At 44.7% G+C, this 72,089-nt stretch overlaps 1 protein-coding gene across 4 annotated transcripts; it reads right to left on the bottom strand.

The window, feature by feature from the left end:
• Positions 1-9,087: 9,087 nt before the first annotated feature.
• Positions 9,088-36,255, bottom strand: Entpd4 (ectonucleoside triphosphate diphosphohydrolase 4). Of its 4 annotated transcripts, none has more exons than XM_013114054.3 (13): positions 36,108-36,255; positions 26,767-26,871; positions 25,149-25,304; positions 24,224-24,429; positions 21,186-21,336; positions 20,134-20,237; positions 18,813-18,872; positions 18,433-18,587; positions 17,033-17,199; positions 13,959-14,283; positions 12,092-12,177; positions 11,213-11,374; positions 9,088-10,246 (listed from the first exon to the last, which is right to left on the bottom strand). In XM_013114054.3, exons 2-13 carry the CDS (start codon positions 26,772-26,774, stop codon positions 10,027-10,029), a joined length of 1,800 nt encoding a protein of 599 aa, XP_012969508.1. In that variant the 5' UTR covers positions 26,775-26,871; positions 36,108-36,255; the 3' UTR covers positions 9,088-10,026. The 4 variants fall into 4 exon arrangements, with proteins under 4 accessions (XP_012969508.1, XP_012969507.1, XP_005071075.1 ...); XM_013114053.3 differs by having other exon boundaries at positions 18,457-18,587; positions 25,149-25,346; XM_005071018.4 differs by having other exon boundaries at positions 25,149-25,346.
• Positions 36,256-72,089: the final 35,834 nt, after the last annotated feature.

The following is a 72,089-nucleotide window of genomic DNA, read 5'->3' on the forward strand; positions in this document are numbered from 1 at the left end:
TTGAGCTGCAATTGCCTTTGCCCAATGAGCCATCTCCCCTCTTCAGATTCAGTTCTTGAAGGACTTCCTTCACACAAGCCATCCCTGGTTAATCTGCTTTGGTCGTTCATGGGGGGGGGTGGGTCGTGTGCAGGAGACAGTCTTGTATTACTTGGGGGAAGGCAGTGTAAGGATTTTCTTTTCAAGGTTTTAGCAACAAGAGGGCTAGAAAGTGTTCTTGAGGCAAAGCGCCCCTAGACCACACTGTTAAAGTGACAGGATCAGCTAAGAGCTGGCATTGGATTCCTGCAGAACCCCTAAAGACCACAGTCACAAGGCCAAAGTCAATTCTCCTGCAAAGACCTTGGCTGTAGCAGACCACTTGGGTGCTGTGTACTGTTGGGACAGGCTGTGACACGGTGGTAGAGGGTCTGGCATTCAACACTGAAAACCAAATGGAAACCAAGGCTCCCCACCCTACAACTACGCTGGGTTATTATTTGGGGAAAGTATGTTCTTTTAAATTGAGCAAAATATAAAAGACAAATATTTTAGGGATCATCCCCAAAGTTCTGAGTTCATTCTTTCCTAGAATTTCATTTCTCTGAGATGTCAATCATGCAGAATATCAAAAATCATATTTTAGTGTTTTCGTTGGGGATTAAGTTTCCAATGCATGAACTTTGGGGACATATTTAAGCCAAAGCAGAAACAGCTGGTGTGTTCCAGAGAACTTCCTATCATAACCAGAATAAAAAGATTTCACAAAGCTGAGTAGAGCTCATTACATGTTTAAGTGTCTGAATCTTTGTTCTTAAATCTGGGAAATAAAGCTTATGGTAAGAGAAGAAAACGCCAAGTCTGGTTCATGGAGTCCAAGGCCTGTGCAAGACAGGGCGGGTAATCTTTTCAGAACTGCCTAGTGAGAAAAGGGGTAGAAAGTGAAATTCACACAGCCAATGGTAAACCTGAGGGAGCTGGAGTTCTTTTTAGAAAGAATACAATAAGGACCAGTGAAATGACTCCCCAGGGAAAGTCACCAAGATCAACCACCCCAGTTCCATCCCTGAGACCCACGTAGTGCAAACAAAGAGCCAGCTCCTTGCGGTGGCCTCTACTCTCCAAAAGTATTCTGTGCAATGTGCATACACCCACACCAATCCACGTAATAATAACTCAGTGAACATCAGCCCTCTGCTAAGAACTCCAAAGATGCATCTTTCGTCTTTCGGAAACTTTGTTACACATCAATTTGTCCCCTTCCTGTCAGTCAGGGTCACAAGAATTCCGGTCTCCCAACAAAACAACACGATGCCTAGGACATTTATCAGATGAGTGGCTGGACAGGAAGGAAGTCCTTTCCTTTGCCCTCCATTTAGCTGAGTTTACTGTTTCCACAGAGTATGACTTTGAGACCTATCGGGAAAGCGCTCTCTGAACTTTTCCCTGGGCAGGAATTCCTCAGGCCTGATTTTTTGTTGTTGTTTGTTTTCAGTCTCTTACAAGTTACAGACCCAAACTGTTGACAGAAGTGTTCAAGCGGCTGTGAAGTGTGGAGCCCAGTATGATCCCCCAGCCTGACAGGATTTGGGGGAGGGGTGTGAAGATCAAAGACCAGAGCGGCCCTGCAGCAGAGCTCAGTCATTCCTAATGGATATTTTAATAGAGAGAGGGACCCTACTGATGAATGAAAGCATGTCAGCAAATTCTTCCTTTGTGAAGAGGAGGCAGATGGTTGAGGCCATCAGACCCAGACATGGTGTGCTGGCAAAGACTCTCTGTGGTATTGTGTTTCCAAATTGGCGCACCTTCCAACTTGTGTTTGGGGATTAGCAGGCCAGCCCCTTGTCTTCTGATAACATTTCTGAAAGAAGATACGCTGACAGGCCTGGCTAGAACTTCTCCACTCCTTGGCTAGTGTGAGTCACCACTCCCCACTATGCAAACTATTAGCATTTCATGATCTAGAAAAATAAACCAAATGATGAAGCAATAAAAACAAGCAAAGTATAATCTACCATAGGACAAATGGAAAAATACTTAAAACCAAGCAAAAAAACCAAGGCTGTGCGTTGTGATGTTAAATTAACATTGTTAAGCTTTTGGATGCAGCACCTCCCATCTACCCAAGCAGATAATAGACACATCTTTACTCACATAGGTATTTTCAGGTATTATTTTTTGTTGCTGTTTGTTTTCAAGACAGGGTTTCTCCTGGTAGCCTTAGCTGTCCTGGAACTTGCACTGTAGACCAGGCTGGCCTTGAACTCACAGAGATCCTACCTGCCTCTGCCTCTCGAGTGCTTGGATTAAAGGCGTGCGCCACCACTACGAGCTGATTTCTGTTATTTACCTTTAAGCACTAAGTCCTGTATTTATTGCACTGTCTCAAAACGGGCTGTCTGTTTTCAGTCTATCCTATTCTCCCCAGCAATGGCTTGGGCCCCCTGCTTGTAGGCTATGATCTCCCGACTTCTACTCCCCTTGCTTTTCTCCCACATCCTCTCAAACACATGCCTTAGGTTTTGCTGTCTGTAGCTGCCATCAACCAGCCACCCTCTCTTTCCATCTGTCTCCATGTCTACTTTTAAGCATGGCTCAGGCCCCCCTCTGCCTTCAAGAAAATCTGTTTATATATTCTAAGGACGGCTGAAAGAGGGTTAGCTTCTAATTTGATCTTTTCTGGCAGTTGGTGGTTGGAACTGAAGTTCTCTGAAGAAGCCATATGTGTGGTGAAGATCTGTGAGACGGACAGACTGACTACAGCTTTCTGATTATGGAGAGCTGGAATGTTGCAGATGAAACAGCGACATTATCTTGTACTCTTTAGTCCCCGCACTAGCCACCATCAACCTCCGCATCTCTGTGACTACTGGGCAAATCTTTGGGAACACACTTTTAACCTTAGCGGACCTCCAGCCTTCACCAACTCTACAGTTAAGCATGTTATAGCTGTAAGAGCCAACATTAACCTGTAAACCCCACTTGCCTAAGGGCAAAGTACCTTCCGGGAATGCTTGGGGCTATAGTTCTTGGGAAGTAAGAAGCCACATGTTTTCACTCATCTAAACAAGTTTGCTTGGCCCATCTGCACTGAATATGCTTGACCACATATGGGTGGGAGGAAATATGTCAGGATGTATGCTTGCCCCCGATTGGACTGGAATGGAAATGCAATGAATTATGGGTTTTGCCCTTTTAAGCCCCTGCAAAAGGTGACTTGTGGCCATTTCCTGGAAACCCAGAGGTGGACCTGGCCAGAGCCCATCAGCCTGGTTAGTATTTAATTAAAGCTTGCTTCAAATTTGGCTCAAAATTGTGGAACTGTTTTTTCTCTCAGAAATCCCAGGATTAACAATAAATAGCATTTGAATCTTTCAGGAGAGGTTTTCGTCTCCTGCTGTGACCTGCCAACATATATGGCAAATACACTGACTTTTGTCCTCTCTGACTATAAAAGGTTACAAGACTGACTTGTGACTTTTGTCCTCTGACTATAAAAGGTTATATGACCAGTTCCACAACACAACATATCATCCAGAGTAACCTGAGTCCATGCTTCTAGGCCACGTCTGCTCATATTTAACACACAACAAACTCAGAGCAAAAGTGATTCACCCTAGTTTCACTTCTGTGACAAAAAGCAACTTTGGGGAGGGAAAGAGTTGATTTGGCATGGAATTCTAGGTCACAGGTCCTCCATTGAGGGAAAGAGAGTCAAGACGGGAACTTAAGCAGCTAGTCACATCGCACTGGCCGTGGAGAGCAGAGAGAAACTGACACACCCCATGCCTACTTGCTTTTGTTCTCAGCTAGCTTTCTCTCCTTTTATACTGGTCTATACCCAAACCTAGGGGATGGTGCTGCCCACAGTGGGCTGGATTGTACTTCGTCAGCCAACAAGACAATCTCCCACAGACAAGCCAGCCTGATGTAGGCAGTTGCACAATTGATAACTCTTTTGGCGATTCTAGGTTGTGACAAGTTGACATTTAAACCGATCCATTGGGCTGGAGAGATGGCTCCGCTTTTAAAGGCTGAGCTCACAACTGAAAACCGACCAACACAGTGGTATTCTGCATCCGTATTAGTAATAGTAATGTTAGAAATTCTCTAGAAATAAAGGCTTTAAGCTTAGCGTGCTGCTGGTTTTTCTTGCTACCTGGGAAGAGGGTGCTAATTCTATTAGAGAATTGCCTTGATTACACTGGCCTGCGGCCATGTCTTTGAGAGACTATTTTGATTGATGCTTGGTGTGGAAGGGAGGTGGTTCTGGGCTGTATAAAACGCCAACAGAGCGCGAGTCAGAGAGCAGGTCAGTAAGGAACATTCCTCCAAGGTCTCTGCTTCAGTTCTTGCCCTGACTTCCCTCAGTGATGGACTGTGACTTGTGACAGGTGGAAGATTCGTTCCTCCCCAAAGCTGCTTTTGGTCATAGTGTTTTTCACAGCAACAGAAAACAAACTAGAACACTTAGAACTACAAACTGACTTAAGGTGGAATTCCCACTGCCATTAGCAAACCAGAGGGAACAGCCAGAACCCACTGGGCATTTCTTAGACACAGTACAGTGAAAGTTGGCTCCACACAAGGAACTAAAAAGACATTTGCTGCTACTATCTGTGGATATTGACTGAGAATAAAATTAACCCAGTCAAGAATAAAAAAAATTAATTTGGTGCTAATCAGGCTTGTAACTTGAAAGACACAGATTCACAGTCTTGAAAATGGTCTGAGACATTCCAAAACAGGAGCCGTATTGATAACTTTGCTGACAGGGCAGTTGGAAATTACACTATTTGTCAGAAATTATGACCCATGCTGGGAAAAGTCAAGCTGTCTTGTAGAAACGGTTGTGGGTGTTCTCTCAGTGTCTGTGAAATTTGGTGGAAAAGGTCTGTTGTACTGGTCAGCCCAAGTTAACCATGTTTCAGGTAGCTGTTGCTCGGTTCAAGGGTTGCATTTCATGTGTCCAAGATCTGATGAACCATGGCCTCCCAACACCACGTAAGTGCCCTAACCAGTGCTCCTCCATTTTGGTTTTTTCATGACAATACATACTAGTTATTTTTTCAAAAATATTTTATGAATTTTGCCTATATGTATATATGTGTACCACATGTGTGTAGTGCCCATGGAGGTCAGAGGAGGGTATGTGATTCCCTGGAACTAGAGTTACAGACAGCTGTGGAACTGAACTCAGATGCTTCGCAAAAACAGCAAATGTTCTTCCCTACTGAGGCACCTCTCCAGTCCCCAGTCATTTCTTTCTGTCTACATGTGAACAGGCACTTGCAAATGGAAACCTTAATTTTATGTGTATATGTACATGCATTTCCATGTGTGGGAAGGCCAGCAATCCTATGCTGTCCCTCAGATGCTGTCCACCTTATTGTTTGAGGCAGAATCTCTTACTGGCCTAGAGTTCACCAAACTGGGAGCTCCAGGGATCTGCCCGTCTCTGGAGACCATGATGGTATTACAAGCACATGCCACCGTGTCTGGTTTTAACACATGGTTTCCGGAGATTGAAGTCAGGTTCTCATGCCTGCGTGGCAAAGAGCTTTACCAACTGAACTATCTCTCTAGACCATAGTGACCGGATAAGTAGCTACCTCAGGTTGGCCATCACAGGCTCACCACTGCATGTTGGTAAGCCTCGCTTCTTGTGAAGTTCCTGATCCCTGCGCTATAGGACACAGGACCTGCTGTCCTTACAACTGCTCCTTGCTGCAAGTTCAACATAAGGAAAACAAAGTGTGTGCAGACTCAGCTTATTTTGATGAATTTATTCATCTAACAAGATTCAGACATCAGAGAGAAGTCTATTTAAGTCACAAGATGACAGCATCTGTGACTCTGGCTCACTGGGTGAGCCTTTATTATCAACATCCATCCATGTCCAAGTGTTGAGGGGAGGATGCCTAACATGGAAGGTACACACACATGCTTCCCAAAATAATAATTCTTACTCTGAAGGAAAAGCTATCACTTAAAAGACAAACAAAAAACATTTAAAGGTGCTCCCTTAGTTTTGCGATCCCTAACTGTAAACTCAGTGACAAAGCATTCTCCTAGGGGTTACCTAAGAACATCTGCAGATCAGATATTTACATTATAATTTATAACAGCAGCAAAGTTACAGTTATTAATAAACTTATGGTTGGGGGTCAGCACAACATGAGAAATTGTATTAAAGGGTCACAATGTTAGGAAGGTTGAGAACCACTGACCTAGAGGGATATTCAACATAGGAGAACATGGAGCGCTGAAATAAATGTGTAATTTACATAAAGATAGTTTTGCTGCATTGCACATCATTATCACAGAGGACTGGGAAGTGTAGACAGTGTTCTTTTTAAACCTTGGCAAACACATTTGCCGTTTTTTAATTTTAACTTTTTGATTTCTTGCTAACACATGCTTCTCATAAGGAACACTATCCTATGCTGGCCTTGGTTAAAATGAGTTGTCTGTTCAAGGGCTGGACCTTTAGGGTGGTCAGAATGTGATCCATGACCCCTGCCTTAGACCACCAGCTTCTCCATCACCTACACCCAAAGAGGAAGCACAGGTAAAGCCAGAGGGTTACAGAAAACCTAGAGTGCAGATCTGTTTGCCTTTTCTGTGGTGTGCCTGAAGTCTGAGAATACTCCTGTGTGGTTATAAATACATCTTGAAATAGGCCATGTTAAGTGTGCATTTACTGCTGGGTCTCTCCGTCGGGTGCTCATGAGGAATTGACAAAGCTTTCTAGCAACTTCCCAGTCTGGTGTCTTCTGCTTTCTACTCCAGATGCACAGTTCACTGGCTCCTGGACAGCTACTAAGTGACAGGAATCTTCACGTCAGAGCAACTTTATCCTTGGCTGCCTCTCACTCACCGCCATCTTCAGAGAAGCACTGGGTGGCCTTCGTGAGGATTGCTCTCACTCAGAAACCCCTCAGGGCCACATGAGCTTCCTAAAGAGCTTTCTCTGTTTTTGTTGTTCTTAAATTTGGGGAAGAGGAGGTGTCCTGATTTGGCAAAAACAGACCTTGGAAGTAATCTGCATGCAAGGAAGTGAGATGAATCCAAGAAGATATTTTAAGGTTGACCTGTGGTCACTTCCCATATGGGAACTGAAGGGCAACTCACTGAGTTAATGTTGTAGAATGCTATTTTAAGATGTGCTACATTTTTTTTTTATGCTGTGGAACATTTGTTTAATGATGCAAAGATGTGTTGCATTCCTTTATGTTACCTTTGTTTAACTCTGTAAAGCTGTGTTACTTTACCTATCTAAAGCACCTGATTGGCCTAAAGAGCTAAACAGTCAATAGCTGGGCAGGAGAGAGACACAGGCTCTCTGACAGGCTGAGAGAATAAATGGAAGGAGAAAAAGAGTAGAAGGAGAAGGAGCAAGAGAACTCGGGGAGGAGGACATCAGGGGCCAGGCACCCAGCTACACAGCAAGTCAAAGAGAAAGAAGGCATATAGGAATAGAGACAGACAAAAGCCCAGAGGCAACAGATAGATGGGATAATTTAAGCTGGCTAGAAACAAGCCAAGCTAAGACCATGCACTCATGAGGAATAAGCCTCCATGTGTGGTTTATTTAGGAGCTGGGTGGTGCCCCCCTTAAAAAAAAAAGAGCCAAAAGAACAAAGAGTAAAGAGTCAAAGGGGGAAAAAACCCCAAACAACAACATAGTTACAAAGCTGCAGCTCCCTTGTAGGAGCCCGTTGAACGCCAGTCTGATCTGCAATGTCCCCGAAGGCTCCTGTGTTAGAGGCTGGACCCCGGCTCGGTGTTAGGGGAGGCAGAGGAACTTTTAAGATGGGGCTTACTAAGTTCATTCTCAGGCCACTAGTGGTGGCCTTGAAGGCGAGCCTGGGGCTCGAGCTCCCTCTCCCCAGCTTCACTCTTGGCTAAAGGGGAGGGTGGGGCTCAAGCCCTTTGCCCTTGGTTAAGAAGCAGGTGGCTCTGCTCTAGTCCTGGCTCCTGCCATAGTGTGCAGTCTCACTATGTGTGGGGGCCAATGACCCCACAGAAGCCACGAGATAAAGGAAACCTTTTCACTTTCTAAGTTGTCAAAGTCTCCTAGATTTCCAAAGGTTGCTAGGTCTTGCTCCAGGAGCTATCAGGAAAACATGGGTAATGTGGCCCTGGAAACCCCAGCTGGGGCTTTCTTTGGAAAGTAAGATTGGTCCTTGTAGCAGGGATCCTGTTGCAGTCTGAGAGTGCCTGTTTGTTTCCATTCTGTCCCCAAACTGCAGGAGCAGGACCAGACCCAGCACCTTCTGTAAGGAGTGGCTTTGCAGGGGAGGAAGTCTTGAAGGCAGATCTCAGTAAGTCTTATACTGGCTTTTCCTAGTCTTGGTCTTAAAGGCAAATCCCCCAAATTCGAGGCATTTACGGATTTTCATTGCACAGATGATGAGGCCTCGCCTCACCATTCCTGCGGCCCAGCAGTGGTAGGAGTACAGACTGACACTAACACACTTCCTCTTTAGCACCAAGGCCACAGATAGCTCACAGGGCATGCCCCACTGCAGGAAGTCATGGAAAAGATGCCAGCATGATGATTGCTAGAATTGCAATGACAGGCTCACCTGTGGCGGGCCTGAAGCTGCTGGTGGCCAGCACTTCAGAAACTATTCACTCCAATGTATGTCCTCTGGAACAAGACCCAGACATGGGCTGCTCAACACCACAGCCCTCCACCTCCCCACCTGATTTTCATCTAGAATAGACACTCTGAAGAGATGAGGAACCTGTATTTCTTTCATAAATTTGAAGTCTCTTAAGTGGTCAATGCAGCACACACCCCATCTTTTCTCTAAAGGTAACAGGGCTTTGGAATCACCATTCTTCTCTAGACTCAGAATTTTAAATAAGTAGCTGAAGGTTCTCAAAATAGCCATTTGCTACCAACTACTTCAACTTAAGTGTTGTGGAGCTAGGAAATTTGTGCACCATCACGACCAAAGCCAAAGCCTTCTAAAAACAAACCCCATGGATAAGAATCCCCCGGATTTCTAAACTAAATGAACATCATACAAAACGAATAAATGAACCCCCCCACCAACCTCACATGGGTCTCAGGTTTCTGCTTAAAATGTCAAATTTGTTTTCAACGTGTGCATTTATTTCTTGTTTTAAATTCAGGCTCTTCCATGGTATGGGCTTACAGTGGCATTGCCACGGACAATGCAACCACAGGGTGACAATGAGAACTGTCAAGCAGTGTGGAGTGTGCTGGAGAAAAACACTGAAGCCAACTTGAAAGTGGGAGACGGAGCAGCTGAACAGCACAGGCCTGCTTCTCAGAGCCAGAGCGCCTGCAGGGACACTCCGGTTCTCAGAACACTAAGCCAGGGAGCTTGAACGACTCTCTGGTTAAAACCAAACAAAACAAATGAACATACAAACAAACTCCAACCCTGCTGTAAGAGGGCAACGGGCTCTCCTAAACCCAGGGACAAGAATGGCTAATTTACAGGCATGTGCTTCAGCAGCGGCCAGACAAGGTTCTCCTCAGGAGCTCTTGTCTTCGGATTACTCCCCTGTGCCAACATTTGTCGATTTTTGCTATGAATAACCGAATACTTAAATCACAAAGAAAACACAGGTAGTGACAGACCTGAGCAGTAAATAAAATCAACCACCCCTTTTCTACATTGGAGTTTTCAGAGAGGAGAGACTTAACTTACTTCTTGGTTCTGTCCCAGGACCACCTGAAGACCCACCCACACTAAAGGAAACCTGCCCATCGACCTCCACTATCTAACAGCGTGTGCTGAAAATGTAGCAGGTCTTAAAGAAAACAAAACCCTTACTTGTTTGTGGCAGATACTATGCAGCACAAATCAGGCGAATTCCCTTTTCCCACTCCTCCAGTTAAAGCTGTATTCAAAATGGCAATACCTCTAGACAGCAGGGTTTACAATCAGTGGGTTTCATTTTAACAGAAAGGAAGGGGATCACAAAACCGTCTGAGCATACAGAGAAACCCTGAGGCGAAAATGGCTTTTCCTGTAGAGTCCTCCTTAAGCTGCCACAGTGTCACAAGGGGCCAGGGCCCTTCTGGGAGGGCAGGCCTTCCTCTATCCACAGAGAGCCAGTTCTGGGTGCCCTGCGATGGATGCGCCGCAGTCGAAGCAGGTAGAGAAGGATGGACAGCAGGACGACCAAGAAGCAGCCAGAGAACAGATAGTGGTTGTAGACAAAGGACACACCCCGCCAGTGCCCGTGGCCAGCCCGGATCACCTCCTGCCGGATATCTCTGCAGGCATGGAAACAAACAGAAACAAACCGTGAGAAGGCTGCAAGACAGGGCCTGCTGTCCCTGCTGTCCCTACTGATGAGTCAGGGGACAGCAGGCCCAAAGTGCGTTCCTGCCAACACTGTGCTCTTAATACTAAGTCAGTGACATGTGAAGGCATGCCTATAAGACCCCAGAATTATAATCTAATAAATGCAAGGGTCAGGGTTTTGCTGTTACAAGGAAGCTAATGGAATGAACACACTCACATGGAACTATGTATAATCAGTAACAGCTACTGCACAGAATTTCTGGAGCTGACCCAATTAAAAATACCAGATAGATATAGTTTTTAATATGGGTCAGCTGAGCTAGGTCTGTGAACTTGAATGGGGGAAATCTGTATGTCTATGTGACCAACTGTGGACTGGAATTTAGTATTTTCTTTGTACATGAACTGATGAAGACAATGTCACAGTCTTAAAAGTATTAACTGAGACTTAATGCTAAAGGCAATGACTGATGTTTTTGGCCCATCATGATAGCTGATGTCTCAGCTGTCAGTCATGATCAAGCTGAAGGAATGGACATGATGGTTCTGCAAGGCATTATAAGTTAGTGTGTAAATAAAGATGTCCTCCTACATCACAAATCTGTTTGCTACAACAGTGTCATAAATGCAGTTCAATATGTTTTTTTTTTTTCTGTAATCCTAGACACTGTAATATCCAATGAAGGGGCCCAAAGCCATAAGGGTCACCATGAACAGACCTTTCTGTGAGGATTAGGGAACAGACAGTTGGGACACAAGATGGCACCAGTGTTGTGTGCTGTGGGATGGGCAGGAAGTACTTGAGAGGCAGAGAAGACCCAAGTTAACTCTGGCTGGCCTCACAGCTCTGAAAACAAGTCTACAAAATACAGTCACCAGGAGGCGCTGCGATTCAGAGCAGCAGCCTTTGTGACTCTCCCAAGTCCACAGCCTACCTCAAGGGCAAAAAGCGGGTCCTGTAAAGGATGGCCCCCAGTGTCCACTGCACTTCCTTGTCATACACCTGCAAGGCTGTCTTCAGGTTTTTGTATGTGACAGGAAAGGAGAAGCCCCTGTGGAACACCTCAAACATCCAGGCTGATTTGAAACACTGATACCTACAAATGCCAAGCACATGCACAAGTCAGACAGGCATCCCAGTCAGAATGCACCAGGCAGACCGTCTCCAGCCTGCAGCGGGCTGCTCTGAGCGGGCCACCGCGTATGTGCTTCTGAGTGATTTATCTAGCTCAGGTTCACCCCCCCACAGAATGGTTCACCTGTCAAAACCGATTAGCCCGAAACAGTGTCATTTAATCAGTACTGTGAGATACCACCCTGCACACACCTTTGTGTCCATCAGTTACCGAACAGACGCTGCTAAGTTCCAACCCCTTTAACCCCAGTCTCTTTATGACAAGTGGAAAGGCAGGAGGATCCTTCTCAGCTCTGTTATTACTTAGTCCCAAATGGTCATTAGAGGCTTTTTAAATATAAAGCACTGAACTAAGAGGGTGATAAAAAATAGCAATAAATAATAAGACCCAGTCACTGCACTTGAGTGACTTAAACAAAAGAGAACTTTATAAACCAAATCCGAATGGCTCCAGTTCATCAGAGAAGTATCATGAGTGTTCTGGGAGGGGTGGAGTCTGGCTGAGAGAACAGATGCAAAGGGACCGCGGCTCACACACCTGGATGGCTGGCAGGACAGGAGCAAGCAGCTACAAATCCCTTAATGAGAACTTGTCCCTTCTGGAGGTGGCCAAGGGTGGAGAAGGACAGTGGCTAAGGAGGGTCACCTGGCAGTCAGGACTTGATGGTCTGCTACTTACTTAAGCCGATGGAGGTCAGCATGAGAGGCGTACAGTCCTCGGTCAAAGCGCTCCCTCAAGATAGACCACTTTGTGGCACAGTAATCCTAAAAAAATTTCACCCCAAATAAATCATCCCTGAAAGCTATTATTAAATCATTTTTTCCACTTATAAATGGTTTACCATGTTCATAATCATAGCAAGCACAGGAAACACACAAGCAGAGTGCGCGTCTCTACAGTCAACTTGAGACTTGGTCTCTGAATCCCTGGCAACCAGCAAACTCTGTGCTTGCTGTGTGTCCTGGAACCCTGTCAGGGAAATCCTGCCATGCAGGATGAGCTGACCTCTGACCTCTTCAAACCTGGTTAGTTCTTCCATGTCACTGCACCAGAATGGACTCTGGCAAAGTGAAGCAGTGTTTGGCCTATTCACACTGAGTTCCGGGGTCTGGGGCAGACTTGGCACTGGGTGAGGGTGGCAATCTGGAGTCACATTGACTGCTCACACCCACTGAGCACCTCTGAAGGACACCTGACTACCTAACACAGCATCTCTCCTCACCTCTCTACAGGATGACCAAGCTGGGACTTAGAAAAATGGTGTGACAGGGAGAACAGGGCCATGTGCTCAGCCTGGGACAAGACTCAGAAGGAAAAACATCAGGAATGAAGAAGCACATGAGAGAAGGTGCACAGTGTAAGGGACTATCGAGGGCTGGAGAGATGGCTCAGAGGTTAAGAGCACTGGATGTTTTTCCAGAGGACCCGAGTTCAAATTCCAGCAACTACATGGTGGCTCGCAACCATCTGTATTGAGATCTGGTAGCCTCTTCTGTGTGCAGGCATACACAATAAATAAATCTTAAAAAAAAAAAAAGAAATAGTAAGGGACTATGGTTGCTTGCCATGCTGAGAGGGCCCCGAGCTGGTAGGAGGAGGGAGTGACAGGCTAAGGTCAGTGGGGTTCAGCCTGTGAAGCTGCAAAAGACTTTAAACAGTACAGTAAGGTGATTGCATGTGCTTCAGACAGAACACCCTGGACAGCATGCAGGATGAACACCAGAGAGACGAGACACGGAAGACCAATTGGACAGCTCCTGGTGAGCTAGATGCTTGGCAAGGACAATGACAGCAGAACAGGGAACAGGGATAGCCTTGAGAAATACTCATGAGAGAAACTATCACTGATTGGGGGGGGGAGAGCTGAAAGAGGGCTAGAGAGAAGCAAAGGGGTTGGGGATATGAGTCAGTGAGAGCATTTGCCTGCCATGTACAAGGCCTTGGGTTCTAGTCCCAGCAGCATAAAGAAAACATTACAAGAGCCATGCCTGAGGAAGGGGACTGGATGGCTGGTGATACTGTTAGCTAAGATGGTACAGGAGAGAAAGAAAAGGGAAAACTGTACATTTGTTTGGAATTACAAAAGGGGTTAAGGTTAGAGACCGAATGTCAGCAGCCAGACAACTATGGCACGGATGGGAGCATCTATGACTCTCTGAACTTGAAGGGCAATGGGCCATTGCTGGAAGACAAGGGCCACTAAGGCTGATGAGGTATGACAGGGGAAACTTCTGACAAAGTGGGAAAGCAGAGGGAACAAGATCATAGAAGTATCCTGGTTGCTATGTGGGTCGGAGCCTGCTGAAAGAATTCTGAGACGTGGCAATCAAAAGTCAACTTAAGACTCTGGTATGTCTGTACATTCCTGGTAACCAATGTGGTTAGTAGAGCTTAGATTTTCTTCTATGATGACTTCCCTCCCCACAACAGAAGGGAAAGGACATTACAACGATGCACTATAACCACCTTTCCCTCGAAGTATGATGGAAGCTGGACCTTTAGCCCACATGATCTCTACCCAGCAGGAATTTTCTTGGCATATTACCTTGGCAGCTTTAGTAAATTTAGCAGCATTGTAGTCTCCCCCCATTCGCAAGACATCCTCGGTGCAATAGTAGAATTCGGAGAAGCCATAGAATTCACTGTTCTGGAAGTGGATTGGGGGCTGGTAGACTCCATTGAGGGAAGTCTGTGTCTCATTGGTTTTGTTCATGAAAGGCTGGAGGGTCTCTCGACACAGGTCAAAGTCTCCTGTCCCCCGAAGGTACAGGGTCTGCCCATTTTGCTGGATCTCATCTTTAATGTCCAGAGGTAAGCAGGGGTCCAGGAATGGAGCATCGGGAGTCAGGCCAGTCTGTTTACCCAGGAGCCTATGGCACAAAGAACCATTTACCATGAGATCTATGCTACACTGTGCTTTGGACAAGTGACTGCAAGCTAGTGTTCTCCTAACATGGGTCCACAGAACTGTGTGTGGGAACACAAAGGGTTCCAAACCAAGTTAGGAAAGTCGTCACCCAATCGTCTTGAGGAGATCCATAATCACACACACAGGTATTGCTGAGTCCACATAGCAAGCCATGGCCTGACTCATTTATTTATTGTGTGTATGCACCACATGTGTGTGGAGATCAGAGAACAACTTGCAGAAGCTGGTTGTCTCCTTCTACAAGTGGGTCTCAAGGATTAAACTTAAGTTGTCAGGCTTGAGCGGCAAGTGCATTTAGCCACAGAACCATCTCAGGGCCTGACCTGATGCTTTCAATTCCCTTCAATACAGATAGGATTCTGCTGAGGAGCCTGCAACTACTTTGTACTTGACTTTAACTGTATAGAGCTGGTGACTGTGAAAAGAAGTAACTGGCCCTAGAAAACCAGGTTGGATGTTTCAGAAAAACAATATACACAAACATTGCTAGAAAGCTATTATTAGACATGTGTGGAAGATTAGAAAACTGGGAGAAAATAAATTCTAGAAAGAGGTGGTGCCAAACTGCTTGGCAAAATGTCTTTATCTTGCTGCTATTCTTTAAATAAAGCCAAACTGACAGATAGTTCAGTGAAGATGCAGTGTGCAGGAAAAGATGGATGGAGTCCAGGAATTCATAGCCAAAGATCACCCATTGAATGTGGGAGCAAAAACACAATGTGTAAGGCTTGGGTCTCTTCATCTGATTTTACTATGCCCACCATCATCACCATCAATCAACTACTGACCTAGACGGCAGCAGGTAGTATTATTGTTGTTGTTATTACTCAACTATTGGCCTAGATGGCAGTAGGTAGTAGCTGTTTTTGCTGCACTACAGGCTCTGAGGAGCCCTGTTAGTCTTATTGTGCCTGAGATACACCAGGCTTGACATATCCCAAAGAGATGCCCTGTAAATTAACTCTTGTCCTCCCATTGTGTGTGCATATTCAAGTGATCAGTAAACAGAAAACCAAACTTCTGAAAATGGAAGTGTTCGTGCTGGATACCACGAACTGTTAGGAACTGAATACTGCTGGAGTCACTCCCATTCATTGACAGTCTCTTCTATCAGGCTGTGCATTCCTTACATCAGGGCTATTCATAATGGACTTGAGTGCAATCAATAAAGGACCTGGCCACAAAACTATGGACTCTAAAGAAATGCATCACCACTGTGAGTTGCAGAAATAGGTCTGAGTTTCAAAGCTCAGTTAACAACATGCTTATAATTATCAGGAATTCTGAGCAGAGAAGTGTGTATCTGGCACTACTGTTTCAGCTGTCCTACATCTATCTACATCTTTTAAATTGGTAATAAAACCCAACTAGTAGAACTCAGGAGTCAGAGAAAGTGTTGAGTAAATCTATGAAAGATTCAAATTTAAAAGATTCTATTTTAAAAAGTCTAAGACTATTATAAAAATAATTATAACAAAATTTTCTAGACATAATTTTAAAACAAAAAGCAAGCACCATGGAACTACTGCTATTGTAACTAACATTTCTCAATTAGCTTTTAAAGTAATCAGAGAATTACTTCCTACCTATGGACATAAATTCTGGGCAAACTTATAACAAGTAGCTCCAACTTGGTTTTTATTAAGTTTAGGTCTTCATGGATATATTATGATAAAATTGATCAGGGTTGGAGAGGTGGCTCAGTGGTTAAGAGCACTGGTTGCTCTTCCAGAAGACCTAGCAGTCACATGGCAGCTCACAACCATCTGTAACTCCAGTTCCAGGAATCTAACGCCCTCTTCTGACCTCACACATGATGTATAGACATACATGCAAGCAAAAACCCACACACATAAAAACAGCTAATAAAATTTTTGAAAAGGATTAAATTGACCATGGAAATATACTACTACTTAGCTCTGTAATCAGCATTTCTTACAAATGTTCTATGAAAACCCACAAATCAGATGCAGGAAGAGCAAGGCGTCTCACCTGCCAGATGCTGTTCTTCTGCTTCCAAACCATTCCCGTGCTGATGGGCATAGTTCATTAAGTAACTGCTATACAGTGAAAGACTGGTTTTTTTTTTGATGGGCATAGTTCATTAAGTAATTGCTATACAGTGAAACACTTTTTTTCTGATGGGCATAGTTCAATAAGTAATTGCTATACAGTTAAACACTGTTTTTTTTTGTTTTTTTTTTTTTAAGACGGGTCTTGCTATGTACCCCTGGGTGGTCTGAAACCATGTAGATCAGGCTAGCCTCAAACTCACAGAGATCCACCTGGTTTAAGGCCATCCTGGTCTATAAAGCAAGCTCCAGGACAGCCATGGCTGTTACACAGAGAAATCCTGTCTTGAAAAACAAAAACAGAAAACAAGAAACACACACGCGTGCACGCGCACACACACACACACACACACACACACGCACGCACGCATGCACGCACGCATGCACGCACGCACGCACGCACACTTAAACTAGGTATGATGGTACCTGCCATCATGGTACAGGTAGACAGAGAGAAAGAGAGCTAGAGAGGGAGAGAATTTGCAAGCACACACAACGATGGGATGTGAGTGGGGTGGTGGGCTCAATCCTTCCAGCACAGTGGCAGGTAATAGAAGATACTTGGCCTTGATCTAGTTTTGATGAGGAGTGAGCTAGGCCTGGAGTTGCTTGCTGTACCTGTTTTTCTGAACTGTGCTGGCAAACAGTCTGTCTTCATATCTTTGCCGAGCAGCATTACCACCGAACCCAAGAAATGTGGCCACGTAGACTCGGTACACATGCTCAGTCTGGTGGACATCACACCCCAGGTTGAATTCAGCTAACAAGTTTTTAGCTACTTCCTCCTGTAGGCACAAGGACAACACATTTTAGTATTTTAAAGCAACTTCAACTCCAGTTAAAAAAGAAGGGTCTAAAAAGAGTTACATCTAAGAACAGCAGATTCTGTCTACCTCCCAAGGATGCTCGGGCACTTTCATAATTCAGTATGCTGGTTCTAACTAGGGGAAATGGAGATGCTGCACGTGGGGATGTCAAGGGCTTTCTGAGAGGAAGTCAGTCCTCTCCTCTGACCCATAAGTCTAATTATGGTACCCCCTACTGAGGAAACAGACCCCAACACAGAAAGTCCTGATACACAAAGACACATTTATTTGGAAAAAAAAAAAAAAGGAAGAAGAAGAAGAAAGACTCTAAAAAGAATGGCATCCGAGTACTCAACATTAAGGGAGGGTTAAGTTAATGGCAGTAACCAATACTAGTTTATAGACACACCATGAACTGTAAATAAAAGGCACAAAATCACACAACCCATGTTGACACTATAACAGGAATAAAAATAATGGAAAGAACTTCACCAAAACACCAACAATGCTTTCTTTTAATAATGGTGAATCCAGGGGGAATTTCTATTATTCTATTTGCCCTAAGCTTTCTTTGGGAGTACTTGGTACTTTACAATGAAGGGAGAAAACAAGGGTAGTAGTCTCTAGAGGCGTATCTGAAATGGGAAGTAACATCACAGGCTCAAATACTTGAATTTCTAAAGCACTTTTCCAAGGACTTGAGAAAGACAGCAATAAAACCTCCTGAGCACACACTAGGGAACTGCGTGTCACCCATCAACCATTCAGTAACTCCATGCTATAGGGACTATTGTTTGCATTTTTCAGAAAAGAATGGCTCACAGGAGTTATAGGACTTGCATGAGGTCACACAGCTAGGAGGAACAGGGCGATGCTGCCTGGTGGGCTTTTGCCACTCCAAGCCTGATACTACACCACCACCTGGTTGGTACATGATCCTTACTTTGGGGAAAACAATGCGTGTGACTGACATATACACCAGAGAAAAACTCTAAGTTCAGAAAACAAACCAGCTAGGCTTAAATGTACAAACGTAATGTGCTTGGCTGAGGCCTGCCTCATTCTCCAGCCTCCTTCCTCCTGGGTTGAGAAGATGGAACCTCAGCAAGCAGAGTAAGGATGTGTTCAGACTCAGGAAACAAAACAAAAATGGATGGAGACATGTTAAATGAAAATGGAACCAAACAGAAGGCAATTTGTACAGATAATAACCTGCTGTGAGGAGGCAAAGCTTACAGTTTTGGGGACTTCGTATGCTATCTGAGTGGACACGCCTCCCATGTCAAGAATACCGGCTGTCCTTTTCCGGACGATGGCCTCACTGCTCTCACTACCGGGAAGGTTGACTTCCACAACCGCCTCATCATCTGCAGAAAGAAGTGTCCACTCAGCAGACGCCTCGGGAGGCCCCATCTGCTCTGAAGACCACCCAGTGCATCCTCCCGATGAGCTCAACAGTAGTTTAGACAGCAGCTCTGCTCGCCCAACTCCACACACTCAGCCATCTCGCAGCACTAACTGCTTTTCTGCCCTTGAACATAAATTATGGTTGTAACTTCCAGCCAGAACACTAGTGGAAACATGGCACTTACCTTCTTCAATATGCTCAAACCGTCCGAGGACAAAATTAATGCCGATCCAAGCATACACACCTAGACATTGCAGAGTATAATTAAGAAAAATTAAGTTTTAAATCTCTAATCAATTTGGTCTGTGCAAGTTTCTTATTTAATTTAACCCCTGACAGCCTGGAGACAGAATCACCAAACATCTACCGACATTTTGTCTTCTCCTAGTGGTGTTAGAAGAACTCTCAATTTTAATACTTACATCAGGTGTTTCTGTTGAGAATATAAATTCTACAGGGATTCCATGCTAATTTTCCCTAATCTTTCCTGTATCTTTCTCACCCACACAGCAGCCAAATCTCAGCCTATACATGTCAGCATTCCCTACAGCCAATTTTTATCCATTTTCACTGCCACTTTGACTTGTGCCATTACGCAGTGGAGGTGACAAGCTAATCAGTCTTCCAAGGCAACCTCCTCTATCCTATCCTGTTGGGTTGGTCCACAATACAAGGTACAAAGTAACAGGCTGATAATTCAAGATGTTTCCAGCTTTCAAAAGCACCACCATCCTTCCACAGAGCCACGATCCAGCTAAGTGAAAACCCGTGCCGATCCACAGTGGCATCTCTTCTCACCTGCAGTAATAGTGATCATGTCTTTTAACTGGACCATGCTTCCTGCACCTACTCAGGTAACTTCCCCTGCTCCCTTTCCAAGGGTCCCACTTAGAACCATTCCTAGCTAGGCAGGGGGAGGGAGAGAGACTTTTCTCTTTCACACTCCCAGGATATTTTTCCTATATCTTCCTTTGGGTACCAAAAGTGACCTCTTACAATTCTGAGGGCCATCTTTGTAAGGGCCTCGTTGCTGATGAGGCCAATTCTGTATTTCCCGATGCCTTTCCATAGGGATACCTGACAGAGTGGTAAGTGACATAGGAATAGATAACGTACTTCTGGGTCTCTGCTTCTAACAAACCATTTCACTGGTCATTTCTTACTCAAGTGGGATAATTTCTCTAAAACATAACTAATATTTTCTCAGTTTACCAAAAGCAGGAATTTCTCCTTGCTGGAAGTAAGTTCATGGCCTAGAACACTTTATCAGCCAGGTAAGGAACACAGACTTCCTCTATCAGTCTGTTCAAATACAGTCCCTAAATGTAGTAAGAACAGATGAGGTATGTTTAACAGCTTTAGGGTTATATAATAAAGACTGCCCAGTCATTTAAGAGAATCTCAAAGCTATGGTTGCCAGTGCACTGATTCAATAGGATGCACAGTGGGGGGAGGAGCCTCTGAAGGAGCAACCTCTCTGTGTAAAGTGAGGGCCTGGTACCAACCTTCTTGTTTCCCTGAGATGACTTCAGCGTGGGAGTCAGAAAACAGGAAGTCAAAATGCACAGGGATGTCAGTCAAGAGGTCCTCCAGGATGGCTTTCTGCTGGCTTCAAGGCAATCCCAAAATTTACAAGTCAAAACCATATGCTTGATTTTTTGTTTTGAAAACACCAACAACAAAAACTTGTGACTCTGCTATATCCTATATGAAATAGTTAATTGTAAAACTAAGTGATTCATTGAAAAGATTGCTTATCTCAGGAATGTTCTTTCCAAATGAAATGGTTACTTGAATCATGCGGTTCTTCACTCAGTGGGTAGAGTGCTTGCCCAGCATGCACCAGGCTCCAAGTTCCACCCCAGTACTGTGTAAACTGGACCTGGTGTGTAAGCCCAGAGTCTCAGCACTCAGGAGGTGGAGGTGGACAGAAGGACTGGAAACTCAAACTCAACTACATGTTTACTTTGAGGCCAACCTGGGACACGAAACTGTTATGGGATATCTGTACACTGTGTGGAGGTGTGATTGGTGTAGTAAAAGCTGAAGGGCCAACAGCGAGGCAGGAGGTATAGGTGGATTTCCAGGAAGAGAGAGGAAGAGGAATCTAGGCGCACAGGAGACATGGAGAAGAAACGGGGGAGCAAGATGGAAGTGAGGTAACACCACACGATATAATGTAGATTAATAGAAATGGCTTAATTTAAGTTATAAGAGCTAGTTAGAACAAACCTAAGATATAGGCCAAGCTTTCACAATTAATAAGAAGTCTTTGTGTTACTATTTGGGAGCTGGATGGCAGGACAGAGAAAGACTTGTTATGAGACTCTGTCGCCAATCCCGGCAAAGTTACCCTTATAATTTTAATCAGAGATAAGTAGATTAAAAGCTCTACTATTCTGTCTATGAGAATAACTTTGAGACTAGTCCAGACTCAAGAAAGGACTTTCAGTGCCATGATGATGACGACGACGACGACGGTGAAGAGAGGAGAGCAGTGAGGCCACCCTCCCTGGGACACCCTCCCTGGGACACCCTCCAGGCAGCGGAAGATCACCTTTCAGGAAGAACTCTCATTCCGGCTGTGCAGAGAATGTAGAGCGGTGTCTCTTTGTGCTTTGCCCGTGGCACATGCTCTGCAGCAAAGTTCAGAAGTGGAGAAATGTAATCGCTGACTTTTTCTGGAGAGGTAGCAAACTCTGAGATACCTGCAGAGAGGGACAGTCTGCTCAGCAGGGACATGGTGGAGCTAAGAGTAAATTTCTTCAGTATGCTCAATCTGGGAGAAATCCAAGCTTCACTCTGCATTCTCTTGGTTTTGCCTGTTTCACAGTGACTGTCTAATGCACACAGCCACTGCGTGTCCTCAGACACCCAGAACATGACGCGCGTTCTGCACCTGTTTCTGCTGCTTGCTCTACTTCTACTCTCCTTGTTTCTTTGGACACCACCATCTGCTGCTGGCCCAGTATAACCAACTACCTTCCAGGCTCCACGGGTCCCCTACTCCAAGGATGCTTCCTTTTGCTTTTAACCCCTTCTACACCTCCTCTAACCAACCCAGACAAACTCAACTTAGAGATACACAGCTACTCACACCATTGCCCACCTTTTGTCTCCTCCCAAGTCCCTTCCTCTCACCTCAAAGCACTGAACTAACATGTCTGCAATGTAACCTACTGTGGCCTTCAGGCCTCTGAGTCTTCAGCAGAAAAATCCTTCTCATCCACTACCGCCTTTACCCAGTCAGCTTATGCATGTCTATTCAGCTCCTTCTTCCACAGAAGTCTTACTCAGTAGAACCCCGATGGAGACTAGCTTTCCTTACAGCCTGTGCTCACCCTGCTGCCATCTATCTCTCTATTCAACCCACCAAACTGCTTACTTACCAGTCTGATTACAACTGGTCAAGAGCACACACTATGTCTTGTTTAGTTCATATCCCGGCACCTAATAGTGCCTGGCAAGTGGAGGTACCCAGGAACATCTGTTCAATGTTTATTACTAAAAGTGAGTGGGAGCTGGAGAAATCACTCCACAGTTACACCGAGCATTGGCTGCTCTTGCAAGGGACCTAGGTTTGGTTCCCAGCACCCACATGGTGGCTCACAACCATCTGTAACACCAGATCCAGGGGCTCCAATGCCCTCTCTGGCTTCTCTAAGAATGTACATATATGTGGTAAACATACATACACTCAGGCACACTCACATTATAAATAAACACATCTGTTTAATAAGTAAATGAGTATGTACAGCTGTCATTGAACCTACAATATCAAAACAATGGGAACCTGAGAAGTTCCGCAATTTCTTACTTCACACATTAGAGAACCGCAGACCCAGAAAGATGGTACGTGAAAGGAATCAGCAGAAAATGGAGTAAAAGGCAAACTTTTTGACTCTGCAGAGAGCTATTTCAGTGGAAAACCAAATCCCAAACTAACCAGAATCTATTTTTAAAATGCTTAGAGCCTTGCTTATATTAATACTGGGAGACTAGGAGTGAAGAAAGCACTGCTATAAAAGGCACACCGATGTCCACCTGGGCAAGCGCTATGCTCTAAGCCAGACTGAACCAAGCTAGCGTACACTTCAATGAGGCAGTATAGCTCAGTTGATCCACCCTGTGGGGCAGAACCATGCTGAGCCTGCTGTGACTGAGGTCCTAACACACACCTCCCTGAGGACATGAGTTTCATCCCTCTCCGTGGAGGTGTGCAGCTAGTGCTGGAAGCTGTCACGTGAGGCTTGGTGAAAGGCAAAGTGTTTTACTGATTTTAGTTCTGAGTCTCCTGGTAAATTTTTATATGAGCAATATTATGTTAACCCTGGAGATGATTCTCTATTAAGCATGCATACAATCTTAAGGGAGGGAATAATGGAAAATTGAAAGTTACTACTTAAATATTAAAATCTTTGTTTATGGAAACCCACAGGTGTTATTTATACTTCTCAGATGGTAGGTAATGAGCTATACTGGCTATTACTTATGAGTGTTCTATTTTAAACTTTGAATGTCATATTACAATCATCTGTATTATGGGGTATGTGACGTGATGGTCAGATCGATGAACACAATGTGAAATGAGCAACGGTGGAACCAGCATGTCCATCTCTTTGAACACTTACCATTTCCCTGTCTCTCTCTGACATTTAAAAGGATACATACACTGCACAGTCTGCACTAGTGAGAGATGAAAGCCTACTCTTTTAAATCAGATCTTCTTAAGTACCGGGCATGGGACGGCTCATTTGAAGACTATCCATTCCCAAGGCTTCTGACATGGTGCCAATCATGGGCAAGGTGGAGATCCTGACAAGAGTGGAGACTGCTGCTTAAATCATTTAGTGAGGAAGCCAAGTCTTGATTTCGCTATCTTTAAAAACTGGGTGTATTTACCCTCACTCTTTTTAAGTCTCAAGGTTAACCTTATAAATAGTCTAGAATCTAAGACATACATCTGGGCAAGTGGAGTTTCATGACCTAAAGCTGGAGGTCCGCCTGGGTATCTCAAAAAGAAAGAGTGTTGGGGATATAGCTTGATGGTAGAGCACTTGTCTAACATATGCGACTCCTAGGGTCAATGCCACAACCATAAAAGAAGAGAGAAAGGGACAAGGGAGGGAGGGAAGGGAAGAGGAGAGAGAAAGAGGGTGGGGAAGGAAGGAAGATAGATATCTGGGCAGTAATTTGTTAAAAATCACTAATACATACCAATATTTAAACAAATAAAATGCTAATATTTAAAGTACAGATTGTGAAGAGTTATAGAAAATGTCTGTCTTTAAGGAAGAGCTACATAATAGGAAAAACGAACAAAACCTCTGTAACAGTGTTAACTAGCATGTGAGCAGACATCATGGGGCTACCGTGAAGATGGCCACAGGCGGTGAAAAAGACAGGTTGTGAGGTTTGATCAAGAAGTTGGTCACACACACCATAGCAATGGAAGGGGGAACAGAGGCAGCCACGGGCCCTGTCCTGAACTCAGAAGCAGGCTGGGCAGGGTGGAGTGAGGGAGGAGGTGAGTGGCACCACAGGACACTGGAGCCCAGGCCCCGGTTCCAGTCCTCAGCCATTCTTATCCCGTACCGGGTTTAATTTTCATCACCACCGGCTTTCGGTTTTTGTCCCTCATCTGTCTGATGTCCAGCAGATCATGAGGATTGCCATTGTGCCGAGGCCAGCAATAGACAAATATCCGAGACCCACTACTGCCACAGTCCACCACGATGCCATAGTTCACGTTGGGGTTGTTGGTGTCTGTAGCCTCAACGTCTGTGACTCGGGCCAAGTACCTTGTTAGAAACACACAAGCGTTGTCACTTAAACAGAGCATCACCGTGCTCTAACAGAGAAGGCAATCTGCAGAAGCACATCAGTGACCTCCATGTTACGTAATGACCTCTCTCTGGCATGCCTTCTATGGCTAGTTGATGAGTCAAAAGAAGACCAAACATGGGGTGCCCACAGGGAACCTCTAATTCAGGTCCCTGCTTACCTCTCCTTAATACAGCTACAGGCTCCAGAGAGAAGACTGCTGAAGTACAAACATTAACTCAGAACCCAGCTTACAACAGACAGAGGGAGCCCCTGACTGTGTGACTGTCCCAGGGCCTTCCTTGTGGTCAGCTGCCAGGCACTTCCTAATTTATCAGCAGGTAGTCAGCATAGGTCCAGTTCCTACCGTCACATGCTCCTTATATGCCAGTCCAGCCAGAACACAATGGGCCAGAGCTGACTGTCCCTGTCCCTCTGTCGGTTTGCTGAGAGTCTAACCACTAGTGCAGCACTATATCCTAGGAGGGGGTCAGATCGGGAGGAAGGAGACCTCAGAGCTACCCCACCCCTTCCCACCATGTGAGCTGGAACACAGCCTTCAGCAGATACACACTTTACTGTTACCTAGCTCCTGGACTTCTGCGGCTTATATAAGCTGTCCCATGTTCTGTTATAGCCACTGGAACAGTCAGCCAGCAGGTATGAATTCCTTCTAGAACAAGTCTTTATCTCTTACCTTTGGAATTTCTTGTCCCTTGAAAGCCACCCATACTTGCTGCGAATTATGACAACGGAAAAGTATAAGAGGGAGACAGCTGCAGCCAGGATGCTAATGACGATGATCTGGCGTAAACTGGTATTCAGAATTCGAGGACAGCCCACTGGAGAGATGCTAAAGTGCCAAGAAGCAGGAAAGAGACAGGAAATACCAATCCTGAAATTCCAAAGAAACAGATTTTACAACAGCATGACTGGAGAGACCTGACCTCACCTGAACCAGTGATCAGCACAAGCTCTCCCTGCTTCCTGTCTGCTGCTGCCTGCACTTACCATGCTCCAGGTTGCTGTCTGGTTATAGAGCACATTATTATAAAATGAAATAATGAGAGTGACAGCCTGCCTATTGGGTATGGTATTCTGGTACATCTCCCTTTTCTTGGGAGTATTACAAAAATATCATATTTTTTTTTCCAAAAAGAAATCCCAGTTCATAAGTTTAGCCAGATAAACACATAAATCTATAATGAAATCCAGCTTAAGGATGAGGACACCAAGGGGAGACTGAGGATACAGAAACAACATGCTGTAAGCTATCCCACAAACACCAGCAGCCTAATGGATGAAACATTGTACATTAATGAGTCAATGGCTTAGGAGAAGCGAAATTTTCTTAACAAGCGATTCTGAAGTAAAATTCTCCCTGATGATCCAGTAATGGGAAAGACAGTATCACCATAACAAAATTAATAGGGGAACTCTGATTTTAGAAAGAGTCCTCTGAGACATCTTTTATAAACAGGAAGGGTTTCAATTTATGTCATGAAAAAGAGGCAACTGGAGAGCCATCAGCAGGAACTGCCTTTAGGGTAAATTTCATTGTTTCATATTTTCTTTGGGTTTTTTTGTTTGTTTTGTTTTTTGTTTTTATGTGACAGGGTTTCTCTGTATAGCTTTGTAGACCAGACTGGCCTCGAACTCACAGAGATCCACCTGCCTTTGTCTCCCAAGTGCTGGGATTAAAGGCTTGCGCCAGCACCGCCTAGCTTCTATCTTTCTTTCTTTTTTTTTTTTTTTTTTTTTTTTTTTTGGTTTTTTACGAGACAGGGTTTCTCTGTTTTGGAGGCTGTCGGTCCAGCCTGGCCTCGAACTCACAGAGATCCGCCTGCCTCTGCCTCCCGAGTGCTGGGATTAAAGGCGTGCGCCACCAACGCCCAGCTTTCTATCTTTCTTTTAAAGAGTACTTCACGGGCTAAAACCCTTCACTGAAGGAGATACACTGCCAACCCACTGGAAACTGTTTCCTTTCACAGGAGTTCTGAGGACACTCTGTAGCATGTGTCTCCCTATTCTGTACCTCAGAGGCTCTAAACAGCCATCCTGTGCTAACAGAACATTCTAAGATGTCAATGTGCAGGTCTAGACTGCAATTTATGCTAACCTCTGCAGAGCTCATCTGGTTATGTTCTTTCTCTGACAAGCGCCCCAATGGGCTCTGTAACAGCAATGGTTTTAGACTAGTCTAACACAACTTCAAGCACTTCTCACGTGCGGTTTAGATTTTGTTCCCTCGTAAGATCCATTTCTTCACATCAAAATCTCAGGGTTTATGGCAAGAGACGAAGCCCATCACTCACCTCCCCATACTGGAAGGCCGAGGACCAGGCAATGCTGTGGGAGTCACCTCTTGTCATCCACAAGGCCAGAATCAGAGCTGGGGTCTTCATGGAGTCAGAGCCCCCCTGTTTCAGGGTGAGAAAAATCAAGAACAGTGCAACCAAATAAAATGTCTATGGTGCTACGAAGTACATGCTTAAACTCAGCCATACATCATCTGACTGCCATCCCTATGTGGAGACTTCTGGGTTAGAGCAGCACGCTTGTACATCAATTTCATGCTGCTAGAGATATAGGCCTCAATCAAGAGATGCTAAGAGCTTGAAGCAAGCTATTACTCCAAACGTCCCTGTAATCTCAAAACTTCAGGGAATGAAATAATTATAGCACTGAGATGTTAAGGAAGATTTGGAGAGGTGCGGAATAAGCAGACTAACTCAACTAACTCAATTGGAAGCACATATTCATTTGATAGAATACTTTGATAGACTTTGCTTTAATGTACAAAGTACAGTGTGAGGTATCCTGTCCCTGACAATGCTCCACTCCTACCATCATCCCACTCTTCCTCCAGGTCTCAGCCCTCATGTCACAAAGCCAGGGAGTCGTTCCAAGCTGCTGGAGCCTCAAGATGGTTTCAAAGTTCTCCTCCTTTACCTCCTGGGGCCTCTAGGCCTTCCACAGCCTAGTCGGCTTCTCAGCTCTGGGATCCTGTTGGGGATCCTTGGCTCTGTACCAAAGCTGTCTGTTCTTGAGTCCCCCAGAGTTCTGCCTAGGCTCCATTCTCTCCTAACATAATCATTCCTACTCGAATTCCTCTCCCTCTTAATCTAATACCTCTGGCTCAGCTTCATAACCAGAACACTTACTAGATAACTTGTTTCCTCCATCCAACTCCTTTTCTGGCTCCTGTGCACATCCTTCAATCGCCAGGATCTCCATCTAGGTGCTGCACAGACCTTGATCCACACGTCTAAACTGCACTCCCACTCTGTCATCCCGGCCACTCCTCTCTCTGCCCTGCTTCTCACTCCAGGCTCCTCTCATCTCCAGTATCACTATCGTGCCCATCCAACTTTCCAGAGTCCTTCCCTCAACTCCTGCTTACCGAAAACCTGTCCCTTTCTTATGATTCTAGGCTAGGCTCTCTGCTCTTATCTGCACTGTCTTCTCCCTCAAGTTTCCACTGGGACTCTCCAGTGCTTCCTGACACCACTTCCTGTCACCAGGACACCATGGGCAGAGATTCTTTGCCTAAGGCTGAAACACTCAGGCCACAACAGGTCAGGACTCCAAATCTTCCAGTGGCCCCAAGCTCTTCAAACAAACACTGAAGGTTTTCCTGTGACTCCAGCACTGCGGGATCTGGCTAGATGCTGTGCTCTGACATCATCAGCTGCTCTCCTCTCTGCTGTGACATCATCGGCTGCTCTCCTCTCTGCTCTGACATCATCAGCTGTTCTCCTCTCTGCTGTGACATCATCGGCTGCTCTCCTCTCTGCTCTGACATCATCGGCTGTTCTCCTCTCTGCTGTGACATCATCGGCTGCTCTCCTCTCTGCTCTGACATCATCAGCTGTTCTCCTCTCTGCTGTGACATCATCGGCTGCTCTCCTCTCTGCTCTGACATCATCGGCTGTTCTCCTCTCTGCTGTGACATCATCAGCTGCTCTCCTCTCTACTGTGACATCATCGGCTGCTCTCCTCTCTGCTGTGACATCATCGGCTGCTCTCCTCTCTGCTGTGACATCATCAGCTGCTCTCCTCTCTGCTGTGACATCATCGGCTGCTCTCCTCTCTGCTGTGACATCATCAGCTGCTCTCCTCTCTGCTGTGACATCATCAGCTGCTCTCCTCTCTGCTGTGACATCATCGGCTGCTCTCCTCTCTGCTGTGACATCATCGGCTGCTCTCCTCTCTGCTGTGACATCATCAGCTGCTCTCCTCTCTGCTGTGACATCATCAGCTGCTCTCCTCTCTGCTCTGACATCATCGGCTGCTCTCCTCTCTGCTCTGACATCATCAGCTGCTCTCCTCTCTGCTGTGACATCATCAGCTGCTCTCCTCTCTGCTCTGACATCATCGGCTGCTCTCCTCTCTGCTCTGACATCATCGGCTGCTCTTCTCTCTGCTGTGACATCATCAGCTTCTCTCCTCTCTGCTCTGACATCATCAGCTGCTCTCCTCTGACATCATCAGCTGCTCTCCTCTCTGCTCTGACATCATCGGCTGCTCTCCTCTCTGCTGTGACATCATCAGCTGCTCTCCTCTCTGCTCTGACATCATCAGCTGCTCTCCTCTCTGCTGTGACATCATCGGCTGCTCTCCTCTCTGCTCTGACATCATCAGCTGCTCTCCTCTCTGCTCTGACATCATCGGCTGCTCTCCTCTCTGCTGTGACATCATCAGCTGCTCTCCTCTCTGCTCTGACATCATCAGCTGCTCTCCTCTCTGCTCTGACATCATCAGCTGCTCTCCTCTCTGCTCTGACATCATCAGCTGTTCTCCTCTCTGCTGACATCATCAGCTGCTCTCCTCTCTGCTGTGACATCATTGGCTGCTCTCCTCTCTGCTCTGACATCATCGGCTGCTCTCCTTTCTTTTACCCAGCATTCCAGCTGCACTGGCAGCCCCCACCAACTTCTAGCAGTCACTCGCTCTGGCCTGCGGCCTCCCAACCCTCTGCTTGGAGCAATCCTTACTTCTCTCAGATCTTTACTCAATGTCACCTTCTTAGGGATCAGTAAATACATTACTTTCCACTCCGCTCTCATCCTTGATATTTCTCCTTTAATATTTACTTTTGTGGTGTTTTTGTTTGTTTTTTGAGACGGGGTCTCTCTACACAGCCCTGGTTGTCCTGAAACTCACTTTGTAGATACCAAATGCTGATATTAATGACATGTGCCACCACACCTGGCATACGTAGCATTTACTTCTTTGCTAAATACCCACAAGAGTGCTCACTGTGCTCAGGCTGTGCTCCAAAGGCTCACGGTTATTCAGTCTCCCCACACCCCCCCGGGTAGGGAATGCTACAGTGATGTTTTACAGACGCAGCAAAGAGGTGGGGCTGGGATTCAAGTGTGTGAGTCACACTGCTGTCCTGTCCTCTAACACTCTGCGTGTGGTGTCTTCATTCTTCTTGTGCCTGACTCCTTCTACAGAATGCATGCCACATGGGACTCTCAGCTGACTCTTTTAAAGCATTTTAATGTGGTTAGAAATTTAATGCCCTAAAGATTTAAATATTTAAAATATCCATTAAAAGGAAAGGTGATAATATAAGCAAATATTGACATAATATTAAAAAAATTAAGGCCTTTCTCCAAATGATAGCAATGTCTCAAACCACAAAAGAGAGAAAATACAATTTTAAACCTTCTGTATGTAAAACAATAACACACTTTTTCAAACACACATAGTTTAGGAAGATAACTTGTACCACTTGAGACAAAAGGTAACATTTTTGAGGCTGGAGAGATGGCTCAGTTGTTAAGAGCTCTGGTTAATCTTCCAGAGGACCCAGATTCAATCCCAATCACCCACATGGAAGTAAGTATCTCTAATTCCAGCTCCAGGGGTCTTATGCCCAGAGTTCTGAAGGTTGGAGCCTCCAAAGCCACCCACATTCATGTACACATATCCACATGCAGACATATACACCTACACATAATTAAAAGTAATACATTTTTTACATAAAAGGTAACCATTCTTTATTTATAAAACATTCCTATGAAGTAATAAAAGAAATGCACTAACACAAAAATAGGCAAGGGTAACTGAAGTTAACATGAGAAATGATGCGACTTCAGGGGTGTGCAGAGTGCAGACAGACAGAAGGAAGACAAGACCTGACACTCATAGACGTTTTAGAGGTAAGCAGTCGGGGTCATAAAGTATAGTTGGCTAGAAAATGAGAAGGTAATAACCTAGAGGCATTTGTGTGACATATGTAGACAGGTTCAGTGTTTATAGGTATGTTTATATGTCTAGAAACTTACCCTTGGAAATAAGGAAAATCTGACTAAAATAGGTATAAAAATTTTTCCTGAATGTCCACTGCAGAGATGAAGATGTCACTCAGTGGATGAGTGTGTGTATGTATATGTATGCCTTCCATATGCAAGAGCCTGGGATCCTTCCCAGCATTATACAAGCAGAAGGTGAGGGCACACTTACACAATAGAACAAGATAAGACTATTACTTGATGTGGCAAGAGTACCACCATATATAAATGAGAACATTTTACCACACAGAGAAGACACATCAAAGACAAAATGTTAACAGTGCTGCTTATTTCTGAGTGGCAATCAGATACATGACCATCTGTACTTTTTTCCCTAGACCTGCCTATGCTTTCAAGGTGCATATATTAATTTCATCAACAGAACAAACTATAGAATTACTTTTGAAAAGCTTCTGTGACTGATGCCTTCCCTCTTTTGGAAATATAAAGAAAGATTACTTTTTAAAAAATCAAGACAAGGGCTAGAGAGATGGTTCAGCAGCTGAGAGCACTTGTTCCCCTTGAAGAGGACCTGGGTTCTAGTCCCAGCATCCACATGATGGCTCACAACTATCTGCAACTACAGTTCCAGAGGATCCAATGCTTTTGACTTCTTCTGACCTCTGTTGGCATCAGGAAAGCATGTAGAGCAGACAGAGATGCACGGAAAACATTCATCGACATAAAAGAAAATAAATAAAACAAACCAAGACATAGGAACTGCAATTCAAGGGGGGTGGGAGAGAAGGGGAGGGAGAGGGAGCTGGGTTTGACATGTGAAGCAAACTTGTTTCTAATTTAAATTAAATTAAAAAATTAAAAAAAGAATCAATGACAGTGTTCTACAATTGAGCTAAGAACCAAAGAAAATGACGAAAGCTTCTATTAAACATAAACTAGTCATGGGAGAAGGAAAGCCATTAATGGCTCAGCAGTATGAACATAACCACAAGCACTAACAAACCAGATTCCAACAATACTAATATCCAAGAAATGATGAAGAAGGCAACTAACAGCAATGTTAATTCTATGGACTCTTGGCTGCGAGAGCTCAGAGCCCAGGAGACTGGTGCCAACAGGAAGTAGAGGTGGGGAAGAATTGGGTGGGGTGAAGAAAGGAGAATACATTTTTAAGACAACCTTACCAGGGATCTCAGCATACTTTATGGCATCTGGTATTTGTCTTAGGACCTTATTTTTAAAAAGATTTATTTTATTTTTCTTTATGTATATGTGTGTGCATGCCTGTGGCAGTCAGAAGAGGGCATCAAATCTTTGAAGCAGGAGTGGTGATGAGCCACCTGATGTGGGTGCTGGGAACTACGAATTCTCTGGAAGAGCAGCAAGCACTCCTAATCACTGAGTGACTGAATCTCTTCATCCCCAGGACCTTCCTTTTAAGGTATGAGAGGATTTTGACCAAAAGGACAGCCCATAAATTACTTATTACTTTCACTCAGGACACACGTAAGGCTGACTGTTGCCAAGAAGTCACAACCCTGTAACCTGACCTTAAAAATGTAAATTCCAATTGCTGCCTCTGCACCTAGGAATCTTGGCACCAGAGCTCAGGCAGACAAACACCTAATAATGCTTTCATGTTTCAAACAAGTTCTAAATTGCATCAGACCTATTACCAGAGAGCAAGAACATTTGTGATTTTAGCTTCAGGGTCCTTCCTAGCAAAACATCACTAAGGGAATAAAGCCTATGGTAGTCTGAAAAAGAATGGCTCCCATAGCCCATTCTATATGGAGAGATACCCTGCTCAGCCTAGACACAGGAGTATGGGGGAGAGGTGCCTCAGTCCTGCCTCAACTAGATGATGGGACAGACTTAGTAGACTTCCTAGAGGAGACCTTACCCTCTCCACGGAGCAGATGGGAGGAGTGGAGGGACTGTGAGGAAAGGAGGGAGGGGGAACTGGGATTGGGATGTAAAAAATAAATTAAAAAAATGAACAACAACAACAAAAATAATGGTTCCCATGAGCTTCATATATTTGAATGCTCAGTCATTAGGGAGTGGCATTATTGAAGAAGGATTAATAGGTGTGGTCTTGTTGGAGTACTGTGTCACTGAGCATGGCTTTGAGGTTTCTAAAGGCCAAGGCAGGCCCAGACTCTCTTTCTCTGCTGGTGGATCAGGATATAACTCTCAGCTACAGCTCCAGTGCCACAAGTGCTGCTGTGATGTTAATGAACTGAACCTCTGAAACTGTAACCATGTCTCCAGTTAAATGTTTCCCTTTATAAGACCTGCTTTGGTCATGGTATCTCTTCACAGCAATACAACAGTGGCTAAGACTAAGCTCATCTGGGCAATGGGACAATTTCTTGCTAAGTCTCTCCATTATATTGTGGGAGGGTCAGATCCCCTGAACTGGAGTTACAGACAGATGTGAGCTGCCACATGGGTGCAGGGAACCGAACTTTGGTCCTCTGGAAGAACAGCTAGTGCTCTTCACCGCTGAGCCATCTATCTCTTCAGCCCTGTCTCATCCATCATGGAAAAAAAAAAGGTACACATCAGCCTTGAAGCTTATTTGGAGAAAACACAGACAGAGTAAGCAAGTGTTATGGGACTTGGGTTAGTTGGACTCGTTGTCCCTGTGATAATTACCGGGGAGAAAGTTTTACAGTGGAATGACTCATTTTTTAGCCTATGGTTTCAGAAGTCATACCAGAGCTGCACACACCATGGCAGTCAGGAAGCAGAAAGAAAATTCTGCTGAGCTAGCCCTAACTGGCTGTCTCCTACCTCATATTCAGGGTGGGCTAACCCGCTCTGTCAACCCTCCATGTTTCCCTCAGACATGGCTGAAAGTGCCACGCCTTATTAATTTCTCAATCTAATCAAGTTAACAACTGACAGTAATCACAATGCCCTTGAATACAACCAATCAAATACAAGTTAGGGTCTACAAGAGTCCAACTTTTGAGCCAGAAAACTTGAGATGGCACAGAGGGCTTCAAAACAGAATCATTTAGATATCACAGGGCTAAAGGAGAGCCTTGAACAGTTGCAAACACTGGAAGAGAAGGCGGCTGCACAGCAGTGACTCGGCTGTTGGTGAGAGGCACAGCAAAGCAACCTGAAGATGTGCAAAGACACACATGCTCCCTAGTTCTCCTATACTCATCAAATGCTCTTTTTACCAAGCAAGTCCTGGTCAGTCCTTTCCTACCTACGACTCATGTACTATTCTGGTCACCACTTTGAACGGCCTTCTTCAGACCACACTTTCCCTGCACCAGCTCCCCAGGAATGATTTGCCTCCAGTCCCAAGTCCACATATCTAGTTTATCAAAGTCGTGAAACCTTAAACTCAGTTAAGCCAAGTACGGGTGAAATACGTCAACTTCTGAATTCTCCAGGTGTAAGACAGGTATCACCACTAAAATGGTTACATGGTCCTCAGCTTTGAGTCGCACTTCTGTACCAACATTCCATCATTCGTAACTCCTGTCAATTCTTCTGTGTCTGTATGTTCATATGCGTGCAAGTGTGTGTGTGTGTGTGTAGGCCAGGTCAACATCAGGCATCTTTCTCAGTCAATCTCCACTTATTTCTAAAACAAGGTCTCTCACTGAACCTGGAGCCCATCAGCTGGAGCCCAATGAGCTCCAAGCATCCCCTGCTCCCCATCCTCCCCCGGGGCTGGCTGGGATCTGAACTTGGGTCCTCACACTTTCACAGCAAACACCTTACCAACTCTGCCACCTCTCAAGCTCCAGGATCCTGTCAGTTCTTCATGGGGCATCCCACACATCTAGGGTGACCACAGCAAACAACATTACTTCAAGACAGACCTTGCGGTAAGCCGCTCTGCCTTCCCTGTCAACACTCTTTATGAAACACTCCCTTCAAAGTATGACCAGAGAAAAACCTGAAAGCCTGCAGATCAATAACCAGCCTCTCCGTGTAGCACTTGAAATCCTCAACCCATCAACTGTTCCGATACTATATCAACAGCCTGCTCTTGCCTCACCCAATATCTCTGCTCTGGCAAGGTAGGCCTGCTCTACACAGGCTCTTCTAATATTGGCCTCTAGCTTTTAATAATGCTACTCCCTCCTCACATCCTGCTTGCACTATTACAGATCTTTCAAGGTCACTGGGCATTTTTTTAAACCCTAGATTTAGTTTGTTACACTTCCTAATGTCTTCCCCCACTCCAAATCTCACGGTTCACATGTAGCCTATTTTACATAAACATGCTGAACAAATACATAGAGAAGACAGATCCTTAGATCAATTCCCATGTTTGTCTCTTTTCAAAGTCTCAGATCACACGTTTCCTGATAGGTATAAAAGAAAGTAAGCTATGAATTCAATGAGCAATAAAAACAGGTGGTAGGCTACAGGGCTCAGCAGGTAATTCACTGTCCAAGCCTAACTATTTTTGTTCATTTCCTAGAATATTTATAAAGTTGCCCTCTCAATCCTAGACACGTGAGAAATGTACACACGCTCGTGCGTGCGTGTACACACACACACACACACTCCACTCATACACATGTAAATTTCAAAATAGGTGGTAAATCAACACTAAGATAAACAAACAAAACAAGCTACTGGTATAAATGAGCACAGTTCTGCAACTATGCCAAACAATTAGCAACCAGATACAAAGACAACTCAAAACATAACACAATACAGACGAACACAGAATACAATACAGGGCCCTCTAAGGATGAAATTTTGGTAATTTTCTCTCACAAAAGTTGAATACATTAAAGACGGCAACCTAACGTTAACCGGGTGATGAATTGAGGATTGTTACTGATCTCTAATTGAGGATTGTTATTGACCTCTAGTTTACCGTGTAGCATGCAGGTCTTAACTTACAAAGCATCTCTTGTTTTCTAATGACAAATGGTCTCAGCACTTGTGTTTACCCAGCTGGGGTCTGCGGCGCCCTGCGGGTTCTGGGGTTATATTCCTGCGAAGGGGAGACTTGTCCCTTTAAAAGGAATCCACGTAAGACTCAAGTTGAGAAACACAACTGCGCACCACCACTCTATCCCCCTATCATCTCCATTTTTCCACGGGAATATCTAACAGGAAACTTCCCCAAAGCGCAGAGCAAATACATGATGCTACCACGCGTCAGGGTCAGATATCGGGCGGTAGGCAGGGGCCACTCGGCCCCGGGAGCCACAGCTATTTTCCCCGAGCCCACAATCGCCAGGGGGTCAGGGAGCTCCGGAGACCCGGCACGGTGTCCGGGGACAAGCACCTGTCACCGGGGTCACGGGGCTGCGGCGGGGCGCCCGGATGTAGCGGCGGGGACGGCTGGACAGGGCCGTGGTCTCCCGTTGCCTAGCTCCACGGGACTCCGGCCTCACCTGCTGGGAGGGCCGCGGCTCCGGGGGGGCGGGCGGCCACGAGGGCACCGCATCCCGGCCACCAGCTTCCCTGAGATTCCGCTCCTTTCCGGGAGGCACGCTGCGCGCACCCGCCAGCGTCACGTCACAGCTCGCGCAGGCGCGCGCACGTAGGAAACGAGATTGCGCGTGCCGGGGAAGGTGGGAAACCGGCCTGCGTGGGGCGGGGCCTGCCGGATGATTGGCAGCGAGCTCTGGGCCCGGGTGGACTGTCGCTGGGCTTCCTTGGGGTTGAGTGAACGAGGTTCAAGTCGCTCCTGGCCACCTCTGGCTAGCCTGGTTGTCCCCAAGACGCAAAGTGGGGGTGAGACCGCGGTTTATCTTTCCTTCGCGTTACAGAGGATTCTAGGAAACAACACAGCTTAGCAAGGCCTACGCATTGTGGCTCAACCGAGGACACTATCATTCATTCATTCGTTCGTTCGTTCGCTCGTTCGCTCGTTCGTTCGTTCGTCATTGTGTGCACGATGAGGGGGGCACATGTGCTGCAGTTCGCATGTGGGCATGTCCAGGATAACTTTCTGGAGAAGAGTCTCTTTACCCTCTCTAAGTTACAGGAATTGAACTCAGGTCCCCAAGGCTTGCATGACAAGCACTTTTAGTCACTGCGCCATCTCAACCTTCCAGTCTGCATATTTTCCCATTCTGCCAGTACCTTCTTGCTTCACAAATGGGAAGGTACTCTGTCAGCGAGTCTCTTGTCTTTCTCAAGCCAATGACCTATCCTGTGCCCTGGTTATGAGAACTTGCATACTGACTCTGTGACATGTTCTTAGCTCAAGGCCTCTCCGTAGCTCAGAGCTGTGTACTTGAGAGTGGAGACCTAGGGATAAGGGCACAGTTCATAGGTGGAACCATCCCACAAGGCACAGGGAGATATTTTTATGCTTAGAGCTTTATAACAGTCTACTTAGCAAGTAAAACATGCTGACACAGAACCAGTAATTCTCCATCTTAAAAAAAAAAAAAAGAATCCTTGGTCTAGCACCAACTTGGGTCACCTGCCCTTTTTCTGGTAATGTTACCCAACTGGACTTGAAATTCAGTTAAATAAGAAATTCTATACTGCAGGCAGAACAACCAGAGCAGTCCTGCTTAGAGCTTCATGGCTTCTACTCAGATTCTGCTGGCGCCTTTGTTTCCACCACGGAAAAGAATTTCAGAGTGAGTGAGAGTGAAGCAAAGTCAGCTGATCTAAAAGACTCAGCTGAAGAGACTCCGGCACCAGTATCAGGACAGGTGTGCTCCTCAGTATCCCAGAAGTAGCTGTACGTGTGGTGACCTTGGGATTTGAAACTACCCCACATACAACTAAGTTTAGGTATTTGACAAAGTATATGCTGGTTACCTCGGAATTCTATCCTTGAAGAAGGAACTTTTTAAAGGTATGTGATACGGGCTTGCAGGTAGAGAAGAGAATGCTAACATGGATAGGAACCCGATCCAAAGGACCCTTATTTGTACATAGGTCACAAAAAGGTTGGACTGCCATTTTAACAATCTTGCCTGTGGTGATTCTCCAATAGAGGAGGGCAGTTCTTTTGCAGGTGGCTGGTTAGTTACAAAGAGATTCCTGGGGCTTCATCTCAGACAAAAGTGAGAAACAGGGGATAAAGGAAACCCGTCCCTGCTTTGTGTTCCCTTGTAGTTCCTAACTAGCTATCTAGCTTCAATTCTCTGCTCTGAAACATTGATCTCTTACTCTTGAGTTGGCATGCCTGAAGCATCTGTGTTCTGTATATGGCGTATCTTCTGCCTTTCCCGGGATTGTGATTGTGTGTGTGTGTGTGTATCGGTGGATATGTGTAGAGGTCAGAAGCCAGCCTTGACTATTGTTTCTCAGGATGCCATCTAATCTAGCCTGTTCATTCATTTATTATTTTGAGATAAGGTCACTCATTGAATGTGGATCTCACTAATTTGGCTACCCTGGCTTGCCACTGAGGCCCGGGGATCTACCTGACTTTGCCTTTCCCTCTCTAGAGGTACAACTGCACACCACCACACCTAGCTTTTTTGTTTTTTTTTTTTGTTTGTTTGTTTTGTTTTTTGGTTTTTCGAGACAGGGTTTCTCTGTGGCTTTGGAGGCTGTCCTGGAACTCACTTTGTAGACCAGGCTAGCCTCGAACTCACAGAGATCCACCTGCCTCTGCCTCCCGAGTGCTGGGATCAAAGGCGTGTGCCACCAACGCCCGGCCACACCTAGCTTTTTTATGTAGGTTCTGAGAATCAGGTTCAGGTTCTACGCTTGCAGAGTGAACTCTCTGGATTTGAAAGTTTTCCCATGTATGATCTAAGGAGAACATGAGAAGGTTAGCATGGAGACTGGACGATCACTCTTTGGGAATCTGGAAAGATGTTATCGTCCATTACACCAGACTATGTAGACCATAAAGCATGGAGTAGATTGTCATGGCTAGTCATAAGGTCAATGCTGAAAGAAGAAGGACGTTTCTCACTTCATTGTATCTGAGAGCCATCATACTAACCAGTCACTGAAACTCAGGACACCGAGTTATTGCTTTAATTTCAGTATGTAAGTCTCGTGTGGTATAATATACACAGCATTTCACACTAAAGATGGCACAGGTTCCCACTGTGCTCAGTCAAAATCAATTTTGTGGGGTGACTGTCAGCATCATTTAAGTGGTGATGCACAGTTTGGCCCCAGCATTTGGAAAACAGAAGCAGGTGGATCTCTGTGAGTTTGAGACCAGCCTGGTCTACATGGTGAGTTCCAGGACAGCCAGGGCTATGTAAAGAGACCCTGTCTCAAAATGGAGAATTAAAAGAAAACAAACAGAAAGCTAAATTTTGAGTTTAGCAGTGAGATCCCTTGAGGTGGATCATTAAGGGCTTTTGATGTGTACTTAGTGGTCCCAGAAGGCATAGTATATGCACTAATGCTATTTGAGGAATATAATTGGAAATTAGATGATTATGCCAATGGAAACCAGTTTTCTGTCTGTGTTATACAGCAGAGAAATTTGCAGGACTTACAGTTACCATCCAGTGTCCTTGCATCCAAGGGTGTGCTAAAGTCCATTGCCCAGTCCATTCTGGAAGTATCTGTCAGTGGGCAGAGGTTACTACCACAAAACCATGGAACCACTAAGAGCAGCCCATCTAGTTCCAGTTCTCCAAATCTATTCAGTATCAGAGAATCAATTTCCTTTAGTCATATGGTTGGGTCACAGCCATCATTGGGGATCCATTGGAAATGTCAGGTGAATTTTCCATATTCTTCAAAGGAATGATTTCTTTGTTCCTCTGGAAAGGGAGTCAACTAACTAATTGCCCTATCACAGGCGATCTATGTGTAATCATCCCAAATCTGGAAGTACCTTTCCTGTATCTGTGATTATCTGGCTAAATAAGAGGAGCTGTGGAGGAGTTATTAATTGAGGTTGAGCCAGACTGTGCTCAGAAAAATAGTCTCTACTAAAGAAGAAGTTTTCTCTGGCATTGTGAAGCACATTTGTTTTTTGTTGTTGTTGTGTTGTTTTTTTGTTTTTGTTTGTTTGTTTTATGATACAGGGTTTCTCTGTATTGTTTTGGAGGCTGTCGGATCAGCCTGGCCTCGAACTCACAGAGATCTGCCTGCCTCTGCTGGGATTAAAGTCATGCACCACCGCCACCCCCCCAACCCCCCCACTCCCCCCCCCCCCCCGACGTGAAGCACATTTGTTATCCCAGCATAAGGAAGAGGAAGCAGGAGGATTGGGAATCAAGGTCAGCCTCTTGGCTGCATAGCAAGTTGAAAGCCAGCCTGTTACATGAGACTTCAATCAGTCAGTCAAAACACAGACAGACCAAAAGATACACTCACATACACATATGTATATACATGAAATTTTCACAATCTGGTTGATGAACACTGCTACACCCTTGACTGGTATGTTAAACTGGAACTATGACAGTCTGTCTCGAGCTGATTTTATCTTTTGAATATTTCATTTTGGTGCTGGAGTGATGACTTGTTGGTTAAGACCGTGGTTGCTCTTCCAGAGGACCTGGGTTTGCTACCCAGCACCGACATGGCTGCTCGCAACCGTTTGTAACTCCAGTTCCAGGGAATCCAGTGACCTCTTCTGGCCTCATACACACAAAATAATAAAGTAAAATACATTTTGCAGATTTTATTTAATGTATATGAGTGTTTTGCGTGCAAGTATGCCTGTGCACCAGGGAGGTCAGGAGAGGATGTTGGATTCCCTGGAACTTCAGTTTCAGACAGTTGTGAGCTACTGTATGTACTGGGGAAGGTCTTCTGCTGCTGAGCCATCCCTCCAGCCCCATCTGTCTTGAGGTTCAGTGATTCATGATTCATGGCTAGCACTCATGTTTCTCAAGCTCCTCACGTGGCAAAAGGTCCTTTTATATTGGGTGTTGATTTTGAGTCTAGGCATAACAATTGTACTATGCTTTATTGTTTATACAGTCCAATGTATCAGAAAATTGTATCATTTCTTCCAGAATCCCATCTGGCCTTCTCATTCTCTACCTCCTTTCCATCAAGTAGGGGGAGACTTTCAGTTCCTAGATAGTCAGGGTTAGTGCCCCAGCCCCACACTCAGGCTTCAGAACGCTGATCTTCAGCCATGCTCAGCCCTGAACTTTAAGGCATCCAAGCCCCACAAGGGGAAATTGACATAGGATAGCTTATAGGAAATAGAGGAGACATGAAGAAGGGAAGGTCCCCTCATCTCCTGGTTCTCACTTCTGTCTCTACCTGGCTGATGCCTGCACTTGAGTCTCTTCAACTGAGTCTTATTTTTCTACTTAATCAATAAACTTTGCTCCACTCTGACTTTTTGTGAAATTCTTTTCTGTGGAGGATATCAAGGAGCCAGCAGCATTTAAGGAGAAGCCTGAGGCTCTGAGCAGGACTGCTTGAGGTTGCTCTGTCTACATCCTTGAATTGCATTTTCTGTTGCCAGTGGCAGACAGAGTTGCTGTTCATAGCAGTGACCAAGACTTTTGTCCCTCAGGATCTGTGGAGTATTAATTCCAGGACTTCCTTGGTTATCAAAATCCATATATGTTGAATAACTTATCTCTATATACCTTATTAACACCTAATGTAAAATATAAGGTCTATGCATGTAGTTGTTACATTTTATTGTCAGAGAATAAAGACAAGGAAAGAAATCTGTACATGTTTACTACTGATGCAATATGTAAGAAATAGTTTCAGTCCAATGTTGGTTGAATCCATGAGTATAAATCATGGATGGGAAGCTGAGTGCACCAACTTTGAACTGTTCCTCTGTAATAGGGTCATAAAGCCACAGTAGATAGAGCCAAAGAAGAAACTGCCTCATCTTTTATTACTTCCTTTAACAATTAAGGAACCTAGAAATTGGGGAGGTTGGAATGACTTGTGTAAGATCCCAAGGGGAACTCAGGGATTCCAAAATGAGTGTTTCGATTCCTACTTTGGTGCTATTTGTTAACTGTCTGTTGAATCACCAGTCTGTATAATTTACACGTTAGAAAATCCTATGATGTGTATCTAAGACCAGCTGGTGTTCAGACACAGATCTAAGTGGCCACTTAGATGCTCTGACTTAAGGACCAAGGTTCCTCAAAATATTTTGACTTTTAAAGTTCTTCCTATTTGAGGAAGTGTTTGGGATTATGGTAGTATAATTGATTTTCAAGACAGGGTTTCTTGGTGTAGCCCTAGTTGTCCTGGAATTCATTCTGCAGACCAGTCTGGCCTTGAACTCAGAGATAAGTGGCTAGGACGTATCTTTTAAAGGAACCTCTATTAATATTCTAGACTAGTTTACATTATTCTGCCATACATTGTTTTCTGGTAATAACATATATAACAGTTATTTGGAAAGATGAAAAAAATATAGGAAAAGGTGACACTGTATAAGACGCTCATTTCTTAGAGTTGCCATCACAAGTTACCCTGAAGTAGATAGCTTCAAGTAACAGAAAGCAGGGTGCCAGTGGGGCGGTGCGTTGGCTAAAGATCCTAGGAGAGGATTCTTCTGTTGTCTCTTTTAACCTGCAACGACCCTTGGTCTTTCTTAGGGATGTAGATGTGTCACCTCAATCTCCACCACCTCCACCACCATTTGTTGTTATCTTTGTACAAATTTCTCTCTTTAAAAATTATATTTATGTGTACATGCATATTTATGTGCATGTTTGTATGTGTGGATACAAGCACATGTATAGGTGTGTGTGTGTGTGTGTGTGTGTGTGTGTGTGTGTGTGTGTATCCGGCTTATCCAGATGTTTCCTTGTAGATACTGTCTCTGGCTTTCACTCTCTTTCAGCCCTCTCTTCTGCAATGGTCTCTGAGCCTTGGAGGAAAATATGTGTGTATATACTCCTCTAATTCTCTTCACTTTGTTCTCATTTTATAAAGACACTAGTCATACACATGGGATTTGGTTCCTGATCTTGTCCAGTATGCGTTTATCTGGCCTGAATTAAATATGCAAAGACCCTGTTCCCCATGAGATCACATTCATAGACTCTGAATGGACATAGACTTGGGAAGGGGGCACTAACCAACTCAAGACATGAGAAGAATAATCTAATGTGAGTTGCCAAAGAAGACTTCTTTGAAGAAAAAAAAAGATGCTTCATAGTCACATGGTTGTCTAAATGTTCCTGGTATACCCAGGCTGACAGAGATGAAGATGCTCTAAAGAGACACTGTGTACTTCCCTTTGACTGTCAGACTGTTGAAACAATGGACTGGAAGAAACTGTAGTTCCTCCAGAACTCTCATGCTGGAGGAAGAGCAAGATTAAAGGCTGGATCAGCCGGAGAAGAAACTTGTCTCCTGGAACTTGTTAAACCACCCTCCACTTAAACCCTCACCTCAGCTCAGAACTCTGAAGATGGACTTGGAAGGCTGCTAGACCTCTTTGTCTCTCTTCCTAGTGTGACTATATTGGATTAAAATCTTTCTGCGTTTGCAATTAATTTAGACCTATTAATGTATTATCCAAGACAGGTAACTGAACCTGGCTTGTTGTGGCACAGACTATGACCTTAAGTCTAGTAGCATTGGTGTCTGCATCACCATGGAAAGGTCTTTAGGTCATAAATGCTTATGATGTGACCTTAATTGAGGTTCTTTTCTGTCCGTCTAGCACAGGCACAATAACCGTGGTCCCCCAAAACTTCACACAGGGAAACTGAGGCCTTTCACAGACAGTAGCATAGGAACCAGAGCAATGTGACACATCTGCTTTCAGTTAACCTCATGGAGAGACAGATCTGGGACAGGTGTGGCTGTCCCTCTGGGTCAGGTTTAACACAGTAAGATTCTCATGTACCCAGAGAGCATCTGTTCATTCTCCAGTGTGGCCTCCCAAAGCTAACCCCACCTGGGAAGTGCCCTGTGTGTACAGCTGGCTTCCTGCCTCCTCGCTGGAGAAGGGGCTGGCCTTCTGACCTGCCAGGCTGTTGTTTGTTGTGTTTCTAAACAATGTTTAAAGTCCTGCTTCCTCTTGAGTGAATCTGTTGCCATCCAGCACTGCTGTCAATGACTAGAGCAAGAGGTTTTACATTTCTTCCTGCTCTGTGCCTGGGTTTTCTGTTGTAATGATTAGAACTGGAAGGATGTTATGAGAAGGTTAAGTAGAGGGTTTAACAGCATGATAGAGGTTTTAGCAGCATGATTGGCTTTCATTGCTAACACCCCACCTGCCACCAAGCAGATCAGTTACATCTTTATGGTTATAAAATGGAATACCAAAGTCTATAAGCGTAGGGAACATACCTAGCTTGATGAATGCTATTAATACTAGGGGCTTGATGTGGTCATGCAAAAGTAAAACTCCAACCTCAAAGAGGATAAGAATTTATTCTGGCATCAAATATGAGGCCCATGACCCAGGAACACAGATTCAGATTCCTCCAAATTCCATCTTCCATGTGGAAGCAGTTTCATGAGCTTTAAAAACAAGTAACAGAACAAAGAACTTCATAAAGCAAGGTACTTTTCAGATCCATTGGTGGAAACATTAAGTAGGAGGTTCCAGAGATGACAGCATTTGCGTTCCTTGTCTCATCTGTGGCCCCTTCCTCCATCTTCAGAACCAGCAACAGGCAGATCTCCCTCTGCCTAAAGCCTAAGAAGGTGATTATGTGACTGTGATTCCACGCTGAGGGAGAATGGGCTCACATCTTGGGGGGACAGAGGAAACGTCCTAGATTCTAAAGAGAGACACTGTGTCCTCCATGTAGAGGTTGGAGTCAGTGAAGGCAGCCTGAGGCCAGCTGCCTTCTCCTATTAAATAGCCTCATAGCAAATCTGTATATTGGATAGGAGTGAGGTCCCTGTTCAGGCAAGGGCTCATGGCCAACTACAAGCTAGGCATGCAACCTAGGAACAAAGAGAGAACATAGTTTAATTAAAGACCAGTAAAATAAGCCAAGGGAGAAAAAGAATGAACCGAGATGACCACAGCATGTGGCTATTCCTATGATTGGGTAAATAGCGTGTGATCATCTCCCTGTTTGGACCAATAGGGAATACAGAGAATGTGTGAGCCCACATTGGCTTAGCCTGTAATGTACCCAGAAAAGAACCAATTTCAATTAAATTACCCCAGTCTTTGTTCAGTTTCTGCATAAGTCCAATAAAAAGCCTCTAGATGACACAGCTCAGTGGGTGTCTCTCTCTTGGAACCCCATCTACTCTCAGGAGTTTTTCTCATTTTGTCTCAATGAACTTTCACTTTGTTCAACTGTTTGTCCAAGTTCCTTATTTCTCATCAGCTTGAGAGCCATTGTCTCAGTGTGCTTCTGGTCCTCTGATCATATGGTACCCTAGTCCCCTGGGTTAAGTCCTCCAGAGCCAAGAAAGACTCTGTTGCTCTCAAAGATCCGACAACAGGATCACCTGGCCTTTGTATCATGCTTTCCAAAAACTGTAAATCTGCCAAAGACACAAAGAGGAAAGAAATAGCCTATCTCTTCTCCTGTGTCCAAATTGTAAATGACTTCACTCTGTAAGACCAAATTTATTTCCTAATCTCTTGGAATCCCGGGAAAGTAAGGTGGAGGTTTATGGGCCTGAGTGCCCAAGATTAATTGCAAATTATCTTCCTTATCTATGGTCTTTAACAAAGCTCACTGTTGCCATGTGAGATAGTGGATAGAGAGGGGGATTACTTCCACTACAAAACCTGAAATGGAAATGAAACTTTTTTTTTTTTGGTTTTTCGAGACAGGGTTTCTCTGTGGCTTTGGAGGCTGTCCTGGATCTCGCTTGGTAGTCCAGGCTGGTCTCGAATTTACAGAGATCCGCCTGCCTCTGCCTCCCGAGTGCTGGGATTAAAGGCGTGCGCCACCAACGCCCGGCGGAAATGAAACTTTTAAATTAAAGAATATATACAGCCATTGAACGTATAACATTCATTCACTTATGTAACAAGTGACTGCATTGGATGAATCAGGCACAAACGCTGTCCCAGCAGGTCCCCACCCCAACCAGAGGTTTCATTTGCTATGGTTTCAGTTATCTGTGGTCAACCACTGTCTGAAAATATCAAATGGTAAATTCCAAAAACAATTCACAAGTTTGAAATTGCACACCACTCCGAGTAGTTCAACGAAACCTTGCACCATCCTGCTCTATCACCGAGGACACAGATCACCATTTTGTCGAAATGTATCCATGCTGTGTACACTGCCTTCCCAATAATCACTTAGAGGTCATCACATTGATGATTGTGGTAGTCTTTATTGTATTCAATTACAATCCCAAAGCCCAAGAGAAGTAACGCTGGCAGTTCTAGTCTGGTATGTGGTTATAATGTTCTATTTTATTTTTAACTAGTAGAACCTCTTACTGTGCCTAACTCATAAATTAAAATTTATCATAGGTTTATATGTTTTGGAAAATCACTAATCTATATCAGTATGTATGTATGTATGTGTATGTATGTATATGTATGACTGGTTCCAGGGGTCTTGAAAGGTAACTGGAGATGGGAGGAGTTCTGACTATTGTATAGCCTCAGAGAACTCTTCACCACCCAGCTGATGCACACAATTCCTAAGATACCAAGAGGGCTCTCTATTGTCTCTGACCCTATAGCCTAACCTGAACCTAGGATCCCACAATAAAACCAGTGTTCCTTCTTTTTGTCCATCCTCAAGCCCTGCATGGCAGCCTCCCTCTTTCAGAAGGTTGGGGCACGACCAAGGTGGGATGCGCTGTGGAGCAAGGTGGAGAAGAGATCTGAGCAAAAAGGAGACCTCAAGGTAATCTCTCCCTCAGACAACAGAACTGGCTACAGGTGTCCTGGTTCCCAGGCTCTGTTGGCATGGACAGGACTGTGCGGCCTGCACGTGGTTGTTCCTGCATTCCCAGGGCTGCTGAGGTTTTGTTGGCCTCTCTCTGTATTTAGAAAGAAATCCCTGGAGAGGCTATTTGATTAGTTGACTAATGTAATTGGAAACATATTTGGAGAGCAAGGCAGGGCATTTGGAGGCTCTTCTGGAAGTCTGGAAGATATGGGTGTGGTAGAGGGAGGTATCTAGGCTCAGGGATGTAGATTTTGGTGATGTGGACATCTTTTGAGATGCTTTGATGGGAGTTGGAATTCAGAACCCCATCACAACTGACTGAGCATTGCCTTTTTAGTGTGTTGCCACCAACTCCTCTTTGAGTCTTCCACTGAGACTAGGGATGTGCCACTAGAGGTCACTGGAGTTAGTGTGTCTGTACGGCTCAGCAAGGGAACCAACGTGGGACGCCTCTGAGTGGAAGTAACCACATCAACACCAGACACAGTTTTCAGGGATAGTGAATGCACTCCCTAGGAAGAAAGTCCACTTGTACACTGGACAGGTTTCCATGGCATTCACTCTACTCCCCCTCTCATTTCTACTCCCAGATGCTAATTCTGCACTGAGAAGACCTGGCCATTACTGTCTGGTGTTCAATCCACCAGGGCTAAGATAGGAGGTTTTAGCTCTATGTCCTAGATCCAGTCATAAGGAAAATATGCCCCCCACACCCCCAATGGGTATGTGTCCCTCCAAAAAGGGTGTCTATTTCTCTTCTGAAAATGCGCTTGTTCTGTAATTGTGATTGGTTTATTTGCTTGTAGGCAAAAGGAAGAAGGCTGGTTTGGGTTTGAGGTTTGGGTCTTATTTTATGAGCAAAGTTTTTTCCAGACCTAACATCCTTATTTTAAAAATTTTAGTGTGTGTGTGCGTGTGTGTGTGTGTGTGTGTGTGTGTGTGTGTGTGTGTGTGTGTGTATGATGGGAAGGGCAGGCATGCCATGCTGTGTGCCTAGAGATCAAAGGACAATTGTATGGAGTTGAATCTCTTCTCCCACTTTTACATGTGCTCCAGGGATTAAAACTGCTGAGTGAGCATCTTGCTGGTGCCCAGAGTTCTTACTACTTCTTCTTCTCTCTTTTTTTTTTTTAATGAAACTAGAATTCTCAGCAGAGAGCGCTAAAGGCAATGTATGATACAATGTAGTTTGCATAGCAGAGTGTGACATTCAGTAGAAGCTGCCTCATGAGAGATCCAGATCCTGTTTATTTACATCTGTTCCCTCCTGGATATCACAGGGTTTAATGTGGCCGTCTTTGTGTGTCTTTAGCAAACAATGGAACTAGCTCACAACTAGAGGTTGGGCACATGGATTTTAAGAAACTAATTTTAAATCTTCGTGGAGGGTTCAGAATATTGTATTAGGCTAGCATGGCAGTGCATGCCTGCGATCCCAGAGCTCAGGAGGCAGAGACAAGAAACTGGGAGTTAAAAGTCATGCTGGGCTACATATTGAGTCAAAGTCAACGTGGGCTTACAGGATACACGAGATCTTGTCTACCTCCTTCCCAGTCAAAGAAGTGTATACTATAAAATTCCCATCATGGTTCCTGTAGGGTATTGACCAGTGAAGACTGCTCAGTCAGTGACTATATTGGGTGTTTGGGATCCCAGTGTAGCCCCAAGCCTTTCTCAGAGTGAATTTTTAAGCACAAAAATCCATGCCCTGGGTTGACATACTTCAGTTAACAAGAGCAGTTAGGAACTGGGCAGTGGTGGCACACACCTTTAATCCCAGCACTCGGGAGGCAGAGGCAGGTGGATCTCTGTGAGTTTGAGACCAGTCTGGTCTACAAGAGCTAGTTCCAGGACAGCCTCCAAAGCCACAGAGAAACCCTGTCTCGAAAAACCAAAAGAACGGTTAGCCAGGAACAGAACTACAGAAGTCAAAAAGCAAGGCTAGCCGGGCGGTGGTGGCCCACGCCCTTAATCCCAGCACTCGGGAGGTAGAGGTAGGCAGATCTCTGTGAGTTCGAGGCTGGGCTGGACTGATAGCCTCCAAAACAATACAGAGAAACCCTGTCTCGTAAAAAAAAAAAAAAAAAAAAAAAAACAAGGCTAGTACATTTAGAGACCTTTCCATAACTATGGACTTTGATAGATTAGGTCTTTGTTTTCATTTTGGGCAGGTGGTACTGTCCACATGCTGAGTTTTACAGCCCAAATGGAGCTTCCATCATGGAGTCGGTTGTGTTTACATCTGGGGGCTTGTTACAGTTCTAGAGGTCTTACTGGTAGAAACAAAATTAAAACATAGCTAAAGGGGCCAGTGCAATGACTCAGCAGGTAAAGGTGCTTGCATTGCAAGCTTGGAAACCTGAGTTTCACCCCAGGACCCACATAAAAGCAGAAGAGAACCAAGCTCACAAAGTTGTCTTATGATCCAAAAGCACACACTGTCACAGCCTCTCCCCCATCATGCATACATATAATAGTAATTCTTAAAAAAAGAGTAAACACAGAAATGAGTACACAGGAAGTGACTAAAATGTGGAACTTGAGTTGGTTAGAAAGAAACATCTTATTTATTTATTTATTTTTTGTTTTTTGAGACAGGGTTTCTCTTTGTAGCCCTGACTGTCCTGGAACTCACTCTGTAGACCAGGCTGGCCTCAAACTCACAGAGCTCCTCCTGCCTCTGCTTCCTGAGTGCTGGGATTAAAGGCGTGCTTCGCCACTGCCTGGCAAAACATCGTTTTTTTAAGCAGAGATCCAGGATGAGTTTATATCTGGACTTTTGCCAGTAGTGAGCTGTGTTGAATGCTGGAGTTGGGGAGGAGGAGACCAATTATGTAGCAGAGACACTGTGTGGGGGAGGCAATTGGCTGCCTGAAGGTCGTGTGGAAGCACCTGGATACAGGGAAAAAGCCTTTGAAAAGAGAAGACTCTGCACCACTTGGCTGTTGGATTTCCTTCTCCTCCAAGGTATAATAAAATCACATAATTAAAATCCAGAAGTGTTCTGGCTGGATCCCATACCCAGTGTAAGGAGCCTTCATGTTACATCTCTAAGTTAGAGCCATCGAACCACTACTTCATACACACCAGGAGTTAACTTCTCCACCAGACAGTTCTAAGTGGCATTTAATCTCTCTAGTTTCTGCTCAGAGCCGCTAGTGCCATTCCAGAGCCATAGACTGAGTCTCTTCCCTCTTCCAGGATGCCAGTTACACTTGTCAATGGCTGCTTTCACATCTTAGCTTTGTGTTCCCAAGTGTCACTACTACTATGCAATGATACCTTGCCTCTCAGTCTGTCACCCTTTCTGTAGCTGAAAGGGAAGCCACCATCCAGGTGCTTTACACTCAGCGTCTCTGCTATGCCACGATGCAACACTAGATGGCGCTACGGGCAAGACCCCATACAATGCTCCAGGACTCCACGCCGACCCACTACGATGCTTCCTAGTTCTGACTTCTCGAATAACCAACTGCTGGACGTACTCAAAATGAACTACCATTGATCCCATCTTGATCTAGGTGATGAGCATACCACATGCTTGTCTGCCCAGCATCCAACCACCATTCCATGACAGCCATTTCCATTTGAAGGACCTCTTCCTCGAGTGACATCATGTGGTTCTTCTTGTGGGTTCTGCCACTTGGAGATGTGACCACATTGGCCAGCGTGGCTAGTCCAGGTTGGAATGTATACTGCTATAGGACCAGGATGAAGCAGGATGGAGACTGCATCCATAAGGAGCTGCTGGACAGCTGTCTGTCGTTAAGTGAGGAGAGGCTCCCTGAGAAGGGAGCTCAGTCGGACAGGGAGGCTATGAGAGAGCTCCTGGGAGCAGAATTGGTATTCTGTATCCAAACAGGACTCAAGCCATTGACTTCTAGTTAACCTTCAAACAGAGTCTGCTTTCTTTCTCTTAGTTTAGTTTAAGTGGGGTTTCTGAGGTTTGAACCTGAGGGTCCTAACAGGATCCTGTGAGTCCCCCACCCCTCCCTTCTGGGATAACAAGTCATTATGCCCACTTGGAATGCGTAATGGTCAATCGCCATACTCTCTTGTACTCCCATCTTCCTGCCTAAATACTCTGTCTGCCTCCTTCTCTGGGTGAACCTGGCTATTCTTTGAAGACACCAGCTCCTTTGAAGACTCCAGGAAAACTGCCTGTAATTCTATGACGGTCACTAAGGCAGCCCCTTCATCATGAATGTGGAGGCTGTTGTAGCATTTGGTGTAGAGTGCGGCAGTGGGTAACTGGGGGTGGGGTTGAGAAGGAGTCCAACAACAACCATTAAAAGGAAAGGTACATACAGTGGGCCATTGTGTAGTGATTAAAAGTCACAATCAAGGACCTGGGGAGGTGACTTAACTAATAAAAGTGCTTCTTACACAAGTGTGAAGAGCAGAGTCTGGATCCGCAGAGCCTATGTAAATTCGAGTCCACCAACCTATAATCCCAGCACACAGGAAGGGAAACCGGGATTAGCTGGAGCTAGCAGGCTATTTAGACTAGCTGAATTGGTGAGCTCTGGGTTTAAGTAGGAGACCCTGTTTTGATACATAAGGAAGAGAGCCATCTGGGGAGACTCCTGTTTCAATTTCTGACCTTCACACACACACATCCAAACTCACTTAAGCACACACACTCTACACATACCCATCTTGAGTTCAAGAGATGACTTTATAAGGGTTAATCATTTCCCATTATTTTTAAGTCTCTATATTTTAACATTGTACAATGAGAATGTGTTACAATACCATAGGAAAGAAACTAGAAGGTATTTTGATATATCTAGTATGATAACACACATTTCATTCTTATACATGTTTATGTATTATGAATTCCACTTTGGAGATTTCCTCTTAGCAAGTAATTGAACTTATAAAATATGGTATGTTAATGTGACCTTCTTTGTACCCATGTAAAACTGAAATAGTCTAACAGTATAGAAATGACAGAATGTATCACCTCTTCCAAATCAAAGGAAGATTGTGTCTATTCTGCCAGGCTTGGTGGTGCACGCCTTTAATCCCAGCGCTTTGGAGGCAGAGGTAGGCCGATCTCTCTTTGAGGACAGACTGATTTACACAGTGAAACCCTATCTTAAAAGAAATTTGTGTCCAAGTTTGTTATAGCAGTGACAGCTTATGAGGTATTACGAGGTAAGAAAATGTAGGCTATGATTATGCTCTGACTACTACGATACCTTCTTAAACACATAGAAATAATGTGCTGAATGAATCTAGAAAACAGATTATTGACTGGTGTGACTTAGGGGACCATAGAATATTGCTTTATCTTTGTCAACATTTTCTAAGTATGATCATTAACCACTTATGTTAACAGGGACAAACATGACATGCTTGAGTGCTGAAGGAATTATCAGTCTCTGGAGAGCCTCCTAGGGTTGGGTGGTGACAGAATGATAAACTGCTGTCCTTGAGGGTTCCAGGGACCCACCCCCAGAGAACAGGGCCTCCTCAAACCACCCTTTATCACATGGAGCATACTGATTCCAATGCAGCTTGGGCCCTAAAGGTCTAACTCAGGGCTGGGGTTCCCCCATAGGGTTGGCTACTAGCTCCGAGAGCTAGGACAGAGTCTTCTATCCGCTCATTCCACCTCGGGCAGGCCCACCACAGCGGGGTGAGAGGGGACTCTTCCCCATCGCTTGGTCAATATCACTGAATGTGAGCCTCACCCAGATCTCCCCACCCTTCCACAGGATGGCCCACCCAGCTGCTGGCATGGCCTGTCTTATCTCCAGGCCCAGCTGTGCCTTGAGGTGCCTTTAAGTCCCCTAAGCATCTTGCTGTGACTGGAAGCAAGTTATAAGCTTGACTCACTGGAAGAGCCAACTGCCAGGGGAGCAGGTGATTGTGGGGAGGGGGTGTTGTTAGGGGAATCTCATGTACAGGTATATCTGGTGAAGTCAGGTGAATGCAGACACTGACCAATGCTTTGGAGTTTTCTGAAATGATAACCTGCTTCTGAAAGCTGTGTATAGAAACTGGAAGGGGTCCCATGATTCCTTAGGGATGGCGTTGGATTTACAGGCCACTTACAGCTAGCTGGTTGAACCCTGAGCCTCATACCATCAATTAACAAGTGACCACAAAACTCCACTGTGGACTTGGTCACTTTCAAGGAGACAGGGATGATCCATATCGCTGGCCTCCTAGGAACTTCAGTTTCCTTATCTGTAAAATGAGGGGCTTGTCCTAGAAGATCATACTTATAAAAAGAAATCATACTTGCCTTCTGAACATGCTTAGATTAATGGGAAGGCGGGAGACTGAGATTCCTGATGAGGACTATCTCATAAAGTAGGTAGAATACAACCAGAAAAGAAAAGAGAAAAACAAGATGGAGCTTGGACCTTTGGGAGGAAGTTGTTTTCTTACTAAGGATAGAACTTCACAGCCAAGAAGGCTTGCAGTGGGGTCCTAGGAGAGAGAAGGGCCAGAAACTTGTCCACACTAATCCTGATGTATCTGATTAAGTCCTGATATGTTTCACCTTAGGTTTTGTGTGATGGGGAGGTGTGTGTGTGTGTGTGTGTGTGTTTGTGTGTGTGTGTGTGTGTGTGTGTGTGTACATGACATCTTCATGAAGAGCAGAGATCAATTTTAGGTGTCATTTCTTAGAATGTCTGTGTGTGGCATCTGAGGACAATTTGTGGGCATCAGTTCTCTCCACTGTGTGAACCTGGGGTTCAAACTCAGGTCATCAGACTTAGCAGCAAGTGCCTTTATCCATAGAGCCATCTTACTTATCCTTTGTATTTTCTTAAGTCTATGAAGCCACATACTTTGTATTTCTTCTTTCCCATCTCCCTCCATCCCTTTGCTCTCTTTACATCCAGAGATGTTCTGCACACAAAATTCTACTCATTCCACCTTATGACTTGGAAACCAACGTCAGTCTTCACCTAAGGCCTCTGCTCTCCTAGCTTAGGAGGAAAGTGTGATAGGAAGGTGAACCTGGTCTGCTTTATCACTTGTAAGAGTATGAATTTATGTTGTTGAGCTGATTTTGACCTTTGTAAAGCTAAAAAAAAAAAAAAGACTCACACATTCCGTATAATCCCAAGAGATGGAGGAGGAAGGGCTGTCCCTGGGAGATGAAGGAGGAAGGGCTGTCCCTGGGAGATGGAGGAGGAAGTGCTGGCAGTGTGGAAAGGGTCAAGCTCTCTCCTCGTCCCTCAGATGCTGTGTCTTCAGCCATTCCCTTCATCTCAGGGGTAGTGTTGCCTAGAAGGTGGTATGACTTCCCAGGTTAAGTGAACAGTGAAGCTGCTTGTTCATTGGTCAGGCTAGTGAGCTAGGACTCCCAAGCAGGTTTATCTATTTCTAATGGCTACATCATTTGGCAATGATGGACTTAAGAGGATTAATGCAAGTCTCTTTATCAATTCAACATCTTTTATAAACACTGGTGTATATTATCAGGTCCAAAGGAAACTCCAATTCCCCAAACTCCAAAACACAGTCCAAATATCTAGAAATGAGCTCAGTCTGGACTATAGGAGGATTTTTGGGGCTTGGATAAAAGCAAGCATTCCTTAGGAACTTGTGAGACTGGTTCCCATCTACCAAGATGAGACATTTTCCTCACCTCTGGTAGAAGGGACATGTGGTCTCAAACTCATTCTGAAGCAGCAGTGGATCTTGAACTTGGAATCCTATCTCTTACCTTCCCAAACAGCTGCATTGTTTTAACCCACCAGCATATGGTAATTTGTCAGGGTAGCTATGTAAGATAAATGCAAATATTACTGATTTATTAAGAAGAAAAATTATTTAAAGACTTTTAAAATCCTTTTACATATAAATAATCAACTGCATTTTTTTACAGTCAAAGGCTAAGGCTGTTAGGTTAGCTCTTGGATATTTGAATTAGAAGTCATTTAAGTTACACATCAAAGCCAAAACTATTAAGCTAGACTTTGCAGGTTTAAATTTGTGTTAGAGAGATGAAATTTTTATGACTATTGCCTGAAAAAAGACATGGCTTCTTCTCCCTTATATATGGATTCTAGCCTAGCCTATAATGTATACATGTACATATATAAACTAATATACGTATGGACATAGTATAACATGTAGAAAGGAGAACAAGAAAGGGTAGCATCAGGTGATGAGGAAGAATGCAATGCAGGTAAGGAACTAATGAATTGTGAAGGAAGATGTAGAGCTATTTGTTTTTCTAGTGTTAACTCTGGTGGAATTTTCCGGAGTGTGTGTGTGTGTGTGTGTGTGTGTGTGTGTGTGTGTGTGTGTGTTAGATAAGAGTATAAAAATGTAACTGATAGTGGAAGTATAAAATCCGTTGTGAAGATCCGCAGCTTCAGAATGGCAATTCTAACTGTATAGAAGGTCATTATGATGTTTAGGCTTCTATCTGGCTATTTATTTGAAACTCCTTTACAGTTTTTTTTAAATAAATTTACAAATTTCTCTATAAGACCTCTATCAAGTCTAGTTATATCAATGAAAAAAGGTTTCTCAATTCAACAAATACTAAGGTTATTAGCAAGGTGGGCAGAAAAAGGACATTGACCCAGGTTGCCTCTGTGTGTCTTTCCATTCTGATGAAGAATTTTGAAGAGTTACCCATGCTTTTACTTTTTCTCATTTATTCATTTATTATTTAGTGTGTGTGTGCATGCACACACCACAGCATGCATGTGGGGGTCAGAGGGATTTGATTCTCTCCTTACCCCATGTAAGGTCCAGGAATCAAGCTCAGTTGTCAGCCCCTCTGAGCCATCTCACTGGCTCCTCCACCTTATTTTCTGAGATAAGTTGTCTCACTGCTCCAGAAGCCCAGCATTTCAGCTGGCCTGGATGGCAAGTGAACCCCTGGAGTCAACCTGTTTCCACATCCCAGCAAAGGGCTGCAAGGGTGGGCTGCCTGGTGCTTTCTACATGGATGCTGGGGAGTAGGTATCAGAAAAGAGCAGAATAGGGCATGGAAGGTGAGGATCCAAGAGCAGAGAAGGTGAGGGTCCAAGAGCAGAGTTGAGGGTCCAAGAGGCTCTTGGCCTTCCCGGCGTTCATGGACCCTCTGGGGCTGTGGTATTGGCAGCATGCTGGACCAAGGCAAACATCTTACATCAACAGCTGAGTCAGACATGTACATGGAAAACAGTTCTTTGTTTGTTTGTATATGTGTTTGTTTTTGTTTCCCCCCCCAGAAGGAGTAGTCCTGTGGTTTTCAGCTTTGAAATATCTCTTGGATTTATTTGTGCTTTGTGTGTAGTTGTTATTTATAATGGCACCTTGTGTTACACTTGTTAGCTTATAGAAAGGAACACTGACTATACAAATTGATATTTCTAGTAATGACTGTTTGTACTATAATTCTGTCATGGATAAATATGGGTTTGAACAATATAATCTCTGAACTTAATTGCACAGTTGAACATGGGAGTTATGAGTGTTGCTCTGTAGAGACCTACCTGCTTTTCAGAGCAGTCAGCCAACCGCCCAAAGAGCTCATTTAGCTCTCTGATAGCGACAGCGCAAGGATAATGACTGTGTGCTCAGCATACCACTCATGGTTATCTTCCTGGTGACAGGATCCTTGAGTTTTCTTGCAACCCCATGTTGAGACAGGAGTCTTAACTCACCCCTCTGGAACCATAGATTTTACAGAGTGGAACCACCACAAACATGAAACAGTAGCATCTAGTTTGCACCTGCACGTGATATCAGCAAACACATATACAAACAAACAAAGAATTGTTTTCCATGTACATGTTCTAACTCAGCAGTTGATGTAAGGTGTTTGCCTTGGTCCAGCATGCTGCCAATACCACGGTGCCGGAGGCAGGACTGTGAGACTTGAGCCCAGCATTTGAAAGAAAGATACTTAGGTCACTGGAGAGCAAACACCCTGCAAATCTGGATTGGAACTTCGGGGTTAAGTAGAGGCCTGCAGGTGACAGGCCAGAACAGCATGGGTGATTCTCAAGCTAACTGGGGTCCAGGTGAGCATCTCTCTTCTACCCGCCATTGTGTCCTCAGGCGAGGACATATATAAGTATCACCAGAGTGTTTATGAAAAGCCTAGCGGCTGCTGCTACTTACCTCCAGAACATTCTTGTATTGACTAGGGTCTCAATGTCTCCTGCATTCTCATTCAAAGGGATCCACTGCACACTCATTCCCAGCCCAGACTGGGGCAGATATTCAGTATGTAGCTAAGAGTGCATTTTAGGGTGATGCTCCCTTAGAATGGTAGCAGCTGATACAGAATGTGTCACTTGAATCACTCCCATCACCTACTCTGGTTTAGAGTCTCTGAGATCGAATCTTGTTCTTCTGTTGTTGTTGCTTGACCCTCCTAGACCCACAGGAGTCCATCCAAAGCCTTAATCCATCCAGGTACTGGGGATGGAACCAGAGTCCTTAGCAAGAACAGCAAGTGCTCTTATCCACTGAGCCTCTCTCCAGCCTCACCTGGAACATTTTTAAAGAGTTCGTTTTTGGGTTCTATTCCATCTGGAAGAAAGAGGACCAAAAGCCCATTTGACTGTGAGTTCAATAGACAGATATGTGAATGTCCTGCTGGACTATATAGACCTGAGGGAGGACTGGCCATGGGTGACAGCCACTTAGAAAGAGCTGGTTACTCCCAAGTCATAGATCTGGTTTCTCCCACGTCTAGACCAGCATCAGTTCCCACATACAGACAAAGCATAGGAAGCTGATGCAGCCCTTGAAGCCACTCTGTGGCATCGCTGAGCTGCAAAGTATCTCTTTTACCTATAGACCCAGCTCTGTTACTGTGCTGACAGACTTATGCAAGGGGATACAATCAGGAAGGCCTAACTGGATGACCCTGCTGCAGCCATCTCTAACTAGTCGACCATGCTGTAAGCATCACTAACTAGATGATCATGCTATGGTCATCTCCTATTAGACGATTCTGCTAGCACGTAGCAGAGGTGCTGAGCACTCTCCTACTTGGAGCAAGAGGGTCTTCTCACCTAGGGAGGCACTGTTGAGGGAAGACACTGTGCCTTGGGTCCTATAGTGATAGGCAAGGGTAGAACAAGGACTCTTGGCCATGACTTCTAAATCTACTGTGCTGTGCATTGTCCTGTTGCATTAGCCATTTGGCTGCTCATCAAACCCATCTGCTCTGCCTAGGAAGCAACTTTGCTGGCAACTCTCCCTACCTTTCCTTATCTTTCCCCACCTCCACTTGTTTCTGTTGTGTTTTGTTGTAGTCATGCTCATCAGGCCTGCCCAGCTGGATGCTATCATGTATGGCCATGTCTGCCTCCAGGGCTCACCCTTCCCTAACAGATGACTTCGGGGGCCCAGAGATGCTGCTGAGAGACATGCTACATCCCAATCTGGAGTGGCCCAGCCACCTGTGGACCACAGCTGATGGCTGGCCTCCTGCTTTTACTGATTGCTGGGAGTAGCTGCTGAGAACCTCTGTCCCTGGGGCCTGTTTCTTCTGGGAGTTCTTGTTGCTCTGTAGTCAACAGAAGAGGAAGGGCTCTGTTGTTATATGACCTTTATGGCCTCCAGTCTTTGGTGATACTAACACCTAACTCCAGTAGCCAGAAAGCCTCTCATACCCCAGGGTCCCTATGTGAATCATCTTGCAGAAAACAGAGCTCTGAGAGTAGGAAATGAAAAATAACAGCTTCCTGCTAACATTTTGCTGTTTTAAGTGTCTGAATAACAATGTGTGTGTGTGTGTGTGTCTCCCATCTCTCCTGCCATTAAACAAGGCTTTTCTTATTGAAGAGTAATACATGCTCATTATGTTATGCAAACATAAAAAAGAAAGCAAAATAATTTCTGCAGAGAACTGACAATATTTTGATGCATATCTTTGGTCTTTTTCTAATTTATTTTTTTATTTTGTGTGCTTTGGTGTTGTACTGTGGGTGTCAGTCTTTATTACAGGAATTCAATGGGAAATACAGACTCACGAATACAGGACGAGGTGGAAGCCACCGTGGATCCAGTTGCCATGTCCATCTGTTCCACCCAGGGGAGATATGAACAACCACAATGCTTCTACTCTGACCTCACAAGAGAGAGAGCGAGACCCTTCCTCTTTCTTGTAAGACATCACATTCGCACACAGAAGTCATACCCTAAGGCCGGTACCCCAAAACTATTGGCAGAATGAAGCCTCACATTTCCCCCTTTTGTGGGTGGGATGAGCCTTGTTTGTGGAATGAGCCTTACAGGTTTGGTCCTTATGGAGTGATGTTGGTTTTTCTTCTTGGAAACCACTGTGAGGAAACAACTGAGTTTGGGGTGCTTATACAGTGAAAAGTTAGGTAACAACAGATCGTTCATCTGTCCCAGGGAGTTCAAGGGCTGCTGATGGCCCTTCACTGCCCCTGTCCAGTGCTGAGTCAAATCCTGTGGGGAACACGGAGGGAAGGTGCACTAAGTCTCTTTTTCCAGCTGTATCTTTTGCATGGGGGTGTCACGGGGCAGCAGAGAGCCTGTGTCACTGGGTGCTGGCACTCCCTCATCTATTTTTATAACCATGTTATAAAGGGAGACCGACTTTCCAGCCAGTGGAGCCCAATAGAGTCCTTCAGCAACTCCCCTCTGCTTTACTGCATGGCCAATGCTAAGAAAAACCAGGCTGTTTTGTATTTTGTCTGTGACTGACTTTTCCAGAAGAATAGGAGTGTAAGGGGATATGTGTAATGTACTCCAAATACCTTTTGTATCCAGGGAGGTCTTACAGAAGACAAGCCCTTAAGGAGTGAGGGGGCTGGGTGCATGATGAAAAACTAGCTGAAGAAACTGATGAGAAGGTGCTGGTGCTCAGGGCCTCATTCCCCATCTCTCCTTCCCCCACTGTTTCTCTCTCCCTTGACAGCCTGCACTGGGTTCCTGACCTAGTTGCCTACGATCTGTACTGGGATTAAAGGTAACAGAATCCAGAGGTGCCTAGCTTTGGGTAGGCCCCCCTTCTGGACTTTGGTCAAGGCCAACAACTTGCTCATTTTCCTGGTCTTTCTAATCGGATGCCAGCAAGAGAGATCTGATCAGGTAAGACTAGGAAGCCCCCCTCCCCTACTCCGGCGTCTTTTCTTTTTCATTTTTTCCTTTTATTGAAAATAGATTCTTTTTTCATACAACATATTCTGATTATAGTTTCTTCTCCCTCTACTCCTCTCAGTTCCTTCCTGTCTCCCCCCCTCGAATTCAATCCCTTTCTGTCTCTCATTAGAAGAAAACAGGCTTCTAAGAGATAACCACCAAACATGACAAAGTAAAACATAACAAGATGAAGTAACAACTATCATATTGAAGTTAGACACGGCAACCCATCAGGAGGAAAAGTGTCCCAAGAGCAGGCCCAAGAGTCAGAGACCCACTCCCTCTCAGTCACAAGTCCCATGAAAACACCAAGATAACAGCTTAGTGTTATGTACAAAGGACCTGGTGCAGACCCATGCAGACCCCATGCTTGCTGCTTCAGTCTCTGCGAGTTTGTGCTTTGTTTGGCTGATTCAAAGGGCCTTGTTCTCCCGGTGTCTGCCATCTCCTCTGACTCTTAGAATCTTTCTGCCTCCTCTTCCTCAGGATTCCCTGAGCTCTGAGGGGGAGAGATTTGATGGAGACTTCCCATTTAGACTCTCTTTCTGGATAGTGTCTGGCTGTGGGTCTCTGCATCTGCTCCTATTTGCTGCCAGCAGATGCTGCTCTCATGATGACTGGATAAGGCACTGATCTATGAGTATAGCAGAATATCATTAGGGATCATTTTATTGATTTTTTAAAGATAAGTCATGTTTGGTTTTACATTAGGTCTCTGGGCTACCTAGTCTCTGATTCTGGGTTACCAAAGCAGTGTCAGGCATGGATTTCTTCTCATGGAGGGAACTGAAGTCAAATCAGACATTGGTTGGCTAATCCCACAAGTTCTATGCCACCATTTTCCTAGTATATTTTGTAGGCAGAACAGATTGTAGGTCAAACGTTTTGTGGCTGCCACTCCTGCCTCTTGGTCTGTCCTCCCAGGACCCTGTCTCTAGCAGTGGGCTCACCATGGTCTCTGTACACAGGGTACCACAGGCCTGGGGTGCATCTGCGAATTGTTCTGAGAGAGGGGAAGACTAATGCCCCAAAGCCCCGAGGGCATTAGTCACAGATAGCGCCTGTGTCCTGGCTCTTTTGCCATTGTGCACACATACTGCATAGATTGGATAGAGCCAGAAGACAGACCTTGACAAAGGCAAGATTATCTGATTTATATGTGCAGACATGAGATTTGGTGACAATGAGGTTCCTCATTGTCACACAGGTCCCCTCCTTCAGTGAGCCCTGAAACTCCCTCCATCCAGGAAAGCCAGTCTCCTACTGAAATTCTTTTAAGGTTTCACCTAAAGGTTTCCTCTTCTTTATACTCGGCTTTGAAGATTCTTTACAAATGTTTTCCTCAACACAGCAAGTCAGAAGTTACCTTGTAGAGCATGTGAATGGGGACTAATGACAAGGCTCAAGAGGAACTAAAGCTGGTGTTCGCTAACCCCCACACAAATGCAGCCTTAGATGCATTCAGCCCCAGGTGCACTCAACCCCAAATGTATTTAACCCCAGATACCTTCAACCCCAGATGATGCATTCATTTAAAACACGAAAGTATTTAGATTGGGGGGTGAGAGTCTCCCACGTATTGCATCAGTTGGGTGGACTCTGTAAAGCTGGGTTTCATCTTTAAGAAATTATAAACTACTGTGTAAAGTTTCCAGGAAGAGATACTAGGTTGTTAAAAAGTCTAAAATATGTGCTCAAGGGGATAGTTGGAGGAATAAAGATGGAAGAGATAACATTGAAGGGTGATAGATGGTTACCTGAAAATCAGCAAGGTTCTTAAAAGGCAGACAAAGGTCTGAAAAACGAAAATACTTGTAGATCAGATTTGACATTGTAGGAGCAAGAACTTTCTAGAAATTAGACCTATAGTCCCGTGTTGCACACAGCTCCACTGTCTAGCGATGTTCCCAGACATCCTGGTTTGTGTAAGAATCTCTGAAGTACAATGAGATTGCCCAATGTGCTGCACTAAAGGTATCTCTGTTATTAGGTGGTGCATGAGCACGTTGAAGAATGGGAAGAATCAAGGGCAATGGTGAGTCATGGTCTCTTTCAAGAGGGCCATCTGGGCTGGACTAGCCACCAGGGCTGGATGGCTACTGGGGGCACACTAGAGGGCCATCAGCAGATGAACTCTCTTCTCTGAGATCTACTTCTAGAAGCTCAAGATAAGGAAATAGGCTAAAATTTTCATGCATTCTTGGAAACATTTAGATTTTTGTTTGTGAATGAAAATTCTAAGTGAACAAATGAGAGCCATGGTAGTATTTCTGGTTCACTTTCACTATTTTGTATGTCTTTGTATTCCTCCCAGTTTGGGTCACATTTTCTTGAGCTCTACCCATATCACTACCCTTGCTCTCCTACCCTTTGCCGGCTCTCTCTCCCCTTGCTTCAGGCCCCTTCCACACAGAAGGCTTCTAATCTGTGCCTCGGTGGCAGGATTTTGGAACACATGGAGCAGTGCCTCAGATGTCTCTATTAGTGCCTTGTTAGTCTCCTCCCCTCCCCTCCTCTCCCCTTCCCTCCCTTCCCCTGGCTAAGTTTGATTGGACTACATTTTGGTTTAAGGAAAAAAAAACTGACAACATGGAAAATACTTAGAATATTTAATGTAAGGAAAAATAAAACCGCAAGGATGATTTGGAAGAATGAGCATACAAGTTCAATGTAACTAATGTTAAAAGTTCCCCCTACCAAAAAAAGGAAAGAAGAAAAAATAAGAAATAATAAACACTAGCTTGATTTAATTCAGCATATAAATTTTCATTTAAAGTCAGTAGAAACAAACAAACAAAAAAGTGGCATGTTCCTGAAATGTTAGAGTCCCAGAAACAGCTAGAAGCCTAGCTCAACCTTCAGACTAGAAAATTAAATTTTCTACATAAAACTATAGAAGTATAGGGAAAAGATATAGATAAACATTTATATAGTCTTTGCAGGAAAAACTTTCTTGTCACCCAATCAATCATTTAATTATTGCATATTGATGTGTATTATGATATGTGTCAGTGCTGGCACATGCATGCCATAGCACACATGTTGATTGGAGGATGACCTTGGGTGTTGGTTCTGACCTACCTTGTTTCAGACAAGGTCGCTCTTACACTTTCTGCTGCCTACACAAGGCTGGCCTGAGCTCCTGTCTACAGCTTCCACCCCACCACATCTGGGGTTACAGATGATCGCCCTGTAGCCTCTGGCTTGTGTGTAGACTTGAAACTCAGATCTTCATGCTTATGTGGCAAGTTTCACCCAATGAGCCATCTCTTCAGCTGAGACTTCTCTTTTGAAAAACTTTTGGTTTTCTCAGGTAGGGTCTTGCGGTGTAGCCAAGAATGGCCTGGAATCTATGGACTTCCTGCTTTGACCTCAGTTTTAAAATTACAGAGGTGTGCCACCTCGTCCATTGCCCAACTGCAGAAGAAAGTCTCCACTAAAGACTAAATCTGAAATGAAAACTACATACAATTAACCAAAAGATGTCCATGTCAAAAATTTGGTTTACCTAAAGACAACTAGCAAATCAAAAAGGGAAATATTAACTACTCCAGTCAAACACTTACTGTTAGTTTACACTGGAAGAAACAGATACCCATGTCCTGACTTGTACCTGTCAACTGACACCTTTTATAGAGGTGTATCTGGCAATGTAGCTTACAAGCTTTGAAACTTTCCGGTTCTGCCACAAAAGCCCCAGTTATAGGCAGGGGTTTCCTCTTACCCTACATACACATATATACAAATATTGTGTATGTGTGTATGTGTTTTTATGTATGTGGTGTGATATGTATGTGTGTTTTTCCCCTACAGTGTGATATGTATACATATGTGTGTCTGTGTAGTGTGATATGATGTGTGTCTGTGTAGTGTGATATGTGTGTGTTTGTGTGTATATGTAGTGTGATATGTATGTGTGTGGTATGATTTGTGTATGTCTGTCTGGATAGTGTGATATGTATACGTGTGTGTAGTGTGCATGCCATGGTGCATGAGAAGAGATCAGAGGACAACTTATGAGAGTCAGCTGTCATCCTTCACCACGTGTGATCTGGGATCTAACTCCGGTCATCAGGATCAGCCGCAAACACTTTATCCAAGTTGCCAGCCAAGGACAGGGCTTTCCAAAAACCACCACCACCACCAACAACAACAACCATCTTCGGGGCTATGTGTTAATTTAGCTGTAAGAACTTAAGCCCCAGCACCACATAAGATGCTCTGAAGCTGGGACCCAAGTCAGCATCTGAGAAAGGTGATGTCTAAGTCTGTCCTGATTCAGCCGTGGAACCAAGTGCTGAGGAAGGAAGTCTCATGCTGTGGATATTCTGCTGAAGTTGTTGGAGTAACTGAGCAGCCATTTGTGTATCGTGCTCCAGTTAATTTTTATTTTGACACAGAGTTTCCCTACATAGCCCAGACTAGTCTGTAAATTGGGATCCTCCTGCCTCAGCTTTCTGACTGTTGGGATTAGGAACATGCACCACCACACCCAGCCCCATTTAGTGTTTAGTAATCGATTCTGAGTAGAAGTGAGATTTGGAAGGTTAACAGGCCAGAGTAGAAACAGTTCCAGGGGCCCTTGGTACCTCAGCCATCCTCCTTGACAGCATCCGAAGCTGGCACAGTTCTCCACTGAGAAGCAATCTCCCACGGAGAGCAGACAAAGTCAATAAAACTCTTGGGCAAGTTCTGGGGTCTGGGCACTGTGTGGGAAAGGTCTATGGGCAGGAGGGATGCCTGGAAGTTGCCCTGCAGCTCTCCTGGCTGGGTCCTTTCTGGTGACTTCCCTTCTCTTCCAGGCCTGGGGCTGTTCAAGGCACTCTTCTGTGAATTGATTAGAATACTATCTGCCCAACCCTCGGTTTACAGTAAACATACCTTCAGGCACAAGCTGGCCAGTGACCCCAAGGCAAACACCGAAAAGTAGCAGAACTTCCTTAGTGTACTATCCTTCCCTCTCCCAACCTCGTATCACAGACACACAGCAACACACTGACACACACACACACACACACACACACACACACACACACACACACACACACACGCACAGACACGCTCACACGCACACTCTCATGTGTCTGTATAAAATCCAGTCACTACTAATGTGTGCTTTGTTCTCTCCCCCTGCCTGGTCCCTCTTCCACTCCCTCCTCTCCCTGTCTCCCCCTCCATCTCTTCTTTCTTCCCTCTCTTCCCCATTGTTTCCTCCTCCCCCATTGTTCACTTACAGATAGGCCCAAGGACAACACAATTTGATGGAGAGGCTGTCTTTTAAGAAACAAAAAATGTAAAAATACAAAATTAAGAAATCAAATTTTAATTACAGGCCTTAAAAGACTTCAGGATGGTGAAGGACTTATCTTTGAAAATTTCATGACAAATCTGACTTCTACAATGCCTGTGTCTTTTGCCACCTGCATGAATTTCCTTTCAGTTTTTCTAACAAATATACTATCCATAAGTTATATTACATATTGTTTTCCATATTTTAAAACTGAAGTAAACGATATTCTCCATGACTTTTTTTTTTTTGGAGATGGGGTCTCATTATGTAACTCTGGCTGTCATGGAACTCACTGTGTAGACTAGGATTGGCCTTAAATTCCCAGAGATCCCTCCTGAATGCTGGTATTAAAGGCATGTGCCACCATTACCTGCTCACCAAGATATTTTTTATGCAATTCCTCTCCCCCAGTCAACGTTTTATTCAGGAAGTTTATGCTTATTGATACACTTAGATACTCTAGTTTTTCAAATTGCCCTATTAGATTCCGTTTATGTGAATACCAGAATTTACCCATTCTCTTGTTTTGGATTTTCAATAAAAATAGTAGTTAGTAAGACAACAAAAGACTACAAATTCACATATGCACACAGTCTCCACTGTAGAGCAGTAAAAGCAGCTTCATTTGGTTGTAAGACTAGAATAAAACTAGGTCAGTCAAACACAAGTCCTCAAAACATCCCGGCTGTGGTGAATTCAAAACCTAATCCTGAAGGTTCAGGTGGGAAAGCCCTTGCCTTGCAGAAATTGGAGTGTGATCCCCAGAACCCATGTAGAAAAAAACCAAACATGGTGGCACCTGCTTGGAACTGGAGTGCGTGTTGGGACCGCACTATGTGAGAGACTGAGGCAAGAGGAGCAAGAGTTTGAGGTTAGCCTGGCATATATAGAGTTTCAGGACCATCTGGGTTGTAAAGATTCAATTTCCAGAAAGAATGGAGAGGATAATTTGGGCCTTCTCAAGCACATGATACACTCCAGTAGGGATTTAAAATAGAGGACACAGGAAGAGACATTGAAGGTGTTTACTGACATTCTGTTTGTGGTAATCAGAAAAGTAACTATATATTACACATCTTTGTGCTAGGTTGGATTTTTTTTGTTTGTGTTTTGTTTTCGTTTGGTTTGGTTTTTCAAGACAGGGTTTCTCTGTGTAGCCTTGGCTGTCTTGGAGCTAACTCTGTAGAGCAAGCTGACTTCATGCATACAGAGATCCAACTGCCTCTGCCTTCTGAGTGCTGGGATTATAGGCAGGCACCACTACTACCATCTGGCATATGCTAGGCAGTTTAATGCCTGGTTCCCCCACTGGACTGTAGGTTCTGTGAGGGGAAACCTGCTGTTTGTTTCATTCTCATGGTATTTCTAGGGCCTGGGGTGTAGAAGCAAGTGGGGGAAACAAAAAGGAAAATAGAAAAATTAATCCATCCTAGCTACTGGTCAGGTAAAATGCGGTATATCTGTGGAGTGCAAACAAGAGACATGTATAATTATTTATATGCAATTTATAGTTCTGGCAGGAACTACACCTATATCCCCAGAGTGGTTGGTGTTGTGGGTGGAAAAGGACTTGGATTTATGTGTATTTTAGTCCCAGGAATAAATGTATATTTTTAAAAGGTACATAAATTCATGCATGTCTTGCCCAATTTAAAATATAATATAAAAGGCCAGAAGAACAAACATTTATAGACCAATTTCTTGAGAATAAAATAACCAATGCTTTTTCTTCCCCGACACGTTCTTTTTTCTTATAAACATTTTCTAGACTGCCCACAGTGTTTTGTCTATGACATTTGTAATAATAAAAAACAGTTCTGTTTGAGGCGATTACCAAAAATTTCAAACATTCTCAAAAAATGAGTTTGAGGTCACCTAACTATTTCTACCTTGTCTCTTGCCGTTTCGTCTACAGGACTGTGCTTGTAAGGGGTGGCAAGTTTCACTGCAAAATTACACAGGGCCCCAACATTGGGAAGTCTAGAAAAAAACAAGATCCCAAGATTCATTTAGCCAAGGCTAGCCCAGAGCTTGCAGGTAAATGTTCTACTTCTTTAGGGCCTACCAACTGGCACATTCCAAAGATTCAGTGTAGGAATGGACGAGACTCAACTCCAGCTGAACAGGCCCACACTCTGGCCATGAGTGGTTCCTCTCTGTTGATAAAGGCTTATCCTTTGATTCCTTAGTCATTGTCATATTTCAGGGACTTGGGAGCAGAAACAGTCTCAGAGATTCCTTCCAGTCCTCCTCAGCAGAACAGGTGTTTATTTCTAAGGGCTGGTGACCAGTGTCTGCCACTGGATTCTCCTGCCTTCTCTCCACACCAGAGTGGGCTCAAAAGGCAACACTGGGCAGTTGTTCATAAGGTAGCCAGAGGAAGGGGTCACACCAGACAGATTCCCCAAGAGGAAGGAGCTAAACTGCTGCCCTTTTACGTAGCTGTTTCAGGACTTTTTTTTTCCCATTCTATTTTCTTTCTTTCTTTCCCCTCCCCTTTCTTCTCTCACTCATCCATCCCTCCCTCCCTCCCTCTCCTCCCTTTCTTCCTTCCTTCCCTCTCCCTCCCCCACCTCCTTTCTGGTTTTCAATGATGTGAAGTCCATCAAACGGTTAAAAGGTAGAGGCAAAGAACAGCCTCCTCTGTTGCTGAGTGTGCCATCCGTTAGGGGAGAAGCTTTCCTGTTAGCACAGGGATTTTGCTGCTGAGTGGACTATCTGTAGGTGAATAACCCTACAAGGATGCAGCAGACAGGACCTGCTGTGAGGCTTGGAGGTTTCAGGCAAGTGTTTCCCAGTCGCATAAATGATCATTAACAGCCTCCATAAGCCATGATGTGACTCTGTATTACACAGATGCCAAAGGCCCGGAGAGATTGCACTGGGCCACGGATCTCCTCTGCTGCTCAGTCAGCAGAATCAGAAGGAAGGGAATTCAGAGCACGAGGTAAAGACTCCTCTTCCTGTATGCCACTCCGAAAGAAGGTGATTCACAAAAATTCCAAGCCTCAGAGTACAGGAAGTTCTAGCTCCCTGGATGGTGTCGGGTGGGAGTGGGGTGGGGCAGATCTAATAAACCACAAAGGATGAAAATACCCTCTGGAAGGAGAGCTCTCATTCTGAAGAGAGCAAGCCTATGCAGTTGCTCCTAAGACGTGTTTGCCCAACGTAGGCTTAGAGCTGAAAATTTAAAAAGAAAAAATGTTGGCTCAGGTGATGGCTGCCAGCAATGAGCTGTGTTCCATACCAAGACACGGTGAGGAAGGAGATGCCAGGACCAGGTAGGGGCGTCACCCTTTGTCCTTCCAGAGCCCAGGCTGACCATAGGTTATTAGCAGTGATGTTCCTGGCCATTATTTGTAGAGGCAGGGATCGTGCAGGATTGGAGGTTAGCCTTGTGTCTTTCCAAAGGCCTGATGCCGGATGAGGGCATCTGATTGGCCCAATTGGTCCTCTGGGGTACAGTTCAGTCTAGGACCAGATGCTGTAGCATATTTAAGACATCTATAGCTTTGGCAATGGTGAGGCACTTGAGTGTGACCAGAGACCTAGGACAGGAGTGTGGTCCAGAGAAATGGAGGCACTTGTCCAAGGCTTGAGCATTCCCTGAGCCTGAGGCAGCACTGCTTTATCTCTGCCCCAGCGTGTTTCCTCATAGATGCTACAGCTGAGTATTTGCAGGAGGCTAACACGTCTGCTGGAGACATATTAAGAGCAAGCCCTGTTGCCACCATTCACTGCCTTCAGTTAGCCTCGGTGAGAGGCAGTCAGTTTGATGTTCTTTAAGCCAAAGTCACAAGGCTAACACTTGTAGTAATCAAAGCACATCTAAGGAATAAACCTTACCTCTTCCCTTTTCCTTTCTAGGCTACCCCACCCCCACACCCAGCTCTGCAATGGGCGTGTTCCACCGACCAGTCCCTCCCTGCTTATCCCGATGCACCTGCCACATCTTATTTCACACGTGTGTCTCTGGCCTGAGAGCAGAACCCACCCTCTTGTTAATCAAGCAAAAGGATGAGCAGGTTCATGGGAGATAATTGCGGCTGGGCTCTCACTAGAGGAACATCAACCTCCTGCTTGTTCCCTCTGGTGTTTGAATATTTGATGGACAGGCCAGCAGCTCCCTCATGGTGCCCACTAAGGGTCCTTTTCAGAGCTTTGGTGAGCTGTGCTGGGAACTCCCAGGCAGAATTAAGCTGAAAGATGAAAACCTCCGAACCCAGCTGGGCTCTTGTTCCTTCACTGCCCAGAGCCTTAAGGAGGATTTGTCTCCTGGGTTCCAGTGAGCTTGAATGCAGCACCTGCCTGCAGACAGGCTCTCACCTGGACCCTGGTGGCCAGGCTGGGTTACTGTATTGGTACTGGGGGCTCTCCTGGCCCTCCTCCAAGTTGTGTACAACAAAGATGAGCTGGACCTCAAGAAGGGAGCCCTCACTCACAACCACTCTTGTTTAGTGCTCACAACAGAAGCTCCCTTCAGTCTGCAGCCACCTACTTATTTTTTAAAATATGGCTTATTTTATTCATGTGTATAGATGCTTGTCTGCATGTATGTTCATGCATCATGTATGTTAACCGTGTCTGGTGCCCATAGAGGCTAGACGGGAGCACATGATTCCCTGGAACTAGAGTTACAGACAGTTGTGAGTTGCCATGTGAGTGCTGGAAATCAAACCTGGATCCTCTAGAAGAACAGTCAATGTTTTGGACTACTGACCCATCCTTTCAGCCCCCTACTTATATTTAAAGACAGTCTTGACGTTCAGGGGGAATTGGAAACAGATGCTATTCAAATATGTCTAAGCCGATGCCCAAGAAGTAGGGGCCTGGTAACCCTCACCCTAACTCAGCTTGGGCCCTACACTTTGAGAGTGCTCAAATACTGTTTGTTGAATGAGTGAGAGACTCTTGGGCATTGCCTAAGATGGTTGCTCTATTCTGGATAGTGTTCACACACATTTTTGGTGACTGGTAACACAGAGAGAGAGAGAGAGAGAGAGAGAGAGAGAGAGAGAGAGAGAGAGAGAGAGAGAGAGAGAGAGAGAGAGAGAGAGAGAGAGAGAGAGGCTGCAGACTTCTGTACTCAGCAGCCTGTTTTGGTGGGTGCCCTGAGAAGACTTCAGTTTCCACAGACCTGGTTTGTGCTCCAGATTTGTAGATGGTACTAGAAGGCAAGGCCAGTCATGAGTTCACAGAGAGAAATGAGTATCTGGAATGTGGTGATGGTATTGATGACTCTTTGACGGGGTCTTTCTATATAACCTAGGGTGGCTGTGAACTCACAACTTTCTTGTCTTAGTCTAATATATGATTTTTGGTGATAAAATACTTAAATCACATCTATCACTTTTGCATTTTAAGTGTATAGTAATGGCACTCAGTATATTCACATTATGATACAACCACTCCCTTCTGCCATCTCCAGAACATTTCCATCACATCAAACTAAAACTCTGTTCACCCAGCAACTGATGCCAACCTCCCCTCTCATTTCAGGCTCTGAGAACCACATTTGTTTCCCTTTCTGTGACTGAGCCTCTTCTAGGTACCTCGAATAAGTGGAGTCGTACAGCATTTGTTCTTTTTTAATATACTATTTATTACTATGATGTGTCTGTGCAATATGTGGAGATGGGAGTACATGTGCCAGGGCCAACATGTGAAGGTCAGAGGACACCTTTGTAGAATTGGTTCTTCTCTTTTCACGTTTAGGGAGGTGCCTGGAACTGAATTCAGGCTGCCAAGTTTGTGTAGCAGGCCCCTTTACCTGCTTAGCCATCTTGACAGCGCCATTTGGTCTATTTTGAATTCCTTCTTTTACTCAACACGATGCCCTCAAGGTTCTTCCACGTTGTCGTCACATGCGTCAGAGTGTCCTTCCTTGCAACGCTGAGTCATCTTCCTTGGGATGCACAGACCACACTTAGTTTATCCCTTTATCTTTGGAGGACCCTCGGTTTTGAATGCTTCTCTGGGTTCCCCTACCCAGTGAGCTGTTATCCCTCTTCCTGTGACTCACATCCAATGCTCTTCTCTGCCGTAGGGACCCTGAAGCTTCAGAGCTGCTTACTCCAAAAGGAATCACTAGATTTGAAGAAAGGGCCTGAATTCCCATACCACCCTTTAAAGGCCAACAGTTACTCTGAGTGTTTCATAACTTCCAGACAATTTGTCTTTGTCACCTAAGTGTGTAATCTCATGTTAACCCACTCATCTCCTTTTGAGAAGAAATCAGTCTAGACAGAATTGATCTGTTCTGGCTCTGGGTAGAATTGCTCTTATCAGGGTACCTCACTGGGGTAATGCAACAATGAATGCCCTTTTTTGGATTTATATCATTGATTCATCGTCACACATTTTTTTAAAAATTGGTATTTAGTGAAGACAATCAATGTAGTATCTTGGAACTTGACCTCTGACTCTGCATTTCTTAGGTCAGAATCTAAGTCACATCCTTAACCACGTACCATTCCTTCTTTAGGTTTCTTCGCCTCGCAGGGCTTCCGGTTCCTTATCTGGGCCACCTCATTGGGTTGTTGTGAAGATTAAATGAACTGGTGTGTTGAAAACACGAGAGGGTTTGGACCTCCATAAACGTGCTATTTCACGTCATAGGCAGGGCATCGGACCCAGCTACTGGAAATGGCAGCCAGCCAGGCTGACCAGCAATAGACCCTTTGTGGTTTGCAACCTAGTGAAATGCCTAGGCTGGTAAGCCATTACATGACAGCTTGGATTTGTGCATAGACAAATGTGTAATTAAAAGATACATTTTTATACAAAGGCTAACCTCAGTCAATTACACGTCAGCAAATTTTAGGATTAGAGAATTACAGGGTCGCCAGAGAGCATGAAAGTGGAACCCCTAGCTCTTTCTCATTTACTTGCTCCTCCATTTTATTAAAAATAAACACTTGTTAGTTTTCTACAGTGTGTAGACTTTAGAATAGATCAGTGCCAAAAACAGAGGATCTTTCCCCCAAGAAGATAACATTTTATTGTGGGTGGGCAGGCAACAAACAATAAACACAAACACTCCAATTAAATAATGTATGAATCAAGAAATGCAACTGTGTTACATAATGAGAGGCTTTATTTGTTCATTATGTGTGTGTGTGTTTGTGTAGTATATGCATGAGTGTACTGTGTGTGTGTGGAGGGGTGCATAGGCCCAGTCCTGTGTATATGGAGGTTTGAGGTTGCTGTCAGTTCTCCTCTTCTATCACTATTCCCCTTAGTTTTTTTGAGGCAGAGTCTCTCAC

The sequence above is a fragment of the Mesocricetus auratus genome, unplaced genomic scaffold, assembly GCF_017639785.1.
Source record: "Mesocricetus auratus isolate SY011 unplaced genomic scaffold, BCM_Maur_2.0 Super-Scaffold_2245, whole genome shotgun sequence".
Lineage (NCBI taxonomy): Eukaryota > Metazoa > Chordata > Mammalia > Rodentia > Cricetidae > Mesocricetus > Mesocricetus auratus.

What these genes read in the sequence shown, in the direction of transcription:
- Entpd4 (XM_005071018.4), bottom strand. An exon ending in ATGAGAGTTCTTCCTGAAAG is followed by an intron (nt 20,238 to 21,185) that starts GTGATCTTCCGC and finishes ATTGCCTTGAAG; the next exon opens with CCAGCAGAAAGCCATCCTGG. An exon ending in GCTTTGCCTCCTCACAGCAG is followed by an intron (nt 17,200 to 18,432) that starts GTTATTATCTGT and finishes TTGTGCCTACAG; the next exon opens with GAGGAAGTAGCTAAAAACTT.